Raw genomic sequence first — 71,568 nt, 5'->3', positions numbered from 1 at the left:
GAATCTGATTAACCGACCATTCGGTTATGGTTACGGTTAATGTGTGTTCATTAACCGACTTTAACGGAAACCGAACCGAATATTGTGTGTTGTGTGTTGTGATGTTTCAGCTTTCATAACTATATTTCCGGCTTTTATAGTTTGTACTTCTATTTCTAGCTTCGAACATTTGAATTCACGCTGCGACTGTCCATAATCGAGTTTCAAATGCCATAACCTAACCATTTTCAACTGGCACAAAAGAAAACGAAAAAAAAAACACATTGGACAGTTAACCAAAACCGACACATAACCGACGGTTAATTGACCATTCGGTTATGGTTAAATGCCCATAACCAAACTGAACTGACTTTGTGTTGGGTTCGTAGGCCTTGTTGGCCCGGTTTATTATATGAAGTCAAAAGAGGAGACGGGTGTGGGCGGTCGGGCCCAAGCCCGGCCCGGTTTAGATTTCTTGCATAATAATTTACTAACCCTAGTTCAGTCTCTATATAAACAACATTATGTACTTGTAATATTTGTCACTCAATAAAGATATACCTAGTTGCCACCCGTGGACGTAGGTCAGTTTAGACCGAACCACGTTAAATCCTCGTGTTCGTTTATTGCTTTCGTGTCGTGTTCAGTTTCGTGTGTGCGTTTAATCCTAACAAGTGGTATCTAGAGCTTAGGTTCGGATCACACGAAGAACACGGGAACCAACCTTCCGCCGCCGCCACCCTACTGCGCTAGGGTTCCGCCGTCATCGTTTTTGCGCCGCTAGAACCGACTGCCGCGGATATGAGTTGTAGGTTTAGTTCCGAAAGTAGTTGAGCACGCATCACCACCGTGTGTTGCCACCTCGCTGAAAGGATTCGAGGAAAGAAGAAGGTCGGACGTGTTCTGTTTTGGACCTGGTTCACTAGTTTGCCAACGAAAGAAGGGAGTATTTCTCTTTTTTGTCGTTGTCTGCGTTTAACCAGAGAGAGGAAGGAAGGGCTTATCTTTTCTATTCTTCTTGGAGTTCACCCTAAAGTTCAAAAGATAAAAAGCAAATTGTTTGCTTACCTCCAACCAAATAAAAAAGAGTTTCTTTTGTTTGGTATTTAACCAATGGGAGTTGGTTTACCAAATTAGTTTGATCTTTTTTCTGAACAACATAGATCGTGACTTTGATCTTTGTTACTGTTGTGGGCTAATTCGTTTTTTGCCGGGTGGTTTCGTTTAAGCAAGAACGAGCGAAGAATAATTATATCAAGATCCTACTTTTATTGAAAAATTGTTGTCAATCAGAAGAAGCGTTAAAGAAACGGAGAACCAGTGTCAACCGCGTTTGTCAGGTTTTATCGTTTCATTTTAAAAGTTTCAGTTTCTGATTTACAGTTCGTTATTTCCGTTGTCGTTTAAAATAGGTTGATTGATTAACAGAGTCCAGTAGAACAATCGTTAAGTTCAGGCTCGTGTTGCTGTGTCTGTCTCTGTTTTATCCAGTTTTTCGTTTTAGTCATTGCCATGGCAGAAGACGGAAAGGTTTCGATACAGAAGTTTGACGGACAGAAGTTCGGTTGGTGGAAGATGCAGATTGAGGCACTACTTTGTCAGAAAGACTTGGATGTAGTGCTTGAGGATGAAAAACCAGAAAAGTTGTCAGAAGCAGATTGGAAGAAGTTAGACAAGAAAGCTAGGGCTTGTATTACATTGTCGTTGTCGGAAGATGTGGCGTTTAACGTCATGAAAGAAACCACAGCCCGTGGTATGATGGAGGCGCTATCCAACATGTATGAGAAGCCTTCGGCAGCGAATAAGGTCTATCTTATCAGAGAGCTAGTGACAACTCGAATGAAAGAGGGTGGGTCAGTTACAACTCATATCAATAATCTTAATTCGATCTTGTCCCGCTTAGTGTCAGTTGACATTAAGTTTGATGATGAAGTTCAAGGCCTCTTGTTATTATCCTCTTTGCCCGACAGTTGGTCGCAAACAGTGACTGCAGTTTGTAGTTCGTCTACAAATATTACTTTCGATGGGATTCGAGATCTGATTCTGGGAGAAGATTCAAGACGCAGAAGTTCAGGTGAATCATCAGGCAATATGCTAGTCACAGAAGGTAGAGGCAGGAGAAAACAGCGAGGCAGTGGGAGCAGGAAGAGGAGTCAGTCTAAGACTCGTAAGGATATTGAATGTTGGGGTTGTAAAGAGAAATGACACTTCAGGAATCAGTGTCCGAATGGTAAGAAAGAGGTGAACGTTACAGAAGACGACACAGATGACGGGGTCAGTAGTGATGAGGCTTTGGTTTGTAGTGTTGAGAGTAGCGTTGATGCTTGGGTGATGGATTATGGTGCATCGTTTCATGCCACTCACTGTAGTGAAACGATGAAGAATCTTAAATTTGGGGATTTTGGAAAGGTTCGACTAGCGAATGATGATATTTTAGAGGTTACGGGTATGGGAGACGTTGATTTGATAACTTCAGCCGGTACTTCTTGGACTTTGAAAGACGTGAGGGTTATTCCAAGTTTGAAGAAACGTTTGATTTCAGTTGGGCAGTTGGATGACCAGGGGCACGATGTTAAGTTCGGGAACGGGCAGTGGAAAGTAGTCAAAGGGAATCTCGTGGTTGCTCGTGGCAAGAAAATGGGTTCGTTGTATATGGTCGATATGTCATCGAAAGGAGTGGATCCAGTTTTGGTGAAAGACAAAATCCGGTTCACAGAATCTCGTGGGCAGAAGAAGGTTCGTTTTGCAAGTAACAAACCCAGAGCCAAAGTGAAGATTCAGGATGAACGAGCTAGGAAGGTTAAATCAGTTGGGGGACATCGTGACAGTGGGAGCACAGGTCGTGTTTCAGTTACAGTTCCAGGTCGACTGTGGATTAAGAAAACCAGTATTCCAGCTGTAAAAGTCTCTCCAATGAATTACTTGCTGAATATAGAGAGTGTTTGTTCTCGGGTTATCTCAGGATCCGGTAGTTCGTTACAGTGGGAGCCGGTAGGGACAGAGAATGGGTCAGGGGCAGTTTCAGCCGTGACTGACGTGTTGGAGCTCCGGGGAGCTTCAACGGGCCTTCAGGTTAATTGATGAGAAGGCGGTGGCAACTAGAAGAAGTTTAATGTTCAGATTACAGAAGTACAATCAGGAGTGCAGACGAGAGTACTCAAGGCCTCCGAGTGGGAGATTGTTGGGTTCGTAGGCCTTGTTGGCCCGGTTTATTATATGAAGTCAAAAGAGGAGACGGGTGTGGGCAGTCGGGCCCAAGCCCGGCCCGGTTTAGATTTCTTGCATAATAATTTACTAACCCTAGTTCAGTCTCTATATAAACAACATTATGTACTTGTAATATTTGTCACTCAATAAAGATATACCTAGTTGCCACCCGTGGACGTAGGTCAGTTTAGACCGAACCACGTTAAATCCTCGTGTTCGTTTATTGCTTTCGTGTCGTGTTCAGTTTCGTGTGTGCGTTTAATCCTAACACTTTGCACGCCCCTACTGGAAATTATATATTTTTGTAGATGATTTTCACCTTTTGTTTCTGAATTTTTTAGGTGAATTTAGGGATGGAGGGGATTTTATGTCAACAAGCATCATGAGATGGCTAGTAAAGCAGATGCTGTGATTGCCTTTTTGGAACAATGCATATCCTCAGAATCCATTGAGGTTAATCATTATTTGGTTGCAATGCAAAACATGAATTCTATGCAGTTTGGATTCAGAGATGTAGTATTGTTCTTTTTTAAACAAAATCTTCATGTGCTGCTTAATTTGGCTGGTATGCACTACTGTATAGCATGGCTTGGAGTCCCGGTAAGCATACAATATTCATCATTACTAATCTCATATTTTGGTTATAAGCAAACTTATGGTATCTTTTGCAGGCTGACCGTGTGATGGAAGCCTTATATAGGTGCAAGATTTCTGATAGACAAATATGTGTTCAATGGTGGAAACTCGGGCGGTGGGCATATGGATTTAGACTACGTGATGAGTCGATTTCGAGAAGGGCTTCCCTTAAAGATCTTGCAATGACTAAGGAGCAGGAAGTTCTTGATGTTCTTTATCGCGGTGCGATTCATGAGGTTATACGTGTTCAGATTTCGGCTCCTAAGCCTGTTAGTTCTCATTGGTCATGCCAAAGTCAAATTGCAGGAACATCAGGTTAGAAGAGGTTTCTATCTGAGATCAGTTGGTTATTTATCTCTCTCTCTCTCTATCTCTCTCTGTATGTATATAGTGCATTATGTGCATAATTGTTGCTAATGGTATATAAGTTCAAGAAAGGTAAAGGATGTAATCTATGTTAACAAAATAAGGCACCTGTGTATTGATTTGCCTGAATGGAATGTTTATATATATATTCAGGTTAATCATACCATCGTGGTTGCTTCAAAATTTGTATTCTGTGTGTGTAAATGGAACAAAACCAGTAATTAGTGTGACCAATGGTGAATTGGTGGTTGTACCCTCTTTATGACATGAGATATTGATTCAAATAAACATGTATTTATTTAATAAAATGGATTAATTGTAGTAAAATAAATAATATCTTTCATTTGTTTTCTCCTTTTGATGTTATGTGTATTAATGCTAATACCATACAATACATTGTTAATGGTATGACTTATGAGAACTGCATTACATAATACATATGATAGCTACTAAGCATTCATAACATCTTCTGCTCGTAAGCGAGTTTTCTTTTAACTGCGTATCGTCAACAACGTTTTGGGTTTTGGGGTAACCGTGTGAACAGGTCAAACCTCGGCATATGTTAAGTTTATAAATGTATTGTCTTTCTTAATTCTTAGAAATGAATGGAGGTTGGGTTAAGAGTGTTTAAATTTGTCATCATGGAGTGTGGAAATCAAAACAATGTTTGATCATCAACCCTATCACATCTGACATTTAGTTCTTAAAAGAGCAATAAGACTTAATTCATATATTTTAGTTCTTAAAGGGCAGTAATATTTATAACATCTGGATCATTTTCCGGATGGACATAACAAACTGAACCTGACGCAATCAGACGGACAATACTGAACGTTCACGAACACTATTAAACGAACGCGACATCTGTCTGTGTTCGTCCGTTAAGCTTACCAAACAAATTTGTTTGTTCATGCCTTGTTCGTTTATTAACGGACAAACATAAATGAACTTTCCACGGAACGGACGACCGACGTCCAGTTCGCTTACAACCCTAGATATCATGATTCATGTATTTGTCTTTGATTCATCTCGATGATGAAATCATGTTGTTTAGAGTTTAGGGATTTGATTCGATAGCGTTCATGGATTTCGTTTTCCACGGTCATGTTAAAATTAAAAGTGCTAAAGTTGACACAAACGTATACACTTCATTTTAAAATTGGTTTAGTGATTTTAAAGGGTGTTTGATATTACGTTAATAAAGCAAACTCCATGTTTGATAAATGATGTTTTCATGAAGTATGTATCAGCCTAACTATTTGATAAAACATTGTTTATGTAGCGAAAAAAGAGAGAAAAATTAGATTGTTTCTTGAATCAAGGTGGAACCACAAAGTCTTTCATAACCAAACCGGATAATTAACTGGGTGTTTTATCGGTTCACTGGTCCAATTGATTCGACCGGTTATACCAAATTTAAAAACCAAATAACGTCATAATTAATTTATAATTATTCAAATATTTCTTAAAATTTAGATCCTATAAAACTAAAGTTTAATAAAACTATGTGTTATGCTTCTTACACTTGTGAAAGCATAAAATAAAGGTATTGGTTTCTTAATGATAAACAAAATATATGAAAACACTTTTAAGAAAATATCGAAGTATTTAAAAAGATGTTAAATTCATGTGTAGAAATAAAACACTAATATTATCTTACGAAAGCTGGTAAGGACTCAAAAGATATCAAGTTCATATCTAAAAGCTAAAGAAAATATTATATATCTTCCTCAGAAAATGTTGATAAATTGTATTTAAAAACTCTCATTCAAGTCTCACGATTTAAAAAAAAAAATTACGCCCAAACCCAATCTGACCACCGACCGACCCATGGCAATGGTTCAACAGCCCAGACCGTCAGCCCAACCAGAATGGTCTAAAACCATAGTACTGAACCAAACACTGTTTATTTAAAATGGTTAGATTTCTTTTAATTTAACAATATGTCATAACAAAAACATGTGTTGAGCCCTAGTGTACTTGGGGAGATGACAAGTTAATTATTAGTTTACACTTCAAACCAATAACAGCTTATCCAATAACAACTTAATATCGAGTCCACTTGAGCAGCTGCACAAATTTAAAAAAATTGATTCTAACCTCCCTTCACTCGCATAAACCCATTCGAGGTAAGGATGTTTATTATTCGGTCTTGCTACGATTAAACCAAAAATCAAACCCAAACCGTTTAAAACCGAATGACATATTCAACAAACCGAATTAAGTGATCAGTTTTCTGTTTTAAAACGCAGAATTAAAATCAAACTCAATAAACAAATACTAAACAACGTTCATTTAAGTTTTGTCATTTAACTCAACCCAATTACAACTTTAGCATAATCTTATCTAACTCAACTCAATTCAATAACAAATAAACAGACGTATCTTGTCACTTATTCTGATACGGTCCCATATCTTGGTCAAATCAATTGTTAAAAAAGGGGAGAGAGGGTTAATGAGTAGCTGGAATTTAGGACCGGTTATTATTCTATTAATAAATGGTAGCTAAAGTTTAGGGTAAATTACTATTATACCAGTGCTTATTTATATCTTTTGTTATAGTGGGGAGGATGTCAATGTTTACTATTATCTTAGTAGGGTAAAGTTAAAATACAAAGGACAACAAAAATGAGAATGGTGAGAAGGAATCTAATCCATTGATCTTAGATTTTAATGGTGGAGATTAATTCAAGAATAAAAATTAAATAAAAATATATGAAAAGGGCATGAAGGTAATAACCCACTTATAAAGACTTTCTCTCTCCACATGCAAGGCACATGTCAATTCATCCATCATTTTAAAATGTCTATAACTTTTTAATACGACATGTTTTTTTAAAAAAAAAATATCATAATAACAAGTGTCTTTTTATGTTTAATATGAATATCATATTGTTATATAAAAACAAAAAAAATTGGTGGGTTTTTTTATATTGTGTGTTATTTGGTTGTCCATCGTGTTTTTCTATGCATTGTGTTATAAATTTTGGTCATTGTGTTTTTCAATTGATACTCATATTAAAGATAAAAAATTAACACAAAGATTACGTCATTGTGTCTTTCGTACGCCATTGTGTCTTTGATAATGTGTCTTTATACTTATCTTTGTGCTTTAGTCAATGTGTTCAATATTCACTTAATTTGAGAAAAATAGTATTATGTTGTTTGTGTATTACGTTCAAGGCATTGTATAATATATAGATTCCATTGTGTTTTACATTTCAGGTCATTGTGTTATATGTATTTACCATTGTGTCTTACGTTTCAGGACATTGTGTTATATTATTTACTGTTGTGTCTTACGTTTCTGGCCATTGTGTTATATTATTTACCATTGTGTCTTACGTTTCAGACCATTGTGTTATATTATTTACCATTGTGTCTTACGTTTCAGGCCATTGTGTTATATTATTTACCATTGTGTCTTACGTTTCTGACCATTGTGTTATATGTATCTACAATTGTGTCTTACGTTTCAGGCCATTGTGTTATATGTATTTACCATTGTGTCTTTGTTTCAGGCCATTGTGTTATATTATTTACCATTGTGTCTTGCGTTTCTGACCATTGTGTTATATGTATTTATCATTGTGTCTTACGTTTCAGGCCATCGTGTTATATGTATTTACCATTGTGTCTTGCGTTTCAGGCCATTATGTTGTTATATGTATTCATTATTTGTTTTACATTTCAGGTTATTGTGTAATATGCATTCATCATTGTGTTTTATGTATTAGATAATTTGTTGGTATTTTTCATTATATATATATATATGCTATTGCACAACGGTGTTATTAGTATTTAAAAAAACACAATGATTAGATAAAAGACACAATGGCGAAAAACACAATAACAAACAACAAGACACAATGACAAAAAAAAAGACACAATGACGTAAATTACTTTTTATTATTATATAACAAAATTATACTCATATTAAAGGTAAAAAACGCTTGTTATTATGGTGAATTTTTTTTTTTTTTAAATATCATATGAAAAGGTTATAGACATTTAAAAATGATAGGAGAATTAATATGTGACTTGCATGTGGAGAGAGAAAATGTGTAATATTACTTTTATAACATTTTTCTTTTGGTCCCTACTTGACACATGTCAATTAATTATGGCTTCTCATCATTCTCATTTTTGTTCCCATTTGTAGAATAACTTGACCCTATCTTAGTATTAGGTTTTCTTTAACCTTGTATCGGAAACTTCCCATCTCAAATTGGATAATCAGAGACATCCCATCTCGAATCGGGTTATTATGCATCACATTCAATAACAAAAATGCTAAAGCCTAAAAGTAGAGGTCGAAAAATAAACTGGTTAACTGAACCGACCCAAACATCAAACTGAAATCAAACCAATTACGTAGAAACCGGTTTGAAATCGATTTCAATGGTTTGTAATTTTCTCCACGAAAACCCAAATCGAAACCGATCATAAATCGTTTTAACTTTTGTTGACCAAACCGAACCTGTTTCAACCCAAACCGACTTTGTGTCTTAAACGGTTTGTACCTAAAAGTATTCGGTTTATTCAGTCAGGAGCTAAACCGATTCGAATTCAGTTTTCGGTTCGGTTTTCTTTTATATAATAAAAATAAAAAAATAAAAAAAAAGTGTTTTGGTACGTGGATTGTGTGTAGCTTTAGACACCTCCAGGCAATCGCAGCAGAAAGTTTTCGGTGTGGGCGGTCGGGCCCAAGCCCGGCCCGGTTTAGATTTCTTGCATAATAATTTACTAACCCTAGTTCAATCTCTATATAAACAACATTATGTACTTGTAATATTTGTCACTCAATAAAGATATACCTAGTTGCCACCCGTGGACGTAGGTCAGTTTAGACCGAACCACGTTAAATCCTCGTGTTCGTTTATTGCTTTCGTGTCGTGTTCAGTTTCGTGTGTGCGTTTAATCCTAACACTTTGCACGCCCCTACTGGAAATTATATATTTTTGTAGATGATTTTCACCTTTTGTTTCTGAATTTTTTAGGTGAATTTAGGGATGGAGGGGATTTTATGTCAACAAGCATCATGAGATGGCTAGTAAAGCAGATGCTGTGATTGCCTTTTTGGAACAATGCATATCCTCAGAATCCATTGAGGTTAATCATTATTTGGTTGCAATGCAAAACATGAATTCTATGCAGTTTGGATTCAGAGATGTAGTATTGTTCTTTTTTAAACAAAATCTTCATGTGCTGCTTAATTTGGCTGGTATGCACTACTGTATAGCATGGCTTGGAGTCCCGGTAAGCATACAATATTCATCATTACTAATCTCATATTTTGGTTATAAGCAAACTTATGGTATCTTTTGCAGGCTGACCGTGTGGTGGAAGCCTTATATAGGTGCAAGATTTCTGATAGACAAATATGTGTTCAATGGTGGAAACTCGGGCGGTGGGCATATGGATTTAGACTACGTGATGAGTCGATTTCGAGAAGGGCTTCCCTTAAAGATCTTGCAATGACTAAGGAGCAGGAAGTTCTTGATGTTCTTTATCGCGGTGCGATTCATGAGGTTATACGTGTTCAGATTTCGGCTCCTAAGCCTGTTAGTTCTCATTGGTCATGCCAAAGTCAAATTGCAGGAACATCAGGTTAGAAGAGGTTTCTATCTGAGATCAGTTGGTTATTTATCTCTCTCTCTCTCTATCTCTCTCTGTATGTATATAGTGCATTATGTGCATAATTGTTGCTAATGGTATATAAGTTCAAGAAAGGTAAAGGATGTAATCTATGTTAACAAAATAAGGCACCTGTGTATTGATTTGCCTGAATGGAATGTTTATATATATATTCAGGTTAATCATACCATCGTGGTTGCTTCAAAATTTGTATTCTGTGTGTGTAAATGGAACAAAACCAGTAATTAGTGTGACCAATGGTGAATTGGTGGTTGTACCCTCTTTATGACATGAGATATTGATTCAAATAAACATGTATTTATTTAATAAAATGGATTAATTGTAGTAAAATAAATAATATCTTTCATTTGTTTTCTCCTTTTGATGTTATGTGTATTAATGCTAATACCATACAATACATTGTTAATGGTATGACTTATGAGAACTGCATTACATAATACATATGATAGCTACTAAGCATTCATAACATCTTCTGCTCGTAAGCGAGTTTTCTTTTAACTGCGTATCGTCAACAACGTTTTGGGTTTTGGGGTAACCGTGTGAACAGGTCAAACCTCGGCATATGTTAAGTTTATAAATGTATTGTCTTTCTTAATTCTTAGAAATGAATGGAGGTTGGGTTAAGAGTGTTTAAATTTGTCATCATGGAGTGTGGAAATCAAAACAATGTTTGATCATCAACCCTATCACATCTGACATTTAGTTCTTAAAAGAGCAATAAGACTTAATTCATATATTTTAGTTCTTAAAAGGGCAGTAATATTTAATCATATGAACTTTCAAAAATCATATATTTTAGTTCTTAAAGGGCAATAAGAACTGCCAGTTGGCACTTTTAAATACATTCAAAGGGTAAATTCCTTATAAAGGACAGGAAGATTCAACTCTTTATAAAGTTAGCATAAAATTCTACTCTCCCCTATGTACCATAGATACATGTTATGGTGTGGTATCTGTCGCATTTTTAACAAGCATAAAATTCTAGTTTTTTTTGTCTTATGTATCATAGATGCATGCTTAAACGCTTGTGTGTTAGTAGTAAATTCAAGTATTGTGTTGTCTTTTGTGTCTAAAATGCAAGAAGATTAAACAGATTATATGTGTGTCCATGTTATATATGCAATGAAATTGTCATTTAATCCTATGCATATTGATAATACGCTAATCCAAAGTTGATGTGCATTATGCAAGCGGGGACTCGCATTATGGACATCATTACAATTAACCTTAGTTTAGATATTGGAGATGCTGAATCTATGTTTTTTTTTATTCTGAGGTGATTTGTCTATGGTAGTCGGTTTGAACAATACATGGAGGGATGGCATGTGTTCGGCAACCCCAGCGAAGCCTTGAAACAGGTGCAAAGATGGTGGTGGTGGTGGTGGACAAGTGAACGATGATGGAGTGGTTGGGCGGCAGAGGCATGGACAGGTGGTTCATGGAAGCACGTCGGGCTGACATTTTAACAAAATGAAACTTGAAAAGATATATTAATAATAATAACAAAGGAAAACACTTTCAGATAATATAAAACACAAAACAACATAGTTCACACACTACAGTAGTTTTACAAGGATATCTAGGAGTTTAGTGGGCCTACCTCAACTCAATCCACACAAGTTGAAGAAGAATTGGGTAGCTAAATGTTTCTGAGGCACTCAAATTAAAAACCATGTGTCTACTACAGCAAATATAAATGCTAATAGTGTTCACAATACCTCACTCATGCATGCATGTATAACGAACAAATATATAGATATATGAATCAAACCCGGTTGATCGAAGACACGATACTGGTCCATTCACTCATTCTTGAGGAAGAACTGGAGGGGCAATCGATCGGGTATTATAAGATTTGCAGTGTCGGCATTTATGCCCTAATATTAGAAGCTCATTTAAAAAAAAGAAGAGGAATTTAGTTTCTTAGCCAATCTAACCAACACGCGTCACATTTTTTTTTATTTAGTTTTCATGTAAAACCATTAAAAATTTAAGTGGTTGGGGACTTTTTTCCAAGTGAAACTTACGTGAAAGTAACGAGTGGTGGATCTAGAAGATAAATTTAGTAGTATCCTAAAAAAATTTAGACCTAGTTGTATCATAACATTTGCTAAGAGGTATTTGATACATAACACATATATAGAAGAAATTAAATTTGGACTAATTTTGTATTTTGCCAACAAAGTTAAGGGGTAGCCCGAGATACGCACCTCTAAGCCCTTCATACAACCACCACTGTCACTAACGTCTTCACTTTTTAGTAAAACTTTTACGACACCCTATGTTAGTGACTTACCTAGTGTTCTTAGATTTTGTTAACTGAAAGAACCATGTGTACAGATCAGTTTGCAACTTCATTTGCAGAGTCTTTCGCATTAGTTGTGAAGAAACACTAATCGACCCCGGGCAGATTACGGACAATCTGGGGGTTAAATAGATGTTTCCCACGAGGATGAGGTCCAGCAAAGAAAGTTGTTCTTCAGGTGACCTGCAAAACAGACACCGTAAGCTCGTCACTGAGAAGGGGGGGTTCCTCCTTGTGATCACCCTCCGGCGTGAGAATCAGACTAGATTGCTCTGAATATAAGTGTATATTAAGAGATTGCTAGAGAAGATAAGATAATGAGATATCAGATGATGTCCTTACCATTCCAAGGTGTTGGAGTATTTATAGCCGAAGGTAGGTTTCCAAGAAGGTACAGCCGGCTGAATAGTATCCCTGTTCTACCAACAGTGGGCTACGCACAAGCCATGCTGGTTGGTGGATAGGCTGCGGCCGATAGTGACAAGGCCGGCTGTATACTGTTCCTTTACTGCCGGCTATGCACTGTTCCACCAACTGTAGGCTACGCACGTCCCACAGTGAGGGTTGGTGAGTAGGCAGCGGCTAATAGTGACAAACAGTACTAGAGGGTGCTCCTCCTCGTACTGTTGTCGGTGAGCTGTCACCCTGTGATTGGTTCATGGGCTGTTTTGGTCAGATCGTCTATTCTGCCCATACCTTGGCAGGTATAGTACAAAAGATCTTCCAGAAGCATACGGACTGGCTCATTTGGGCGGGAGTATTCCCGCCTTGCTCATTCCTTCAGGTGACATTACTGAAGTATCGAGTTAGTGCCTTGTGCGTGTAGCCTTGCTATCAGTGCGGGTAGCCTTCCCTGATGGCTTGTATCCGCAGCTGCGGGAACAAGCAGGGTACTTCACCATTGGGAGGCTTTCCCTGCGGGAACAGCTGGCGTACTGCGCGTAAGGTCTTCTCTGAGCATGGTGGGTCCTGCGGAAGCAGTTGGTCCTTGCGCAGACGTCCCTCTTCAAGGTGAGTCTTGCGGGTCCAACTGGGCTCTGCTGGGACCTACCTCTTCAAGTTGCATCAACCAACTTCTGTCTCTTTGATGTAGGGCCCACATTATCCTTCTTTTTCCAATTGTTTCGTGTTTTTGTCTCCGTAACCCATCACTGTCTAGACTCTAGAATCAGCTATACCAAATGGATTTAGAAACCTTTTCAAGGGTTGTTCATTGAATTAAAACCAATATAGAATATAACTTCAAACAATGATATTTGAAGAAAAATATTGTAGTCTCCAAATCCTATATAATTTAGAAATCATGGCTTAATAAAATCTTACTAAACTTTTATTCAAGTTAATCAGGTATATACGGTTCTTTTTTATTGATCGTTGAGACATCGTGCATCGTAAATATAATACATTTTTTAAAAATCATATTGGTTTCATGCTATTAGCTAACATTATTCTAAAGTATGCTATATCTGATCATGTAATCTTAATATTTATCTATTAGAATAGATATAATCTAATCACATACTCTAAATATTCATACAATTTTAGTTATATAATCATCGATTGGACAATCGAGTTGAACAATTGTCGAATGACCATGAACATATTTATCAGTTTGAACTTGATCTATTTAGACAAACCTTAAACTTGTTGAACGTGGATCGATTATTAATCAATAAGTTATACACAATGTAGCAATCAAGAAAAATAAAATCACAAGCACAAATCAACAAAATGTTTTAACAGAAAATTAGTTATGTAAAGAACCCCAACACCGCATAAACACTTGAATCACTTATTCAATTATGATGCTTAAGACGGGGTATAATAATTGTCTCGCTTTCTTAAAAAATAACTACATATAAGTATTTATACAAATGTTACACTTCTATATTTAAAACTTGTTTTGGTATTGAAAGCGTTGTTGTGTTATATTTACACAAGGATTGAAAGCGTTTGGTATGCCTAGGCATCTAGCGTTTTTCTATAACCCCAAAGTCCAAACATAAACCAAACCATAAAACATGTATCATTTAAACCATGAAATATGTATTGTTTTAAGACGACAACAACTCATACTATTAGATTTAATTACTTGCCTTCATCGCTTCGTTCGTGGAACTATAAATCATTTAAACTTGTACAAGTATTAGTTATTTTAGTTTTCTTGAACGAAAATAATTTATTATATATCAATAGAAGTTATTTGATTGGTATAGAAATAAAGCTTATTATTTTACTCACTCGTAAGATAAGAAGCATCATGCCATATATCCAACTTTATGTCTCATTCGTTCTATATCATGCAATTTATGTTTTGTGTTGGCACGTAATCTATCGATATATAACACTCAAGGCCGGCTCTCAAGGAGGGCAAGGTGGTCAACCAACAACGGTCCGACATCCTACTAGGCCTGAAAGTTTTAAAAAATACATATACATTTTTATGGAAAAAAATATGTACTTTTAATGTTTAAATTTAATTACTCAGCTTTAAGCCTTTTTTATAAACAAAATTTTTTTCGTAACCTAAATCATAACCAAGTAAGGTAATTTAAAATTTTAATTGTTTAAACTCAACAAAAAAAACCCTTATAGTTGAGGTTCCAATTTTATTTCGCCTCAACCTAAAAAATTATAACGATTCTCATAAACGGCCCTGATAGCACTGTATATATTTATTCCTTAATTTTTTTAAGATTGTATATTAAGTAAAATGTTTTATAGAAAAAGAAAATATATGTATATGTGTAAGTCAAAGTGTCAACGTATGTATTTACTTATTTGTGGGGTTCATTAGCTGCAAGTGTGTCTCGTTGGGGAGTCTCAACTATTAAGGAAAGGAAAGTCAAATAATATAATTGCTTGTGTCCAAAGGTGCAAACAAGCCAAGTTGTTTGTGAGTTACTCGAGATCGGCTTGTTAAAAAGCTCGATCGAGTCGAGTAAAATCAAGCCCAAGCCCGAGCCTAAAAGTAAGCTTGTTTGATAAAAGAGCACGAGTCCGAGCTTCACTAATAATTGATAAATAGTAAACGAGCCGAGCCCGAGCTTAAAAATCTATTCACGAGCCGAACTCGAGCTTTGAAAATAGAGCTCGAAACGAGCCGAGCTCGAGATCGAGCTTTGTATAAGTTAAACAAGCTGAGTTCGAGCCTATTCTAACTCAGGCTCAACTCACCTCGTTTACACCCCTACAGTTGTGCCTCTATGTATCATTGGTTAGAAGATGTGGTTGCTCGCCTAACGACTTCATGACATGATGAAACCAATAAGCAACTATCAGTAAATGGGGCAAGTGGTTGATCCTCACAAGTCCAATGGTATTACATGGGGCCTTTACCCCATGGCATTGAGATGTATTAATTAAGTTAAAACAATTAAAATCCAAGCTTGGACAAAACCGAGCTTGGGTTTACTCTTTACACCCATGATAATAGTCGATAATTAAAACTTGTCCAATTATTATTATATATAATAATTAAGAAGTTTGGCAACGCAATCATGTGATTGGTCGCCAAACTTTTTGTTTGCTTTTTATTTATTTTACGTTTTCAAATTCGTGTCGGGTTGCTACCGTAAAATACGGGTTTTTTTATCGTTGAAACCGTCAAATGATTCAAGCTAAATTTGCGTTGGCTAACAGTCGCAACTCTAGGTTTTTTTCCCGTGAGTTATTTTAGTCCATCGATTCTGGACGAACTCGCGTCAGGTCAAGGCCACAACGTGTCTAGATTTTTGGTTTTCGTTGTTGTCTTTTTATGCAAGTATGTTAATTTGTTGTACTTTGAGGGTGGACAATTAACTTATTGCTTTTATTTTGGAGGGGTAACCTGATACCAACCGAACCCGTGTCGGCACCACCACAACATATGCTTTTCTATGTACGATTTAGTATCGACAACGTCGATACTAAATTCACGTTATTTCACAAACACAATGCGTGGGTTTTCTTATCACTTTTTTTTGTCCATCGATTCCATAATCAACGAATTTGTACCAGCTCGCAATTGCAACGTGCGTTTTTTTTGTTCTCCACATTTTTAAAAATGTTAAACATGTTAAATTGTTGTATTTAAGAGTGGACGAATTTATGTTTGTTTTATTTTTTGGGTCGTAACAATATATCAACCGAAGTGTCATTGGATCGTAATCGCAACCCATGTTTTGTTATGTTAATTTATTGCATTTTGGCGTTAACAAGATTTTTATTGGGGGGGGGGGGGGGGTTAATTACTGGTTTCGTAACCTGGAACCCATCGAATTCACCTCGACTCACAGACGCAGTGCACAATTTGCTAAGTTGTATGAGTACGACTGTCAATAACATCAACCCGGCGCAATACGCCGGGAATCTTCCTAGTTATATATATATATATATATATATATATATATACAAAATGCAACTTTCTTAGGCTATAATACTTGTACCATATACAAAAAATTTTGTACTTTTGGTTTTGGTCTTTTATATTAACTTTTTAATTTTACACTTTTCATAAATTACATGTTTTCCACAAAACATTTTTTTTATTTTTAATCTCGACACTTTTTCACTTTCAACTTTGGTCTCAAATAATTTTCCTATTTGCTAATATTTTACGTTTAACGTTTTAGTCTAAATCATGTGAGTTAAACACGTTGCAACGCGGGTGTGTGCTTCAACTTTTTTACGTTTATTTTCAACGTTTAACAACCATTCACACCATACGGGTCCTAAGTCGACTTAGTTATTATTTTTTATGTTTTGTGTTTCGGTTTAGTTTTTGCGTGTTAACACTCCGCAACAGTTTACGTGTACTTATCATTTGTTTGAAAAGTCCCACAACAACCCCCACCCCACCACCACAACGTAGGGGAGCTAAATGCTAGTTAATAAACAAATAGGAAGTAACTTCTTTAGACCATTCACAGTTACAAAAGTAAAAATCTCCAGTTTTACTTAGAAAACTACCCTACGAATAGCTCCTATCTCTACATACCTTTCATTTCTCTCCCACATCTCACAAAGCTTGTAAGCATCTTTCGCGTACCATTTGTGACCACAAATCCTAGCTTCCCTCACGTGGTTCTATATTTAAAGCTGGATTTTATATTAAAAAACTTTGATATTTTTATATTTACATTGTGTGTATATATATGTGTGGTTTGGTATGCCTAGGCTCTAGCAAATTTTATAACACCAAATGCCTAATTATAAACCAGACCATGGAATATTTATCATTTAAACCATGAAATGAAATGTGTATCGTTTTGAACCGACATCAATTCATACAACCAAATTTAGTAAGTTACCTTCGTCATTTCGTTCGTCAAACTATAAATAGCTTTAAATTGATGAAGTTGTTCAAATATTAAATATTTTAGGTCCTGGAACAACAAGTATTATTATTATTATATAACAATAAATTATTTGTTTGGTATAGAAATAAAGTTGATTATTATACTTTTTCATAAGATAAGAAACGATGTGACCATATGTTGTATTTTATTTGTTACTCCTTCAATATCGTGTGACTATCTGATGTATTACTAAAAGGGATGGGTCTAACGGTGTTAAAGAGTTAGACAAGGTTTTATCTTTTTAAATTTTATGGAACATGCGTTATTAGAAAATATACCCTTTAGATATTGTTTAAGACGTCGTTTAAAAAAATGATGTACTGGCATGTATTTAGGCAAATTTAGCACTACCACTTTATATAATTCTTTGATTTTTAAACATTATAATATCTCATAGAATAGTAACCAAGTTTCAAAAGTGTTTTAATTAGGTCACTCATGCATATTTTTTCCAAATCGGGTCACTAAATCTCCAAATAGAGTCTCACCAATTTTTTTGTACGTCAAGAACGAAATTGAGGATAATATGTGGGAGTTGGAATTTGCAATATATGTAGTTAAATTTAGAAAGTTTTAAAAAACGTTAATTATATTAAAATTCAAAAATAAACAATAAAATTCACGTCGCTACACAAAGTCAACATAAAAAAAAGATAAAAAGATTTCCTATGTGAAACAAAAAAGAAAATGGCTAAAAAAACATGTTAAAACCTTTAGTTTAATAAAATATGAAAGTTGAGTAACTTAATTAGAACATTTTTTAAAAGTTGAATGATCTAATTGGAATACTTTTAAAACTTGGTTACTATTCTATAAAGTTGCCTCAAATATATATAAATACACTTATTTTTGAAGAGGAAAAAAATGTATATGTGTTAGTCGGAGTGTCAAACACAACATGTTTGAGCTACAATCACGTTTGTCTCTGCATAATTGGTTTAACATATGCATCTACTATCTACTTATTTGTGTTGAAATGTTTTTGGTTTACCGACTACTCATATATCTCATCGGAAAGAGTCTCAACGATTAAGGAAAATCACACAACATAATCGATTGTGCCCCTCACGTACCACTTGTCAAGAGATGTGGTCACTACTCTAACGAGTCCGTTTGATGATGAAACTAGTAACTCATGTAAATAAGTAAGACAAAATGGTTGGTCCTCATGAGTCAAATGGTGTTATGTAATGAATGGATGACCTAGTGAAATGAGTTGTATTAAGTCAAACAATCCAAATCTAAGGTTAGGTGAGCTCAAGCGTTGATTGGCTCTTTACACTCATTATTATATTTTTAATTTAAGTTGGTCAAACCAATAAACACAAACAAATAGGATATCCCCTCACCCCACTTGTAGTTTAGTGGTAGGGGGTTTGGGTTCTTCATTGAAGATTTAAGTTCGAATCTCATTTGTATTACAATTGGGTGGATATTAACAATGAAAGATTTGAGCTAGGCCTTATGCAAAGAATGTTAATACGAACTCTGAGCCCACCCGGGTTTTTGTCCTACCGTGTGTTACGCCAGAGAGTTCTTCTCTTATAGTGGCACAACGGCTGTCAAGTGGCAGTCGACGGTATGGTTTCCTGGGGGAACACTCAAGCCAAACTTTGAAGCCAGCGTGGGCCCGGTTAAGACAACATAGTATGGACAAGTGAGGCATCAGGGTTCTTCAAATTTTGAGAGTGATGTAGCCTAAATACAAAAAAGTCGACGTTCTAAAATAAATAATAATAAAAATAAACAAATAGGACGAAACTTTCTTAGACCATCAGAGTTGGGGGAGGTCGATGGACCTCCACAATAGTTTTGACTGGAAAACTATTACATATCAATCTTTGTCTCAACCAACCTATCATTTATCTTCATTTATAAATCATAAAACCTTAAAATTAGCTTCTCTAGCACACCCTCTCTCTACTCCACCTCCGTGACCATTTGAAGACATTAAAAGTTTATTTTTTTTTATATTCATGGAGAGTAGCCATGCAACGGAATCACATGTGCCTCTCACGTACCATTGGTTAGGAGTTGTGGTCGTTCACATGACAAGTCTATGAGTATGACATGATGAAACTAGTTACCCATATCTTAATTGAAGATCGAGTGGATTAGCCTCAAGAGTCTGATGGCAACACAAAGAGCCTTTAAGGACCTGTGACATTTAGTTGTCTTAGGTTAAATGACCAAAACTCAAGTCTAGATGAGTTCGATTTGACATCCAATCAATAAACAAAATATAAAATAACTTTCCTAGACCCTTCACTTCATCAATCAAAGAAAGGTCTACTGATGTCCACATCAGTTTTGCCAAAAAAGCCACCCACCCCGCAGACAAATCTTCCCCTGAACCTTCTCTTCCTTTCACCGACAAATCTCTAACCACAATCAGATATCTCCACGCCAATCCTGATTCCATCTGTTACTATTTATGGTATGCCTAGCTGGCTGATCCAACGTACAAGTACGTTACCAGTTCATAACATCCAACGCTCAATATGCATTCCCAAATAATCCCTCGTTCCTACGATGGTGCAGCAGCCAGCAGTAATTCTCCACCAACCCCCATATTCCACCTACAACCGTTACAATTTCACAAACAAACCCTATATTATTATATTCCCATTCTCATCCTCTCTCATATTCCTCTACCTTCACCTTCACCTTCACCTTCACCTTCACCACCAAACCTCCTACAATGGAGCTCGTAAGTCCTCTTTCAACTATTTAATATTTGACTGTTAGTAGGCAGTATTATTATTATTATTATTAATTGTTGTTGTGTTTAGGTAACACCTGCTATGGAGAGGCCGGGAGGAAACGAAGGGATTTCGAGGAACTCGACGCTAATCTGTGCGCCGATAATGGCGGATACGGTGGATCAGATGTCGATTCAGATGAATTCGGCTAAATCCAGTGGAGCTGACCTTGTGGAAATCAGATTGGATAGCTTGAAACAGTTTAGTGCTCGTGATGATATCCAAACCCTAATTAAAATCAGTCCGCTTCCTACGATTTTTACTTACAGGTACTGTTTTAATATTAATACATGAATCGCTTATTGTCTATGCAATTTAATTAGTTTAATTCGATTAGACACAATGTAATTGGTAAATGTTAAAGGTTGTATTATGTAACCTATCTATCTCATGTAAAACTCTAATTACAATTATCAATACAAAGTAGGGGAAAGTAGGCCTTAATTGATAATCCGAAATTAACCAATAATCGAATAGCCACCGAACAGATTTAATTGATAAACGAGATTAATCGACGGTTATGGTTAACGTTATTTGATTAACTGATTAATCGGTTATGGTTATGGTTAAGGGCGTCCATTAACCGAACTAAACCGAAAAAAATTAAGACATGTTTACGTTGCAATGAAGATAGGGTATTTGCGTCAATATTGTAACGGAAAACGTTGAGAATATGTATATATTAATATTCATTCAATTCCTGTTTGAACTCCCGATTCTTTTTACATGTTCTTTTAGTTCAAATTTTAGCTCAAACATGACTTGGTTAATTAACCGAATCCAAACCATAACCGAGCTTCATAACCATTTAAGCAACACTGAAGTTCGGTTATGTTTAAGGAAATCTCATAACCGAAGCTAGCGGTTATGGTTGAGAGTAATAACCAAACCGAAACACAATTTGCACACCCCTAATAGTCCAATACAATGTATACAATTACACCATCATTTACACACACTTAAGAGTTTCAACTGATTCTGTGATTTTGCAGGCCAGCATGGGAAGGTGGTCAGTATGTTGGGGATGAACAGAGTCGATTGGCAGCTCTTCGATTAGCAATGGAATTAGGTGCAGATCACATTGATGTTGAGCTAAAGGTTCCTTTATTCTTGATAAAACTAGGGTTGTTTTAAGCAAAAAAAAAACACAAAAAATCCATATGAATGATAATTTGAACTCTAGATTTTTACAAGTGCAGAGATTAGAGCAATAAGATACAAACTATTACATCTTGTATCGCATTTCTCATTTCAGTTACTCAAATGCAGGCTGCTGATGATTTCAACAATTTAATCCTTGGAGATAAGTCTACAAAATGCAAACTTATAGTTTCTTCCCACAATTACCAAAACACTCCATCAGTAGAAGAGCTTGGAAACCTTGTGGCCAGAATACAGTCAACAGGGGCTGACATTGTGAAGTTTGCAACAACAGCTGTAGACATAACCGATGTAGCACGTGTTTTTCATATAACTGCTAATTCTCAAGTAAGGGACCGTAAGTCATGCATCATAGGTTATAGAAATACATTCACCTGTTTTATTTAGTTTATTTAAGTAAAATGGTTAACCTTCCAGGTTCCAATAATAGCAATGGTGATGGGTGAGAAGGGTTTGATGTCACGAGTACTCTGCCCTAAATTTGGTGGATATTTAACATTTGGTACCCTTGAGAATGGGAAGGTATCTGCACCTGGACAGCCTACAATTAGGGATCTTTTGGATTTGTTCAATTTCAGACTATTAGGGCCCGATACAAAAGTATTTGGTATTATTGGGAAGCCAGTTGGGCATAGCAAATCACCTATGTTATACAATAGAGCTTTCAGATCAGTTGGTTTTAACGGAGTTTATGTACATATGTTGGTGGATAACGTAAAGAATTTTCTCGACACTTACTCGTCTACAGATTTTGCTGGATTCAGGTTGAGCTTGATCTATTTTGTTAGGACTAATATTTCAGTATGCTATTTATTTCAGTGTTAGTAAAATATTGATCGTTATTGGATGCAGTTGTACCATTCCTCACAAAGAAAGTGTAGTTCCATGTTGTGATGAGGTTGATCCAGTTGCAAAGGTAAGTTATATTGTTGGTCATATAGAAAGGATGAAGCAGATGAGATAATGTTTGATGATAAAATTAAGATTTTTTCTTATGTAATTTGTTATTGTTGTATCTAACAGTCAATAGGTGCCGTCAACTGCGTTATCAGGAGACAAAATGATGGGAAGTTATATGGTTGTAATACAGATTACGTAGGAGCTATTTCTGCTATTGAGGATAGTTTACGAGGTATTCATCTTTATTGTCTATTAGAAGTGGCATTATCGGCGGGCCACATCAAAATGGGTTGGGTTAGGTTGGCCTGCAAACAAGAATGATCAATTTTTTGAACTAAAACTATTGAAGCGGATGTATGCATTAAAATAGACTTCAGGCGACTTTCAACCCGTTTGACCTGTTTTTTTAGCCGACTTTTGTTTGACCTATTTGAGATAAACCCCAATTGACCCATTGAATTACTATACTGTTTATAGTTTCAGGTGTTCAGAATGGTGCAAGCGGGTCCCCTTTGGCTGGCAGACTGTTTGTGGTTATAGGTGCTGGTGGTGCTGGAAAAGCACTTGCTTATGGAGCAAAAGAGAAGGGTGCAAGGATTGTGATTGCCAACCGAACTTATGGTTAGACTTCTAATACATGACTTAAGTTGCAAACATATCATCATATAAGGAGGGTGTTTGGATGTGATTATGTGATATTGAATAATCAGAATCATATAACCACGTGTGAGAAAATCGGGTTATATAAGACATTGTTTGGATGTCCTTTCGCTGTTTGAAGTTGTATTTTTGTAACTTCTTAGATAAAGTGACCAAAGCAAAAAAAATTATTAAAAAGAGGCCTTTTTGTGAAATCTGAGTTAAAGTCAGCCAAATTAGGTCAAATAATAGTTTTGTTGTTAGCTGGTATGTAGCTGGTTATTGTGATTCTTAAGTCATGGTAACCCGTTGCAAAATGCAAATCCAAATACCCTTTAAATGCATAATTTACACACAGACTGCTGAATTATTTTTATTTTATTTCTGCATAATAGATCGTGCTAGAGAACTTGCTGATATAGTTGGTGGAGAGGCTCTTTCGCTTGCTGATTTAAACACTTACAAACCAGAAAATAACATGATACTTGCAAACACAACTTCAATTGGTATGCAGCCAAATATTAATGACACTCCTATTTCTAAGGTTTGATTATCTACCATTTTCATATTATTATATGTTACATTTGTAATTCTTTGTTCATGAGTTCATTTTTCTTCTTTTTTTTGGCAGGAAGCTTTAAAGTCATATGCACTGGTATTTGATGCTGTTTACACACCAAAAGTTACCAGATTACTTCGGGAAGCAAGAGAATGTGGAGCCTTAATTGTAACAGGGGTGGAGATGTTTATAGGGCAGGCATATGAACAATATGAAAGATTTACAGGGTTACCTGGTAAGCTTCAAAATATCAAATGATGATGTGGAAATCTCACTCTTTTCCTTTTTTTAATGAGTTTTATTATACCTGTCAACTGCAGCACCTAAGGCATTATTTAGCGAGATTATGTCAAAGTATTGATTGCCTCAGTTATTCACCAAGGTATAATGTAACATTATTTTGTACCTTTTTTTGTTCACATGCACAGACAAAAAGATTCAACTGTCACGCAGTCCTATCATAATCCATGCTAACATAAATCACTGACAGTATTTGACTATCGTGGTTTGTTGTCATATGGTGGCTACAGAAACTGGAGGTTTGAAAGGAAAGTGTATACACAGGAAGCATGATGGTGGTGCTTCCAATTCTTGTTTCTGCGTTGTTGTCAGTATTTTTGTTGTTACAAAAACAATAATCTTTATTTGACAAATCATTGTTTCTACTCCTAAAATTGAATTTATTTTTGTTATATATTTTTAATATTCATCAGTTGGGTCATGTGTTTTGCCACTTTGAATGTATTTAAACATCAATTTCACAAAATCGTTTTCAACCCAATTTGCTACTAAAAAGAGTATATTAGTTATAAGAAAAAAAGGGGGGAAAACAGCCTTCAAGGGGTGGTTCACTTGATGAGCTTCTAACCGTAAACAGAGATCTCAAGTTTGAATTTTGTTTCTGCCAGTTTCCTATCATAACATTTTGAAAGTCATTTGCCTAACACAAATGTGACTTGAAGAGGTATGTACCCGCCTTAACATCGAGCAGGGCGGGTCAACCCACAAGATATAGACAAGAGGCTTGAAATCAAGATATCATGAAGGCACAAAGCCAAAACCTATGCGCATGGCGCATATCACATATGCTCACGCATCACATATGCTCACGCATATCACATATGCTCACGCGTATCACATGCTCGCGCACCATATATGCTCACGCATATCACATCTGCGCGTGGCGCATCTGCGCGTGGCGCGTATTACATATGCTTGCGCATATCACATCTGCGCATGAAACATCTACGCGTGAGAATAAAGAGAAGACCTCGCGCATCCTCAGGATAGGCGCATATCACACATGCACATAATCAACCTCGTCCTTATCCAAATCAGGATAAGGACAACCTTGATTGTGCACGTCAGACAACCTTCCAGAAGGTATCCTTTAAGGAATAAGAATATGCTGATGTTGACAGCTGCCAATGAAAGGTGGACAACTCAGCAAAACCCATGTGCTACCACGTGATTGCACATGGGTCAGGAGAAATACCTGGGTCAGAGAATAATCAATGAAAAAGCACCAGGTGTCCTAAGGACACATGGCGCAAAGCAATAGGAGGAGGCCAAAAAGGCCCTAATGGGATCTGAGCCCAATCATTGGAAACCCTAGCACTATAAATACCACACCACCTCCACAAGGGGAGGTAAGCAAGAAAATACATTCCAATTCCTTACTCACTCTCAGATTATTATTATCTTCTCCTACAATCTCTTATTCTCACACCGGAGGGTTACCCCAAAGAGGACCCCTCTGTCCCTTTCTGAGGGGTAAGTTCACGGTGCTGCTCGTTTTGTAGGTGGAAGAATCCATACTCCGGAGAACCATCGGTGAAATAGCATACTCATACCCGAGGAAAGTTGATCGTCTACCAGTGAGTCGATCCACGTTTCTTCATTGGCGCCATCACCTGTTACAACGGCAACAAAATCTCATCAGTTCTCTCTGAAAAACTTCACCATGGTTTCTGGTGTTCGAAACAGCGATCAAGTTCTGGAGGATATTGAGCGTGAGGATGTTAATGAGGGACAGCAGTTTCTGAGGGTGCCGCGTGATTCTGCGCGCACCACCAGTAACCATCCCTTCATCACAACTCCTCATAGCCAGACTGAAACTCCTCCAGACGATCTCACGTTCCAAAATCTTACTGGCGCGAAACAAAAAGGACCAATGGGTCCAGAAGATGAAACCAATGACCCTAAAGAATGGCTCATAAACGAACAACGACGTTTAATGGACAAATACAATGAGCTGGTCAAACACAAAAAGTTAGCCGACTTAACACAAAGGCTCGCGTATGATAAGCAAACCATTCAAGGAACAACAAAAAGGGCGCGCGCGCCGGAAGATGGTCACTCTGTTCACGCCGAACACGCTGATTTTAGTGATGAAGAAGTGCACAGCATGAGGAAGACGCGAGATACTCATGCAGGAGGCTCACAGCTCCGCGCGCACATGAACATGACACCTGGAGCCAAAGCCGATCTGGATCTGTACACACCGTACAACCCACCAGTGAGAGGGCAAGTGGACGTAACCACACCGTACAGGCCAGCCATCTTGGTGAAGCATTCAAAATCACTGAGCGCATCGCGAAGGCTCCCATTCAACACAAAACCAAGATGCCAAGTGGGTTGGGCAAGTACGATGGCACAACAGATCCAGACGATTTCTTACAAGGTTTTTATAACACTGGAAACCTAGAAAGCTGGACGATGCCAACATGGTGTCACATGTTTGCTCGCTGCCTCACGGGCGCGGCGCGTGTCTGGTTCGAAAGCTTGCCGACTGGGCAAATCGATGGGTTCGAAGAGCTATTGGAAAAGTTCCAAGCTCACTTCGTACAGCAGCGCAGACACACGCGCGACCCTGATGACATCATGCACTGCGTGCGCAGGAATGATGAAACGATTGAAGACTACATAACTCGTTTCAATCAGGAATCTCTTGCAATTGGAGGTATCACTGAGCAACTCTTGCGCGTGGCCTTTATACAAGGTACGCGCAGTGATCAACTCCGCAGAGCTCTCGTGAGCAGAGATGGCATGCCAACCACTTGGGCTAAGCTAATGGAAGCATCGCGAGTCTTCGCGCGAAATGAAAAACAAATTGCCCAAGATAGAGTGTAACATCCCGAAATTTCCAAAATGATATTAATTATATTACTTAATAATAGAGGGAAAGTTTACTCGGGTTATCGGGAAATAAATAAATAGAGTAGGAGTTGGTATGGGTCGGGCTAGCGTTGGGTAATGGATATGGGTTATGGACTTAGATTAATTGAGATGGGTTAAATGAGAATGGGATCTAAGGGATATAAATATCCCCTAAACCCAAAATATCTTCATTTACACCAAACTCCCTAACACTCCAAAACACACACACACCACCAACTTCGCCGGCGGCCGGGACGAGAGAAGACCGAGATCAGAGAGAGAGAGAGATTAGTGTGATTAGCAAGTAAACAAGATCCAAACAAGCTCAAAAAGGTATGATTCTTGATCTTTGAAGTTTAAAGATCCAAGCTTTTTAGTGTATAAACGACCAAAAATGGTCGGGTAGCGTAGTGGGTGATATTGAACCATAGCAAGGGTGTTAAAATCGCTCGAAATGCCGATCAGAAACTAAAACAGCGGCTGTCTGGGCAACTTCGCCTTCATCTGGGCAACTTCGCCTTTAAAGCGACGAACTTCGCCTGCAAGCTAAGTTCGCCTGATGAACTTCGCCTGCAAGCTAAGTTCGCCTGATGGCAACTTCGCTGTAAAGTTAAGTTCGCCTAACTGGTAACTTCGCCTGAGGCCAAGTTCGCCTGATGACAACTTCGCCTGAAGCCAAGTTCGTCTGATGGCAACTTCGCTGTAAAGCTAAGTTCGCCTAGCTGGTAACTTCGCCTAAAGCTAAGTTCGCCTAAGGTTAACTTCGCCTAAAGTCAAGTTCGATTTGGAAAATAAATTAAAAATCTAATGAAAAATGTGTTAAGACAGTTAATGGAAATAAAATTTTTCCAAGCTGACCTGGCAGCTCGACCCCAGCCAGGGGCTCTGCCCCTTGGACCCTGCTAGGGGCTGCCGCCCCTAGACCCCGATGCCAGGGGCGCTGCCCCCGGACCCCCGTTCGTTGTGGGTAGTAATTAAGACTAGAAAGACGTTATAAGTAGTGATAGTTAAATTGATATGTATACTTGTTATACAGTCGGCTGTGCACAACTGAAGAAAGGGATTACGATCAACGGAGAACGTAACCGTGTTCAGGTGAGTTTCTAGCCCCATTCCTTGTTATGTTTTCGGGGCTGTGTGCATACTCGATGTGTTGTTAATACATTTATCCTAAGTGATAAGTGTATGTCATATGTGATATATGTGATAGGTAGGAATGATTGCTTGTCGGTACGCGAACGATCTTCGGATATTGCGCGTACTGTCAGGTTATAAATGAAGGTACGAATATTATATATGGAAGATGTACGAATGTTTCAAATGAATACTTGTCGGGGCGTGAACGATCTTCGGATATTGCACGTGTCGACAAGGGGTATGGTTGTTAAATGAATGAGGTAAAGAATGCCTAGAGTGTTCTTATGTTATAATGTAAGTATGTGTATATAGGTACACGAATGACATGTGAGTTCTACGTTCGACATAGTAAGTTAGGATGGCAAATCCCTCTAGCTTCTGTCGGACATAGACTCGGCTGGTGATGGCTTAGTTAAGGACTGCGAGCCTTATACGTGAAGTAGATGATATATGTAGACGTAGATAAGGACTGCGAACCTTATACGTAATGTAGGTAGGCGTCAGCATAGGAAAGGACTGTGAACCTTATACGTGCTGTATTTGTAGCATAGGGGAGGACTGCGAACCTCGTACGTGCTATGAATTATGTTGCAACATAGGGAAGGACTGCGAACCTTGTACGTGTTGTGAATGTATTTCAGCATAGGAAAGGACTGTGAACCTTATACGTGCTGATTTTGTAGCATAGGGGAGGACTACGAACCTCGTACGTGCTATGAATTAGGTTGCAACATAGGGAAGGACTGCGAACCTTGTACGTGTTGTGGATGTACTATGGTATAGGGAAGGACCGCGATCCTTGTACGTACCATAAATGGTGAACATAGGTAAGGACTGCGAACCTTGTACGTGTTCACGACCTTGAGTACAGGTATAGACGGTGAACTATGAACGTACTCTCGGTAGACTGAGGTTAGTGATTGTAGATATGTATGTATGTATGGTAGCAAGTATGTATGTAGAACAGAAGGGTAACTAGTGAAGTATGGATATGTATCTACAGATATGTATGTATGTGTATGTATTGTATGGCGTTCGATTAACTAGAACTCACTCAGCGTAGCTGACTTTTAGTATGCACGCAGGTGAGCTGATTATAGAGTTAGCATGAGGATGACACACGGCATGGATTGAACGGCTGGCATCTGAAGAAAGAAGTAAAGCTGTTTTAAATATAAAGTTTTGTGTTATGGTATCAAAGAAAAGAATTAATGTTTGTAACAAATGATTGATGTTTTATATTCCGCGAAAAGTTTTAATAAACTCTGATTTGAAGAACTGTGTTTATGAGTAAATCCGACGCTAAAGTAGGGTCACCGGGTTCGGGGCCTTACATAGAGCAAGAGAAAGAGGGCATCAAGCAGAAGCACCGCGCAAAAACGAAAGGAGGGGCAAACAAAACTCTGTATGGTCCAGGTTGCAACAAACCAGTTTTTCTCCCGCAGAAAAGCAGGCGCAACCAAGCTCACCCCAGCCCCAAAAAGACATTCGTAATCGCGGAGAGGGTAACAAGAGGGAAGGCGGCAGAGAGCCTAACAGACCTCTACCAAGAATATGGACTCCCCTCACTAAAACGCCTTCACAAGTGTTAAGCACAGAGAATGTCCAGTTCAAAAGCCCCAAGCCACTACACTATAAGGGACCACCAAACAGTGGCAAGTATTGCGAGTTTCACAAGTCCACAGGGCACAACACCGATGCATGCCACAATTTGAAGGATGCGATTGAAAGAGATGTAAAATCAGGCAAGTTGGCTCACCTGGTGAAAAACCCAAGACCAGAAAATGAACAACCAGATGGAGCCTCAGCCAGCAAAAAGTTCAAAAGAATCTGTGTAGCCGAGGGTGGAAGGCAAGGGCAAAGATCGAGAAAGAGAAGCGCGCAAGTCCAAGGAGATTGGCGCGAGGAATAAGTAATCTTCCCAAGAATCAGGGAAGGCCCTTCTATCAGCAGTCCTCTAGTCATCACTACACACATTGCTCATTATGAAGTGTCAAAAGTCCTGGTGGACACTGGCAGTGAATCAGACATCATGTATGAGCAATGTTTCAGGAAGTTGGATCCAGCAGACCAAGCAAGGCTCGAAATTGTGAATGCACCAATCTCTGGTGTTTCAAATGAAATCATTCACCCCCTAGGTCAGATACAATTTGAACTAACTATGGGGGATGAGAAACACAAGCGAGCCGAAATTGTCAACTTCTTGGTCTTGCCCACCACTTCATGCCACAATATGATCTTGGGTAGAGGAACGATTGCCCAATTCAACGCCATACCGTCGCCAGCGCACGGCGCGTTGGGGTTCCCAACACCAACAGGTGTAACATTTGTATACCGAGATCATTTCTGCGCAGTGACAAGTATACCGCGGGAAGGGAGAATGAAACTTCCAATGGCAGACAACGCGCCAGAGGAATGAATTCTCAACCCAAAATTCCCAGAGCAAACAATCACAATTGGAGCTACGATATCAGACGACACGAGGTTGAGAATGAAAAGATTGCTCACAACATATATGTCGGTCTTCGCGTGGCAACATTCTGATATGACTGGGGTTTCGCGAGACCAGGCGCAACATTCTCTCAACACGTTCAAGTCTGTAGAGCCAATTGCTCAAAAGAAGAGAGTCATGGGGGATGAGAAGGCGAAGGCCATGAATGAGCAAGTAGAGGATCTACTGCGCGCAAACATCATCCGCCCAATACGATACCAGACATGGGTAGCCAATCCTGTGATGGTAAAGAAGTGCAACGGGTCATGGAGGATGTGCATTGACTTCAAGGACCTCAACAAAGCATGTCCAAAAGATTGTTACCCCCTCCCAAACATCGACGCGAAGGTGGACTCTGTGGCGCCATTCAAGCTCAAATGTTTCCTGGATGCCTACAAGGGCTATCACCAAATTCAAATGGCACCACAAGACGAGGACAAGACTGCCTTCAGAACCGACAAGGGTGTTTTTTGTTACACAAAAATGCCCTTTGATTTGAAGAATGCGGGAGCCACCTACCAAAGACTTATGGATGCGGTTTTCAACGAGCAAATTGGAAGAAACCTAGAAGTCTACGTGGATGATTTGGTGATCAAAAGCAGGGAGGAAAAACAAATGCTCAAAGACATCGAAGAAACCCTTTGGCGCCTAAAGGAAGTAAACATGAAGCTCAACCCGAGCAAATGCACTTTCGGCGTACAAGAAGGGAAATTTCTAGGTGTAATGGTCACCAAGGATGGTTTCAAGGTGAACCCAGAGAAGGTGGAGGCCATCCTTGACATGCCCTCACCATCCACCATGAAGGAAGTTCAAAAGTTGAATGGTAGATTGGTATCAATTAACAGGTTCCTAGCGAACCATGCAAGCAAATCTACCCCATTTGTTAACACATTGAGAAATTGCCTAAAGAAAAGCCAATTCAAGTGGACGCCTGAGGCCGAGCAAGCTTTCAGTGAGATAAAAGAATGTTTGATAAATCTGCCTGCGCTCACAGCTCCACTTCCTGGCGAAACTCTAACATTGTACCTGTCAGCAGGAGAGCGCGCCATCGGCGCAGTGTTGTTGGTGGATCGCAAGGGAATCCAAACACCAATATATTATGTGAGTTGGGTGCTGACAGATCCTGAGACGCGCTACTCCATCATGGAAAAGTTAGTTTTGTCACTAACACACGCGTCGCGCAAGCTTCATAGATATTTCAATGGTCATCCTATTGAAGTTCTGACTGGTTACAACATCCAGCAAGTCTTGCGGCGTCCCGCGCTCTCAGGAAGGCTGAAAAAATGGGCGCTGGAATTAGGAGAGCACACGATCGCCTATAAGCCCCGTCCAGCAATAAAGGGACAAGTCTTAGCTGATTTCATCGCAGAAATCCTGAAGGAAAAATTGAAGAGGCTCAGCGCGAGGTAGACCCTCCGCGAGCCAATAATGAAAAAATGGTTTGGAGATTATTCACTGATGGAGCTTCAAACAACGAAGGGTCCGGCGCAGGCCTCAAACTGGTGGATCCAGAAAATCATGAGTATACTTATGCAATCAGGTTGGATTTCAAGAGCACCAACAACGAGGCTGAGTATGAAGCCCTGCTGGCTGGCCTGCGCATCGGGCACAAGTTCGGAGTTAAAAAGCTAGAGGCCCATGTTGATTCATACTTGGTAGCAGCACAGGTCAATGGCCTTTATGATGCCAAGGAGAACACCATGCCTCTGTATCTAGAGCAGACGAAAAAGCTCATCGAGCAATTTGACTGCTTCAGAATCATACATATTCCGCGCAGTGAAAACAAATCTGCCGACGCGCTGAGCAAGATGGCATCAACCAGCTTCGATCACTTTGGCAAAGATGTCAGGGTAGAAGTAATGAACAACCCGTCGGTGGGAGCGAAGCATGTCCTTGTAATTCATACAACACATTCATCATGGATAACTCCAATAATGGAATTCTTGAAGGAGGGAAAGGTACCGGACGATCGCGCACAGGCGAGGAAGATAAGACACAAGTCGCAGAACTATGAACTGCTTGATGGTACATTATATCGACGCTCTTATCTTGGACCACTCATGAAATGCCTAGATGCTGAGGAAGCAAGCTATGTGATCAGAGAGATACACGAAGGAATCTGTGGAATACATGCTGGCCCGCGCATGGTGGTTGCCAAGGCAATGAGCGCAGGTTACTATTGGCCAGGCATGTACTTGGACGCGTTAAAAGAGATCCAAAAATGCAAAGCGTGTCAGAGCTATGCGTCAAACACCATGCGGCCAAAGAACAACTTAATTCCGGTGACCTCCGCATGGCCTTTCCACAAATGGGCAATCGATATTGTGGGTCCCCTACCGCAAGCGCAAGGGCGAGTAAAATTTTTGGTAGTGGCAGTAGACTATTTCACAAAATGGGTTTAAGCCAAGCCACTAGCAAAAATCACAGCCGAGGCGATGAAGCAATTTATTTGGAGCCACATCATATGCCGTTTTGCCCTTCCCATGGAAATTGTGAGCGACAATGGCAAACAATTCACCGACAGGAAGATATCCAGTTGGCTCAAGGAATTACGCATCAACCAAATCTTCACTTCAGTATACCACCCTCAGGGGAATGGCCAAGTGGAGCGCGCGAACCAAAGCTTGCTAAATGGGCTGAAGAAAAGGTTGGAGGGAGAATCCCATTCTTGGGTCGAAGAGCTACCTAATGTCCTGTGGGCGCACAGGACATTAAGCAAAACCAGCAATGGCGAATCCCCGTTCAGCCTAACCTATGGAACGGAGGCTATGATTCCAGCAGAAATTGGATGCCCATCCCATAGAGTGCTCATGATGAGCAAGATTGATAACGAGCGTGAAAGGAGGTTGGATCTCAACTTACTTGAAGGGCGCAGAGAGGCGGCTATCATCAGTGAAGCCAAATACAAGAAAAAACTGGAAAAATATTACAATCAGCGCGTGAAAGAATGCCACTTCAAGAAGAATGATTTTGTCCTTCGAAACAATGAAGCTAGCCGCGCGATACCCCCTGGAAAGATGTCCCCCAATTGGGAGGGACCTTATCAAGTCTCGGAAGAATTGGGAAAAGGCGCATACGCTTTAAAAGATTTGAATGGAAAGAAGATCCCGCGCGCATGGAACGCAGCACAGCTTAGAAAATGTTTCATGTAAAAATTGTCAAGTTTGTAATCAAGGCTTTTTAAGCCATTATGAATAATGATACGCGCTATCTTCTCTTAATGTGTGTTCTATTACCTTTTGCATACATGTTTCACACTTCCCTTTATTAATTTTGAGCAATATGACAACATTGTATTGACATCAAAACAAAAAATAAAACGAAGTAAAACATACATGCGCGAGCTTCAAGCTCAAACGCGTTAACGAGTTTTAACTCTAAAACGTCAGGGCCTTAGCCCAATAATATGAGCCTTAGCTCAGGGCCTTAGCCCAATAATATGAGCCTTAGCTCAAATCACTCACAACATCCATCCTACATGCTGCACAGCCTGACCGTAAAAATACCTAAGCACAACTAAGGCAAAGCACATGCCAAAACATAGTTGTTAAGGTCTCAGGTCGAGGTCGCGCATGGAATTGTAATGGATATCAGAGTAACACATACTGACACGTAAAGGCTAAAAAACTCATAATTCCCTATAATAAATGCGCGATAACGTCGCGCAAAAGAGGAATAATGAAACGCCAAGGCACGTGTCAACATAGTCAGGATATTGCAAAATCACTTAAAATATGACAAGGATTAAGTAAAATAATTTCCTTACAACCTTGTTCTTATTTCAACGTGCAAGCATATCTTATATTCAACAAGCAAACATGCAATATAAAGAGATGAATGGGGAATGCGCAAGATGCGAATAAGGGAAAAACAAAATTTCATTCCAAAACATAGAATTTTACAAATTTACAATATGATGAGATACAAACTACAAATAAAAAAAAACATGAAGGGCTTCTCAAGTTTCTATATCAACGTCAGCCTCTTCATCGCCCTCATCATTACCACCCTCAGCATCTGGCGCAGCCCGCTCCTCATCATCTCCAAACTTCCCATAGTCAAGCTGTTCGGAGTCATCTTCTATCACAATAGTGTCAGGAGCGGGTCATTTGGCCACGCCAGAGCCGCTAGCAGAGGCAGCATTGCCTGCGCCATCATCGCCGCCACCAGTGTGACATCTGCCCCGATCCGACCCGACCCAGGTACCCGTTTCTATAATCCGATCTCTTTCTGTTATGATTTTATATTTATTTATACTTATATAATAATAATATTTTCCTTCCCGTCCCTCTTCTCTTTCTTTCCGCCGTCCCGCTCTCCTTGTCCCTCTTGTCGCCGTCCCGCCCTTAAGCCTTGAACCCCTCTTAACCTTTTGTTTGTCCTTTGGTCCCTTCCGCCTGAGGATGTCTGCGCAGTTCCACGCGCTAGACTCCTTACAAGGAAGCCTGCGTGAAGACCATCTGTTGCTGCGACACGCTAGGCGAACTGTCCCCGCAACGCGCTAAGGAATATAGTTCTCGCGACGCGCTTAGAATTGAAGTTCTTCCCGCGGCGCGCTTAGAATTGTAGTTCTTTCCGCGGCGCGCTAAGGTTGGTTCTGTCTGCCTTCGCGCTCGCGCACTCTTGACCTTCTGTGTCAGCCTTCTCGCGCTAAACCCTTTTGAGTCTTTTCTTCTGTTTAATCCAGCCGTTTACTTTTGTGATGTCTTATCTTCTGTGCTTTTGACCTGACCTATCTTATGTCTGAAAAGTTACTTTCGGCGCAGCATGCGCATCAACCCCATTGGTTGACAGAAAAAGTGACTGACATTATCTTTTGAGATCTGCTTTTTCCTTGCTTGACCAGTACCTTTATCTGACCCTCCCATGCCTGTTTACTGTTCCCTGTCAGCTTTTCCTTTGTCCCCTGCAGCTGCCATATCTTTTGATATCTTTTGCTTTTAGAATCTTTTACTTTTTGAGATCTTTTCCCCTTTTCTAGGGATTGTGTTCCCTAGGGTTTCCCTATAAATAATAATGCTATTTTCTTAACACTACACACACAAATACTTATTATCTTTCTCTTCCTTTGCTCTCTGCCGTTGATCTTCTGCCGTCTCCTCCCTTTGCGTTCGTCTTCTCTCCTGTTCTGCCCTGATTTCCGGTAATATATAATATATATATATAATAATTTGTTAAAGTTACTTATTAATAATGCTAACATATATTCAAGACTTAAAACAAATCATTAAACCAATAATATCCTTATTTATAGGTTGACTTGTGCTTGTTTAAAGTTGGTTCTTGCATTATCTTTCAACGCATCTTTATCAAGTGAGTAATCTCGTACCTAATCCCTTTTTATTTTTAATGTTTTGGGATGTTCATGTGTTCGTACAAACTTGAGTCTTAAACTTATTTATGAACTTTAGTCGCGCAGTATCCCATGTGTTGAGGACGTTTACTTGGCTGTTTATTTGTATGTGTGTATCATTAACCGCTTTGTTCGGCCTATTCTGAAGTTTTCATGGATCCATTAGATGAACACGGGAGACCTATCGTTTACGGTTTTCTTTGTTTACACTTGCACAGATGTTTTCTTGTTTTTGTGCTCATTTGGGAGCACGGATTGAACTATGAACTATGATCTATTTAGGCTTGGTCACAATCTGATTACACCCTTGTTAAACACCAGACATACACGTGTTGCGCGCAGTGATTATTGTTATCTATTATTATCTATTAAACTTGATTTCTCACCAACACGCAAGTGTTTGACGTTTTATTTTAACACATGTTCAGGTTTGCTGTAGCTACATTTGGAGCTTGTAGACACGTAGGACGCTTTTACTTTTGGACCTAGATTAAAATGTATCAAGACAAGTTATTGTTGTCCGAATATTTTGCCTTATAATATATTGATTTATGTTGATTTATGTTATCTTGTGTTCACGTTGCGCGTGCGCGAAGAAAATGTATTTATTAAATATTGACACCAAATAGTGTCACGAGTAATGAAACAATGTGGCGCCCCGATGTATAATCCGCCTTTGGTCGGGGTGTTACAGATTGGTATCAGAGCTCGTTGACTTTAGGATAGGTGGTTAGACGTAACGGCCTAGAATACCTAAGAGTCCCTTCTCGCGCATGAGAGAAATCTCATGTTTGCGCGCTTATTGTTAATTACTCGTTATTTATGAATATGCTTGCGCAGACGCAGCGTATGGTTTTATGTTTTATTTCGATTTTTGTTGGTTTTACTTACATATTCGTTTGTTGGGATTGAAAATCCGAAAAGTCATGGTGATACATGAATAGTTGATTTTCAAATTCCATTTACGATTATGTTCTGAGGTTGGAGACTTGAAAAGTCATGGTGATACATGAATTGTCAACCTCCAATACTCATTTTCTTGTATATTTTATATTGAGGATTGGAAAGTCATGGTGATACATGAATCGTCAATCTCCAATACTCGTTTACTCGTTATTTTAAATTGAGAATTCGGAAAGTCATGGTGATACATGAATTGTCGATTCTCGATTCGAATTTGTTACCTGTATTAAGTTTGCATTCAAATTCATGTTTTACTTGAACTGTTGATGGTATCCAACCCCGCGAAACCAAGCTTTATAAGATTATACTTTGCGCTAAGACATTAACCAAAATTAAAACTTTTATAGAATGCCTCCGCTATCAGCTCGCCATCTTAGGAAGAAAGATGCCGCACGCAGACGATCGCAGCAACGTTCCCAGGAAATGGCCGCCGCAATAGCCCAAGCTTTGAGCCAAAACAATACCAACACCTCCGGTTATAACATTAAGTCCTTTAATGCGGGTAACCCTCCGAAATTTACAGGGCTTGAAGGAGCCACCGTGATGCTCCAATGGCTCGAGAAGATTGAAAACACTTTCCTCCATACCCAATGCCCTCCAGACAAACGAACCCTATATGCTTCCAGTGTCCTGGAATCTAGAGCGCTTACATGGTGGAATGGAGTAGCTCATGCGCGTGGCGCAGAAGCTGCTTCCAGCATGCTCTGGGAAGAATTTAAGGAACTTTTGACGCGAGAGTTCTGCCCTCCCAACGAAGTTAAGCGCCTGGAGGAAGAATTTTGGAACTTGAAGCAATACAGTGGCGAAGCGCGCGAGTACGCGACGCGCTTCCATGAACTAAGTTTGCTTGTCCCTCACCTAGTTACCCCTTCCCGCCGAGCCATCGAGAAGTTCCTTGGGGGTCTCCCCATGGAAATTCAAGATTCTGTATGGGCCAGAAACCCAGTAACCCTCCCTGACGCCATTGAGTTGGCCGCTGTGCTCAGCGACAACCATGTCAGAGCAGGAACCCTGTTCCTGCGGGGAACTGAGAAGACCAAACCCACCAAGACTGCCCCTGAACCAACAGAAACCAAACCAGAACCCTCAAACCATAACAACCCCAAACGTAGGCGCAGACAAGTTTACGCGCTTACCAACCCGCCCATAGTCCAGCAACCCACCTACCAACCTCCAGTTTACGCACCTACCCCACTGTCAGCCTACCCAACTCTCCCTATAGTCCACAACTATGCCCTAACCAATCCCGCACTCCCTGCCCCGCCAATCAAGAAACCTTACACAGGAACTCAACCCTTTTGCCCAACCTGTAGACTTCATCACCCAACCCAAACCCCGTGTCGACAATGTAACCGATGTGGCCGCGTTGGTCACTCTGCCGAGTTTTGTAGAGTTCTTCCCTCCAACCCAATCGCACAAACACCACCAGCCTACCCGCAAAACCCTCAACCAGCTTACCATACTCCACGACCCAGGTCGTGCTTCAACTGCGGTGATCCCAGTCATTTCCGGAACGCGTGCCCGAGGCTACAAGTACAAATTACCCAAGCGAATCCGGTGAACCAAATCTCGAACCAAGTGGCGCGCGGACGAGCTTTTAACATAACCGCGCACCAAGCGCAAGCGAATAATGACGTAGTTAATGGTACATTTTTGCTAAACGGACAATATGCATCTATACTTTTTGATACTGGCGCCGATAGAAGTTTTATCTCTCGCGCTTTTGAGCAGAAGCTTGCGCGACCGCGCATTAACTTAAGTGAAAACTTTACCGTTGAATTGGCTAATGGTGAAACTATTTTAATTAACTCCGTGATTAAGGATTGCATGCTTAACCTTAATGAAAACGATTTTCTAATCGACCTCGTCCCCATGCCTCTTGGAAGTTTTGATGTTATCATTGGTATGGACTGGCTCTCGAAGAATCGCGCAGAAGTTATTTGCGCCAAAAAGTTGATTCGCATTCCTCGAGAAAATGGTGATCTTCACATCTACGGCGAGAAACCCTCCAATGGTCTTAAGCTTATGTCTTGCGCCGAAGCCCAAAGGCTTATGCGGAAGAAATGTGTTGCATTTTTAGCCCATGTGGTTAAACCTGATGAAGGAAAGAAGCTTCGCGAAATCCCTGTTGTGCGTGACTTCCCTGAAGTTTTTCCCGATGATCTTCCTGGTATCCCTCCCGCTCGTGAAGTTGAGTTTCGTGTTGATCTTGTCCCTGGTGCTTCCCTCGTAGCCAAATCTCCTTATCGTCTTGCACCCGCTGAAATGCAAGAATTGGCAAGTCAACTTCAAGAGTTGACCGCTAAATGATTCATTCGCCCTAGCTCTTCGCCCTGGGGTGCTCCGGTGTTGTTCGTTAAAAAGAAAGATAGTACGTTTCGCATGTGTATCGATTACCTCGAGTTGAACAAGCTCACCATTAAGAACCGGTATCCCTTACCGCGTATTGACGACCTCTTTGATCAACTCCAAGGTGCCTCTTGTTTCTCCAAGATCGATCTCCGTTCTGGTTATCATCAGTTGCGTATCCGCGAAGAGGATATTCCCAAGACTGCTTTTCGAACTCGTTATGGCCACTTTGAATTCTTGGTCATGTCCTTCGGTTTAACCAACGCACCCGCCGTTTTCATGGATCTGATGAATCGGGTGTGTAGGCCTTTCTTGGATAAATTCGTGATTGTATTTATCGATGATGTTCTGGTGTATTCTAAGACCAAAGCCGAGCATGAGCAACATCTTCGGTTGGTGTTGCAAAAGCTTAGAGCCGAGCAGCTCTTTGCCAAGCTTTCCAAGTGTGAATTTTGGTCTGATGAAGTACAGTTTCTTGGTCATGTTATAAACAAGATGGGTATTCATGTCGACCCATCCAAGATTGAAGCAATCAAGAACTGGATTACGCCATCTACTCCTACCGAAATCCGTTCCTTTTTGGGCTTAGCTGGTTACTACCGGCGATTTATTTCGAACTTCTCAAAGATCGCATTGCCTTTAACAGCTCTAACGCACAAAGGTAAACCGTATATTTGGGGCTCGAAGCAAGAAGAAGCCTTTCTGACGCTCAAGCGATTGTTGTGTGAAGCTCCTGTTCTTGCGCTACCTGAGGGTAATGATGATTTTGTCGTGTATTGCGATGCCTCCAACCAAGGTCTCGGCTTTGTTCTTATGCAACGAGGCAAGGTTATCGCTTACGCATCAAGGCAACTCAAGGTTCATGAAAAGAATTATACAACTCACGACCTCGAACTTGGTGCAGTTGTATTTGCCTTGAAGATCTGGAGACACTACCTTTATGGTACTAAGTGTATCCTTTACACCGACCATAAAAGCCTTCAGCACATTTTTGATCAAAAGGAACTTAACATGAGACAACGCCGATGGAACGAACTCATCAGCGATTACGATTGTGAGATCCGATATCACCCTGGGAAGGCTAATGTGGTAGCCGATGCGCTCAGCCGCAAACCCTGCCAACTTAACTGTATCTTGCCGCGCACGCAGCTTCACTTTGCGCCGATTCAGAGCAATCTTGAATCACGCATTTGCGACGCGCAGCGCGCATCCATCAGCAATGGTAACCTTCGCGCCGAGTTAGCGTGTGGCGCGGAAGCGCATTTTGTCCCTATTCTGAACGGAATTCTCTGTTATCTCAATCGCATCTGGATCCCCAATGATGAGAATCTTCGCTCTGTCATTCTGAGTGAAGCGCACAAATCTCGGTATTCCATTCATCCCGGCGCTGATAAAATGTACAAGGATTTGCGCATTACTTATTGGTGGCCCGGTATGAAAAAGGATATTGCTGTGTTCGTAGCTAAATGCCTGACTTGTTCCAAGGTAAAAGCTGAACACCAACGCCCATCTGGTTTGCTCGAACAACCAGAAATTCCTACGTGGAAATGGGAATGTATAGCGATGGACTTTATTACCAAGTTACCTTTGACAGCAAGCAAACATGATAGCATTTGGGTAATAGTGGATCGTTTGACTAAGTCTGCTCACTTTCTGCCCATTCGTGAAAACTACCGTGTTGAGCAACTTGCGCAGCTTTATGTCAAGGAGATTGTCTGCCGTCATGGCACTCCTTTGAGCATCATATCCGATCGCGATGGCCGTTTTATATCCCGCTTTTGGAAATCTCTCCAATCTGCGTTAGGAACTCGCTTGGACATGAGTACTGCATATCATCCTCAGACTGACGGACAGTCTGAGCGAACTATTCAAACTCTTGAGGATATGCTCCGATCTTGTGTTCTTGATTTTGGAGGTAATTGGGATTCACACCTACCTCTGGTCGAGTTCTCTTATAATAACAGCTATCATTCCAGTATCGGTATGGCCCCATTTGAAGCACTTTACGGTCGAAAGTGTCGCTCGCCGATTTGTTGGAGCGAAGTGGGTGAAGCTCAAATCACAGGACCCGAACTTGTTCAAGAGACAACCGATAAAATCGCCAAGATCCGTGATCATCTGCTGACTGCCAGAAGCCGACAGAAGAGTTACGCAGATCGTAGGCGGAAGCCTCTCGAGTTTTAAGTTGGTGATCTTGTTCTCCTCAAAGTGTCGCCCTGGAAGGGTGTTTTCCGCTTTGGGAAGAAAGGTAAGCTTGCTCCTCGTTATGTTGGTCCATTCGAGATTCTCGCGCGTGTGGGAAAAGTTGCCTACAGACTAGACCTGCCGCCCGCGCTCAGCAATGTGCATCCAACGTTCCATGTTTCCAATCTCAAGAAATGTTTAGCTGACGAGAACCTTCACATACCACTTGAAGTTCAAGTTGATGAATCTATGCATTTCGTTGAGAAGCCTGTTGAGATTATGGATCGCGAGGTTAAGCAAACCAAGCGCAGTCGTATCCCTATTGTTAAAGTTCGCTGGGTGTCCAAGCGCGGAGCCGAGTTTACATGGGAAAGGGAAGATCAAATGAAGATCAAGTACCCGCACCTGTTCTCTGCGCAACCTACTTCGAGATAAATTTCGGGACGAAATTTCTTAAAGTAGGGGAGACTGTGACATCTGCCCCGATCCGACCCGACCCAGGTACCCGTTTCTCTAATCCGATCTCTTTCTGTTATGATTTTATATTTATTTATACTTATATAATAATAATATTTTCCTTCCCGTCCCTCTTCTCTTTCTTTCCGCCGTCCCGCTCTCCTTGTCCCTCTTGTCGCCGTCCCGCCCTTAAGCCTTGAACCCCTCTTAACCTTTTGTTTGTCCTTTGGTCCCTTCCGCCTGAGGATGTCTGCGCAGTTCCACGCGCCAGACTCCTTACAAGGAAGCCTGCGTGAAGACCATCTGTTGCTGCGACACGCGAGGCGAACTGTCCCCGCAACGCGCTAAGGAATATAGTTCTCGCGACGCGCTTAGAATTGAAGTTCTTCCCGCGGCGCGCTTAGAATTGTAGTTCTTTCCGCGGCGCGCTAAGGTTGGTTCTGTCTGCCTTCGCGCTCGCGCACTCTTGACCTTCTGTGTCAGCCTTCTCACGCTAAACCCTTTTGAGTCTTTTCTTCTGTTTAATCCAGCCGTTTACTTTTGTGATGTCTTATCTTCTGTGCTTTTGACCTGACCTATCTTATGTCTGAAAAGTTACTTTCGGCGCAGCATGCGCATCAACCCCATTGGTTGACAGAAAAAGTGACTGACATTATCTTTTGAGATCTGCTTTTTCCTTGCTTGACCAGTACCTTTATCTGACCCTCCCATGCCTGTTTACTGTTCCCTGTCAGCTTTTCCTTTGTCCCCTGCAGCTGCCATATCTTTTGATATCTTTTGCTTTTAGAATCTTTTACTTTTTGAGATCTTTTCCCCTTTTCTAGGGATTGTGTTCCCTAGGGTTTCCCTATAAATAATAATGCTATTTTCTTAACACTACACACACAAATACTTATTATCTTTCTCTTCCTTTGCTCTCTGCCGTTGATCTTCTGCCGTCTCCTCCCTTTGCGTTCGTCTTCTCTCCTGTTCTGCCCTGATTTCCGGTAATATATAATATATATATATAATAATTTGTTAAAGTTACTTATTAATAATGCTAACATATATTCAAGACTTAAAACAAATCATTAAACCAATAATATCCTTATTTATAGGTTAACTTGTGCTTGTTTAAAGTTGGTTCTTGCATTATCTTTCAACGCATCTTTATCAAGTGAGTAATCTCGTACCTAATTCCTTTTTATTTTTAATGTTTTGGGATGTTCATGTGTTCGTACAAACTTGAGTCTTAAACTTATTTATGAACTTTAGTCGCGCAGTATCCCATGTGTTGAGGACGTTTACTTGGCTGTTTATTTGTATGTGTGTATCATTAACCGCTTTGTTCGGCCTATTCCGAAGTTTTCATGGATCCATTAGATGAACACGGGAGACCTATCGTTTACGGTTTTCTTTGTTTACACTTGCACAAATGTTTTCTTGTTTTTGTGCTCATTTGGGAGCACGGATTGAACTATGAACTATGATCTATTTAGGCTTGGTCACAATCTGATTACACCCTTGTTAAACACCAGACATACACGTGTTGCGCGCAGTGATTATTGTTATCTATTATTATCTATTAAACTTGATTTCTCACCAACACGCAAGTGTTTGACGTTTTATTTTAACACATGTTCAGGTTTGCTGTAGCTACATTTGGAGCTTGTGGACACGTAGGACGCTTTTACTTTTGGACCTAGATTAAAATGTATCAAGACAAGTTATTGTTGTCCGAATATTTTGCCTTATAATATATTGATTTATGTTGATTTATGTTATCTTGTGTTCACGTTGCGCGTGCGCGAATAAAATGTATTTATTAAATATTGACACCAAATAGTGTCACGAGTAATGAAACAATGTGGCGCCCCGATGTATAATCCGCCTTTGGTCGGGGTGTTACAACCAGCCCCTTCACACTCGTCAAGTAATATCTTTAGAGCGCCGAGATCGGGCTTATCAGCAAGCGAGGCTATCTGCAAAGCATAAGGAAAAGTGTGAGTACAAAAAGACTAGGAAAATAAGTCAAGGTAAACTCATTAAGGTTAAAATACCTGCTCAAGGATGGGAATGGGAGTATTCAAATACTTCTCCCCCACCTCGGCCATGTCCGCGCAGACAACGTCGAGCTGATAAGGGTAGTCGGATGGGTTCTTCTTCAGCATGCTATATTCACAGCCATCCTCAAACCCTTCAGCTCGACCCACCAAGCGCGAGGCAGCGTTGCAATCCATCACAAGGGTCTGAAACTCGTCTGAGTATTTCATCGCATAAGCGTAACGAGTCATACCCTGTGAGACTAGCCATTGGCGATCCTGCGCGAGGGAAGAAACAGACGTCTCAAGAGCAGGAATCTGAGAGTTTAACAACTCAACAGTTTCCTTGGTCTGTTTCAGCTCCTCTCTGTCGGACGCTGCTGCCGCCAAGGCCTCTTTCCTTTCCGCTCGCGCAGCATCGAGCGCTTCTTGGCTAAACGCTGCCGTCGCCAGGGCTTCATCCTTCTCTGCCCGCGCGGCCTCAAGCTCTTTCTTCAGGCGCGCAACCTCACTCTCTAATGAAGATTTGTCAGTGATAGACTGCACAAGAGCCTGGTCACGCGCCTCTGCATCCAGCTCCAAGTCGCGCACTCGCCGCGCGTACTTGGCCGCGTCCGCCTCTGCTGCCTGCAGCTTCTCCCGCGCAGCCTGCAGCTCATGCCCGCGCTTCACGAAGGCAGCGTTGGCACTTGCTCGGTTCTCGCTGAGTTCTGCTTGGAGTTTCTCAGCTCTCTCTCGAGCGTCAGAAAGATTCCAAGCAGATACCTTAGCCTCTTGCTTGGCCTCCGCAAGAGCATCACGCACCTTTACGTAATCATAGCGAAGCTCTTGGGAGGCAGCAAAGAACGCTGACCCAGCGAAAAGATGGTCATTGAGCAAGTCCACGCGAGCGCGGTCCTCCTGAAACCTCCTTTCAGCTGGAGGCACAGAATGAGCCCAGAAGTCTTCACACACACCCATGGACTGAAATGAGCTATCCTCAGTAATATTCTATCTCGGGCGGTAAATGTGATCGGCTTCCTGCAAACACAAAGCAATGTTCTAGTCATCTAAACACTAATATGGAAGTCCGCGCAGCGGAGCAAAACGAACTTATACCTGCGGGGAGCAAGCAGAAAAGTCAGCGCCAGCCCCACGAGAAGGCTGCGCCACGAAATCTCGTGGCGCTACAGGGCTTGCGCGGCCGCCATCGGAGTCTTCAAAATGCACCTCCTCATCTTCCTCTTTAACAGGCCTTTTCTCCTGCGACCTGGAAAAATCAAAACCAGTCTCGCGAGGAGGGCTGCGCGTAGGTGGAGGTGAGGGAGGTCTCGACGCCGCTAGATCAGCGCGTAAAACAGCCTCCTGCTCCTTAGTAATCCCAATGAGGGGAGATTCAGTGCTTGCAGGAGCAGGAGCAGAACCAACGGCGCTGGCGCCGGCGCCAGCAGTGCCGCTAGCAGCTTGTGTGCCAGCTATAATTCCTATGAAAAAACCAACAAAGAGATGATTCAGGACTTGATTTAAAAGAAAAAAGTCAGAAAATAAAAGCGCAATATATACCTTGGCGCACCGCCGTTCGCGAGTTAAACATCGCCATGAAGTCCATTTTCCCCCCTTTTGAGGGTAAAACAGGGGACTTCGAAGCAACCTTCGGCGCAGCCTCGGTACCTTGGTGCGCCTGAGGTTGATCCACCAAGGTCGCCGGCTCTACAAACATTTGAGTGAGCAAAGATTCATTAATAACTCTATCGGAATCACGCTCATAAAACCATAAAGTATAAACAAAGTATACCTGTTGAAGAGGAAACAGCAGGCGCAGCGCCGCTTCCCTTTTCCGCCGCGCGAAGAGAGGAGGTGGCGGCACCATACCTCGTGTGGACAGGAGGACTGCCCACACCTAGAGGCAAAGAAGACAAGGAAAACTTGGAGGTAAACCCCTTGGTTTTCTCAAGTCCATTCGCTTGAGCAGGAGGATCCTGAGCAACAGGGGCATCATTTTTCTTCTGTTTTTTACTGGCCCCTGCACCAGTTTTCCCTTTAGCTTTACGCTTGAGTTGTGGCACCTCAGCTTCCTCCTCCACCTTTTCTTCCGCGAGTTCCAGCTCGTAGTTCTCGAGCGCATCTACAATACGTGCAATAGAAATGTTAACCAAATTTGGTATTTTAAAGGCATAAGCATAAGTACAAAGGCCTACCAGGCGCGTCGCTGTCAAAGCAGAATCCCAAATCAACAGGGATGAACATCTCATCGAAGCGATCGGGGAAGCCAACTTCCCCAGCGCCCAGCGCGACAGAGCCACCCTCCATATGCTCATCATAGGCGGCGTGGAAGTACTCCTTGCTTACTGCATAAAACAAGACAAAAAGATATCAGCAAAACGAATTATATTCGCGCAAAAATAATGCAATGAGCTAATAACTCACATAAGCCGTCAACTTGGATAACAGGCTCAGTCGCGCTGTCGGCCCACCTCCTGCTCATACCAACCCCACCAGCGCCTCCTCGCAAATATTCTTGGCGGGGGATGGTTCAGCAGTCAACTTATTAACCCATGCGCCAGTTGGGTTCTTAAGAACATTCCCATCCGCGGGCGCAGAAGTGATCGCGCGCATGGTCATGCGAATGGGAATCACACCAACCTTAATATAAAAAAAATTTTCAGACCAGTCATGAAGGCTCTTGAAGGAAACAGTGCAGCACTTGACCTTCTGACTGCGAGGAACGAATGAGAACCAAGAATCTTGGATTCTTGGTTTATAAAAATATTGAAAGCACCGAGGGGTGGGCTCCTCGCGCTGAGATTTGCAGATGAACTCAAAATGATTCATGCGCACAAGTCCAAAGGGATGGACTTGGGATATGTGAATCCCATGAAATTGAAGCAGCGCACCCATAAACCTTGTCATCGGGAGACGAAGGTTGCAGTGGGTGAAAAAATGGCAGTACAAGGAGATATAGCCGGTGGGCGGATCTTCCGCCGTTTGCTCGGCCGCCGGGAGCATACAGCCGTACTCAGGGAGAAAACCCTGAGAGGCGATGAGACTGTCAAAATCAGACTGTCTCAATTTACAGGGAATCTCATCCCACCTCTTCACTGTCTTGACCTTCCCCACCTCCTCCGACGAGGCCTCGGCAGCCCGTTTCCCCTTGCCGGTCTTCTTCAAAGTAGACATGACTAATGACTTTACACGGCGTTTGCTGGGGGAGATTGTGGTGTCTGGGTTATCAGACATACAACTGTAAATCAAACAGAGGTTACTTCAAGAACGGAAGTCTGGAAGTAAAAGACAGGCACTTAATCGGAATAAAAATGGAAGGAAGGAAAAAGCTCTGAAATAACAAGGAAGATGAAGAATAATAACTCAAAAGGCTTGCTTTTATAGGCCCAGGAGAGAGAGAAACAGGTACTGATCAGAGTTCACGCGCCCCCACTCGCAGGTGCAGGCCAACGCGAGCGCGACACGTGTTCCTGACACTGTGTGAGGGGACACGAAAGGGAACGAAACAGGTACTGATCAGAGTTCACGCGCCCTCACTCGCAGGTGCAGGCCAACACGAGCGCGACACGTGTTTCTGACACTGTGTGAGGGGACATGAAAGGCAACTGTAGCGCCTCGAGCACACGAAAAGTCTGACACGTCTCCATCTCTGACGCATGTCAGTACCAACCAACCACGTACATAGACGATTCATTTCAACCAAAAGGATAGAATTTCGCGCAACGATGAGAAATAAAAAAGGAAAAGACAAAACCTATTAAAAGAGAAAACTATTAAGTCTAATATCTATCTTACCTCGCTCGCGCGAGACAAGACACACATTAGACTGGGGGGGCTTGAAGAGGTATGTACCCGCCTTAACATCGAGCGGGGCGGGTCAACCCACAAGATATAGACAAGAGGCTTGAAATCAAGATATCATGAAGGCATAAAGCCAAAACCTATGCGCATGGCGCATATCACATATGCTCACGCATATCACATATGCTCACGCATCACATATGCTCACGCATATCACATATGCTCACGCATATCACATATGCTCACGCATATCACATATGCTCACGCGTATCACAAGCTCGCGCACCATATATGCTCACGCATATCACATCTGCGCGTGGCGCATCTGCGCGTGGCGCGTATTACATATGCTTGCGCATATCACATCTGCGCATGAAACATCTGCGCGTGAGAATAAAGAGAAGACCTCGCGCATCCTCAGGATAGGCGCATATCACACATGCACATAATCAACCTCGTCCTTATCCAAATCAGGATAAGGACAACCTTGATTGTGCACGTCAGACAACCTTCCAGAAGGTATCCTTTAAGGAATAAGAATATGCTGATGTTGACAGCTGCCAATGAAAGGTGGACAACTCAGCAAAACCCATGTGCTACCACGTGATTGCACATGGGTCAGGAGAAATACCTGGGTCAGAGAATAATAAATGAAAAAGCACCAGGTGTCCTAAGGACACATGGCGCAAAGCAATATGAGGAGGCCAAAAAGGCCCTAATGGGATCTGAGCCCAATCATTGGAAACCCTAGCACTATAAATACCACACCACCTCCACAAGGGGAGGTAAGCAAGAAAATACATTCCAATTCCTTACTCACTCTCATATTATTATTATCTTCTCCTACAATCTCTTATTCTCACACCGGAGGGTTACCCCAAAGAGGATCCCTCTGTCCCTTTCTGAGGGGTAAGTTCACGGTGCTGCTCGTTTTGTAGGTGGAAGAATCCATACTCCGGAGAACCATCGGTGAAATAGCATACTCATACCCGAGGAAAGTTGATCGTCTACCAGTGAGTCGATCCACGTTTCTTCATGACTTAAATGATTTCGTTAGTTAACAAAGAATTGACGGATGTTATTAATACTCCGTCCTATTGGTAATCACTGTGTAAATAAATGGTTTAACATAACATACTATTTGGGATATATTTAACCAATTGCTAGTATTTAAAGCATTGCATCAATATTTAAATGGCTTTAAAGTTTAAACCCATTTCTCACCATGAGACTAAAGTACTAACCCCTCAACCACTTGAAAAAAATATCACAACTTTTTACACACATTGATACCTCTACAGTCTAGACTACATGTTCTTTGATAATCATCAACTCTACATACATGCTTCAATCTTTGTTACCGGAGTGAGCATGGCTCGGTTCGGTTATTGGGTGAAACCCAAACCGAAACCGAAGCTATCGGTTATTTTAGAATACCTATCGATCGGTTTTCGGTTATTTTCGGGTTTTTTATTGTGAGCATGCATTAAAAAAAATAGAGTACCTCATATATATTGAATTCAAAATACAAAAATAGGCACGTGTTATGTGGAACCAAACAAATACAAAGTTGTTTGAGTAGTAAAGTTTAAAATTCAACAAAGTTCTTATAAAAAAAATACTAAAAGTTTGGCCCGGAATTTCATTCATTATCTTATTCATCTTCAAATTTAGACTCAATCTTCATCATTTTCATCACCGTCAATGGTGGATTCTTTTAGTGTTTTATTCCCAGTCATAACATCTTAAAAAAACACGTAGAAAACATAGGTTTGATTAATCGGTTTGGTTCGGTTTTTTTAAAAGGGATAATCGAGCCTAAACCCAAAAAATCGGTTTTTCGAAAACCTAAAAAATTAATCGTCAGTTAATGATTTGGTTTGATTTTTTCGGTTATTCGATTTCATTTCGGTTTTCTGCACTCCTACTTTGTTATACAATAAACACCCACTTGCGCTCAGTTGCTTATTTTCATTACAAAGGATAAATATAAAAAAATATTAATTTTAGAATAGTCTTTTTTCCAAATATACGAGTCATATAATCTTATACTATAATCGATCTATCCTGCTCATATTGACCTATAGTACTCGTGCAGAGTTACGTGACCGTATAAAAACAAGGTCAACGACAAACTAGGCTATTAAAAAAACCTTTTAAAATTTCAATTTATGCTGTGATATAAAGTTCAAGCATAATGCTTCCCGCCACCAAGAAAACATGCATACACCTCCTCAAAACCTGCAAATCCATGAACCAATTAACCCAAATCCAGACCCAGATCACCATTCTCGGTCTTACCCAGAACATCGACGTCATCAAGAAGCTCATGGCTTTCACAGCAGACCCATTAACCGGAAGCTTATCTCACGCTCAAACAATATTTAACCAAATCCAAACCCCTTCACTCTTCGCCTACAACGTAATGATTAAAGCATACACAAAGAGTCATGGGTTTAATAAAGCTATTGCTTTGTTTGATCAATTGAGGGTTGATGGGTTATGGCAGGATAATTATACTTACCCATTTGTGTTTAAGTCAATTGGGTGTTTAAGAGATGGTTTAGCTGGTGAAAAGATTCATGGGTTTGTTGTGAAAGCTGGCGATGATTCTGATTGTTATGTTTGTAATTCGGTTATGGATATGTACTGCGAGTTGGGTCAGTTTGAGAACGCGCGTAAGGTGTTCGATGAAATGCCTCAGCGAGATGTGGTTTCGTGGAACATGTTGGTTTCGGGGTGTGTTAGGTGTAAGAGGTTTGAGGAGGCGGTTGGGGTTTATTTGCGAATGAGAGATGATGGAACGGTGATGCCTGATGAGGCTACGGTTGTGAGCACGCTTTCGGCGTGTATTGCTTTGAAGAATTTAGAACTTGGGAAGGAGATACACCGTTACGTTGGTTGTGAAATTGGGTTTACGAATATAATTAGTAATGTGTTGTTAGATATGTATGCGAAATGTGGATGTTTAGATATCGCACGAGAGATTTTTGACGGGTTAAAAACGAAAAATGTGATTTGTTGGACAACGATGGTGTCGGGTTATGTGAGTTATGGGAAATTAGAGGATGCACGACGGTTGTTTGATGAAAGTCCTGTGAAAGATATTGTTCTCTGGACGGCTATGATTAACGGGTACGTGCAGTTTAATCAAGTGGATGATGCAATGGCTTTGTTTCAGCAAATGCAGGTTTATAAAATCAAGCCGGATAAGTTCACAGTGGTGGCTCTTTTAACCGGCTGCGCACAAGTCGGGGCTTTAGAACAAGGGAAATGGATTCATGAATATATGAACGAACATAATATGATAATCGATGCGGTATGTGGTACTGCTCTTATTGATATGTATGCAAAATGTGGGTGCGTAGACAAGTCTTTAGATGTGTTTTACAAATTAAACGAAAAGGATACCGCATCATGGACATCGATAATATGTGCACTTTCTATAAACGGAAAGCCTGATAAAGCACTCGAATTGTTTTACCAGATGAAAAAATCTGGATTTAAACCTGATGATATTACTTTTATAGGTGTTTTAAACGCGTGTAGTCACGGGGGTTTAGTGGAAGAAGGGTGGATGCATTTTGAATCAATGAAATCATTGTATAATATTGAGCCAAAGATAGAACATTTCGGGTGTCTGATCGATCTTTTGGGTCGTGCAGGGCTGTTAAAAGAAGCAGAAAAGGTTATTAACAAGATCCCTAAAGAGAAAGATGACATTTTGGTTCCGGTTTACGGTGCTTTACTCAGTGCTTGTAGGTTATATGGTGATGTTGATATGGGTGAGCATTTAGCTGACCGGTTAAGTGAGATCGAAAACGGTGATTCGAGTATTCATACACTTTTGGCTAACATTTATGCTTCTGTTGGGAGATGGGAAGATGTGAAGAAAGTGAGAAGTAAAATGAGAGTAAGTGGGATTAAGAAGGAGCCTGGATGTAGTTCTATAGAGGTTAATGGGAACATACATGAGTTTTTAGTTGGAGATGCTTCTCATCCTGAAATGAAAGATGTTTATTTTAGTTTGAACACATTGGCAAAAGTGTCATATGCACATGAGATATATGATGTGGAGTTGTGGACCTAGATTATATGAAATGATTACTAACTATAAGTTTATGGCAAACTTAGTGCTTCATCAGATCAATTTGGAAACTAATGAAGAATGAGTTACATTCCGGATTAAATGACAATTTTGACTTATTTACTTGTAGCAGGTCGAACATGTCAAATGGGTTAAAATGGCTTGGGCTAAATGATCTAATATAGGAGACATGTCAAATGGTTTAAAAGTCATTCGTCGCCTACTCTGATATCATTTGTCACAAATTTATCTCTATAAACGCATCATAAGACACTTAATCTCGATCAAGTCGGACTCGCTACTTTTCAAACGCGTAATGAGGAAGATTGGGTGATGTTCATGTAATTGTAATCAATACATTTTTGTTTTTAATATCTGTATTAGTTTCATTATTTATGATATGAATTCATTACATTATATACGTGTATTATGACTATTTAAAATACCTTTTTTGCCGTTGATGCATGTATGAATAGTGTATGATACATGTGAATAGGAACATAAATAAAACATTTATTTTGTATTCAACAATAGAAAATCTATCAGTGTATACTTTTTATGTATAAAATTATAACGTAATTTAAATGCAGTCTTACGTATTTAAGTGTTTAAACTTTAAACATGATAAAAATACACAAAAAGGTTTTTCGAAAGTAATTTTGATTTATTAAAGTCACTAAATTTGTCAAATATTCAGGTACATATGAACAAAAGTTAAAATAATGAGCCATTAAACTTTAAATAGATTAAAATTTGACAAAATAACATTCAAAATGTTAAAAATATATATATATCATCTTGTGGCGGCACAACGATAAACTGGCTCATAGGATTGGTAAGAACCAACAGATTTTTGAAAAATATTCAAATAGAAATAAGAAGTTTCATAGAAATGGTAATAACCAACAGATTTTTGACATGTGCCGTTACAAGCTGTGGTGAAAGAACAATTCTAGGAAACTATGTCGGTTATGATACTGATAGAGTAATTCTAGGAAGCTATGTCGGTTATGATACTGATAGAGTAATTCTAGGATACTATGTCGGTTTTCTGCAATTTTAAATTTCAACCATTGATTAACATGATCCATGATTATGATATATTCATAGTCTTCATAGGAAACTACTTGTTTTTAAAATAACATGATATATATTCATAGTCTTCATAGAAAACATGATCCATGGTTATGACATATATCATATATTCAACAATTTTTTATAATCTTTTACAAGTACATATTTTAAAATACTTTATACATACTCTATTACAACATAATTAAGTAAAGATCTACAGTGCCAAGTTTTATAAACTTTTTATGTCTTGAATACAAAGTTTAATTTTAATTTTTATGCTGCATACAAAGTTTAATTTTAATTTTAAGTTTAATTTTTTTTATGCTGAATACATATAGGTTATTCGTTACTTTTTATGCTGCATACAAAGTTTAATTTTAATTTTTTTTTGCAATATTTCTATGTCTTGAATGTTAAATTTAGTAACTATTAGACAAGACGTTTTAACTCATAAACACATGTTACCTTTTAATTTATCTCTATTATTAGCTTTGTGTTTTTGTATTTGTGTTTTTTGTGCTTATGGTATAACTTATAAAGACGTTTTAACTTATAATTTATCTGTGTTATTATTTGTATATTTTTGTATTTTAGTTAAAGACGAATTTGTTTCAAAATTTGTCAACAACATGTTTTGAATAAATATATATGGAATATTCAAATTAAATGGGACTCTCTCTTCTAAATTGAAGTACCTTGAGAACTTTCCCTTTCATTTAAAGTGGTTAAACTTTATAAAAATAAACAAAAAGTTTCTCAAGCTATTGTTAAATTATTAAAGTTACTAAATTTGTCAAATTTCATGCACGTATGAAATTTTCTAAAAATAATGAGCTATGCTATTACACTTTTTTTTGAACGACCAACTAAATAACGCCGGGTACACATAATAACTTTGTCATTTCATGTAAAAAAATATAATATATCTTATTTTAATCAATTTAAAGGTTTCGGTATTTATTTTTATCTGTCGCTATTCAAAATTTCATTTTAACTATTTTCATATAAAACAAAAATATATTTCTTTTCATTCCAACTAGGGAGGTAGGCGGATCGAACTGAGCTAGACGAGACCTTGTCCGTGTTTGTCCGTTAAGCTTTTGTTGGACAAATGGATGGTTCACGAACACTCTACCAAACGAAAATTCGTATTTGTGTCTATTCATTAAGCAATTGAGTTTGTCTGTGTCTGTTCATTAATGAACAAACAAACATAAATACATCAATATACTTAACATAAACACTAATAAACATTACACCATATGATATCTAAAAATACTTAACAATTAACATAGTAAACAAACACATAATCATATCAAACTAATGTTTTGGAGTTCAAAATCCACCAACACTATATAACGAATGCAATCAGACGGACATTCACGAACGCTATTGAACGAACACGACATTTATTCGTGTTTGTCCGTTAAGCTTACCGAACAAAACTTTTTTGTCCGTGTCTGGTTCATTTATTATACAAACGAACAAAAATTTCCAATTGAATGGACGTCCGGTTCACTTACAACCATGATTCCAACCTTTTTTTGTTTACATATTACATAAACAATTTTTTACTACCCCCGTGAAACCCGGATACATAAATCTAAACATGTGAAAACTTCCGGGTCGAAAATTTAGGGCTCCATTTTCCCTCTAAAAAATTCAATTCAATTCAATTAGTCATCGCCAAATAATTCACCAATTCCCCCCCAAATTTCCCTCCATTTCTAATTAAAAAAAAAACACAAACGAAAACCCTAACCCCACTGTCACAATAATTTCATCTCTTTCACTTTCACTCGACACAACAACCAAACCCTGTTTCAAGGTTCTGTAATTTCTAAATATTCTTTTCTTTTTGTAATTGAATTGTGAAATTAACATTTTATTTGTAATTAGGTGACACAATAATATTAATATGGGTGATAAAGATAATAACAGTGATGATAACAAATCGTTCGATTCGGATAGCAGTGGTACTTGGGATTTCGTCGACGGAGACACTCAAATCTTTGATTCTCTCACTTCATCCTTCGGTAAGAATCTGTTTGACTTAATTTGAACCATTTAGTACTGAAGATTTGATCAATTTTAAGTGAAATTTAATTACTTTATCACTTATTTCACTGGCAAAATTACATCTTTTTGTGCATTTTGTGACATAGTATATAGATGGGTAAATCAAAGATTTTGGTTTTTCTGTAAACAGTGTTGTAAAACTCACGATTAGGTGCCGATTAGTCGAGCTTTATTGCTAATCAGTATATGCTACCAATGTGATTTCACCTAATCAGACGAACAAACCGGCCCAAATCAGACCTTGGTTCTAACCCGTTAACGCGATTTCCCAACTCGATCCATGAACTATTATGTTAGTTTTTTCTATTTTTTTTATCATTGGTTATTTACGTTTATGTTTGAATTATACTATGTGAACTTTTTGTGCATTTTGTGACATAGTATATACATGGGTAAATCAAATATTTTGGTTTTTATGTAAACAGTGTTGTAAAAATCACGATTAGGTGTCGATTAGTCGAGATTTATTGCTAATCGGTATATGCTACTAATGTGATTTCACCTAATTAGACAAACAAACCTGCCCGAATCGGACCTTGGTTCTAACCTGTTAACGCGATTTCCCAACTCGATCTATGAACTATTATGTTATTTTTTTTTATTTTTTTTCACATTGGTTATTTACGTTTATGTTTGAACTATACTATGTGAACTTCGTAGTATTTATGTGAACTTGTTTATGTATTCCAAAATTTTATCAATCAAATGAATGGTTTTGACTGATTTTGACCTAAATTTGTCTGATTTTGAATGGGCTTTAACTGACTACCAGTTTGTTGGTCTGATTAGCTGAAATTGAATTAGTAGCATACCAATAAATCGGTGTCTAATCGTGATTTTTACAACACTGTTAAATCACTTTCTTTGTGCATTCTGCGACCTAGTATATAAAAGAATAAATCAAAGATTTTGGTATCTTGTTAAATGCCATTTTTTGCTGGCATACAATACATAAATGAATGCTACAAGAAAATATTTTTGAGCTTTCAGCCTGAATAATTTTGATTTAATTTGTCTCTTGAACTAGGTAATATTTATGATGGTGATGTACAAAGTACCATTCCTTTTGATGACACTGTTGTGTGTGAAGATGAGTTGGCAACTCAAGTGATGGACTCTGATGATGAAACTCAAGCGGTTAACATTGGTGGTGAGACCCAAGTGGTGAATCTTGATGCGGAATCTGAAGAGGTGGATGTGTTTAACGAGACTCAGTTATTCAATGATTACGATACTGAAGAAGTTGTAGTTAGTGACCATGACAAAAGTGAAAAGACTGAAATAGTGGACGACTCCGATGAAGATTCTTTCAAGCCAAAAACAGATTGCGAAAGGAGTGAACAGCGTGCTTCAGGTAGTTGATGAAATTTTATTTGACCCGGTTGACACGTTAATATTGATATTTTCTTACATGACAGGAGTCGGTTTCAAGAAATTTACTTCAATCCATGCAGCATCAATGAGAGCTGCTGGTCTGGCAGCCCTTAACAAGGCCTCTAAATTAAGTAAAAGTCCATCACACCCCAGTTTAAATTCGGGGCCTGACACTGAACAGAGAAGAATACTATTAGGTAAAAGTAATTCTGTTGACTTGGAGAAAGTCAACAAGTCAACTGATGGTCGAAAAACTGCTAGGAAACTTTTTGCTGAGGACCCACTTATGGGAAGTAAAGATTCAAATGACGATTTTGACCTTGGTTATATTGATTCTCAAGAACCTGGAGATGCATCACAAGCAAATGCACTTGATTTTGTGGATAACTTTTTAAAAGTTAATATTGAGTGTGATGATAATTATGGCATTAGAAAGTCAACTGGAGGTAAGTCAAAGCCGGGTTTAAGTGCTAAAGGGACTCAAATGTTTGCTAAAAGTGTTGATCTTATTGATGGAGTTGATAAAAGACGAATTTTTGATTGGGATGGTAAGCCTGAAGATAGCGGAGAAGGTGATTTTTTTGCCAAACATAAGGAGTTATTTTTTGCTGGCGGCGGTCGGAGGCGCAAATCTTCCATTTCTTCTGGAAGCAGGAAACTGGGACGGTCTGACTCGAAATTGGTGTTGGGTAAAAATAAAGAAAATGAAAAACTGAATAAAAGGTTAGAAACAGTCACAAAGCTTTCAAGTGTCCGGAAAAATCTTATTGATGAATTGGATGAGCAGGCAACGGATATGCCAGGTGGCAGGGATGTTCAAGAATCAACCGAGGCTCGATTTGACACTCAAATGGCTGCTGAACCGAAGAAAGGCGTATGCCTTGGATTGCAAGCAACTGGTGATGTTTCTACTAAAACCAAGGGTCATCATAAAAGTCAACCCCGTTCCTTGACTAATAATGGAGTCAGGCTAACACGGTCAAAGTCAAAGATGAGTGGTGATCAGCTCAAAGAAGTGATGCAGGCTAAGTCAGCTGCTAAAAAAGGTGAAGATTTTGCTTACGTGGCTTCTGATGTGGTGAAAAGAACAGGAAAAGTGTCTTTGAAAAGAAGAGAAGTTGATTCAGTAGAGGCTCCGGTTACACCTGTTGACCAAACACCAGTCAAGAAACAGTGTATTCAATATGTTACACCTGTCGCTCGGCGAACAAGGCAGTCCGTGAGATCTAATCAGTCAGAAAAAGTTAAAAGAAGTCGCCAGAAGCTGTCAACTACAAGAAAAGAAACCGGTGCACAATCTATCTCTAGATTAACAAGGTCAAAAGCTGCTACTTTGACCGAACAAGAAAACGGATTAATAACAGAAAGAATTGAAAAAAGTCCTTCAGTTTGTCCTACTCCTGTTAACTGTCCAAGACCTGTAAAAGAGTCATCTCCAATTTGCATGGGGGACGGGTATTTAAAGCAGTCATGCAGGTCATTAGGCAGACTATCATGCATCCAAGAAGTTTGTAGCTTGTTTTCAACAGAACGGTTAATTAAATCTCCAAACAAAGATACACGACAGAGAAAAGATGCCTCTTTGATTCGTGTTCTTTTTAGTCGCCACTTAGATGAAAATATAATCAAGAATCAGAAAAAGGTTTTATTTTTACTCTTTTACTTGTTTGTCACTTCTATTAATCTTATTTTTGATTGTCTGCTTTTTTGCTAAGCGTTATTGATATAACCATCACAGATTTTATCTCGATTGGGGGCTGCAGAATCTACTTCAATGTCGGATGCAACTCATTTTGTAGCGGATGATTTTGTTCGAACAAGGAATATGTTAGAAGCAATTGCTTCTGGAAAACCAGTAGTAACGCATCTTTGGCTTGAAAGCTGTGGGCAAGCTTGTTGTCACATTGATGAAAAAAATTTCATACTTAGAGTTGTTACAAAAGAGAAAGAATTCGGCTTTAATCTCCCAGCGTCGTTGGCCCGTGCCCACCAAAATCCGCTTTTAAAAGTAATAAGTTAGTGTTTAAATTCGTCATACAATGATATTATACCAGAATGCTTTTTTATTAATAATTTTAACATTTTATGCAGGGATACAGAGTTTTGATTACACCAAATACAAAACCTGGTAAAGAGATATTATCAAACTTGGTTAAAGCAGTTCACGGTGTGGTATGTATTATGTAATTCTAACTTATGCAATAATTTATTAATATTATTATTTTTTATGTTGATATAAGTTGTGTGAGTTTAATTTCAGGCGATTGAGCGAATGGGCAGAAGTTTATGGAACAATAATGAAGTTCTTGAGGGACTGTTGATTCTATCATGTGAAGAAGATTATGCAGTCTGTTTACCTTTTCTTGAAAAAGGTTTTTATAGCTATTAAAAATACTTTTTCAGGTAAAATAATTATAGAATAATAATTAACCATGAGTTAACTTCCATGTCTTATGTTAATGCAGGTGCTGCAGTTTATGGCTCGGAGCTTCTTCTCAATGGAATTGTTACCCAAAGGCTGGAATATGAAAGGTTGGTCCAAACAAATTAACAAAACCTCTTAAACCATTTTATTAAGAGATTAAAGTGTATATAATTTTGTGATCTAATATGATGGCAATTATTTACATTTTTTCGTGGCAGATATCGCCTCTTCTTGGATCACATGAAGAGAACGCGATCAACAATTTGGGTGAATAAAGATGACAAGTGTAAGGCTGTTGGTAGAGTGAAATAAATGGCCCTCTTGACTAATATTTAAGTGAATGCCTTTGCACATATGATCACTAGGTGTCTTATCTTTTATAAGCTTTTCTAGTTTTAGTATGTGAATGATGCATGATAGTTTATTTATTTCTTTGGATTTATAGATGTAACATGTTACTTGGACTTATAAGGTCAGACATCTTAATCTTATAGTATCAAGAACCATTTACAATATTTTAGGTTTTGAAATTGGTAGTTAATGTAATTTTAAAAAGTTATTTGTGGGTTTGAGCCTCATGGGGTGTGCATATTGACTAGTTTTCAGGTGCTAAACAGAATATGTGTCATGCACTTCTTTTCAAGTTTGTGTCATTTATGTTGGTGATTAAGACTTGCTTGAGACCAAAAGAGAATCAGAATACATTGACAATGTTAAGTAGCATAAAATAAATGCATGCTCGTTCAAGATTATTTTTAATTTCAGGTACATAAGAACCTTGGGGTTTTTAGGGGTGAAAGGGTTCTGAATGTGCATCATCCTAATGGGGTCTTAAGACTCGCAAAGCCCTTAGCGGGTAGTTGCTTAAAATATGCATGGGCGGTGGGAAGTTGTATAAAAATAGTCATTAATAGGAATTAGTCATCAATCGGGGATGCTACTGATCCCCGATAGTATATTAGATTGCACAATTAGCGACAAGAAAAGATCAAGCTGTTTGTTTTCTAACAGAATATTGGGTAATCTGGTGACATAAAACTATGAAAACCAATAATACATCATCACATCCATCACCTCATATAATCCAGAATTCAAATAACAAACTTATGCACAAAATTCTTAAAAAACCGCATCATGTTCATTAAATCCCAACAATAAACCGATTATAAGAAGCAAAAACACGGTTGAATCTTTTTCATTACAAAAGAGTTTTACAACAAATAAAACACACCCTCCAGAAAATAACAAATACCAACATTTTCCAAGTCCGGGGGAGGTTTTTTCTTCTAGCTAATCATGTGGAAAGAAGAAAGTTTTTCCTAAATGGTTCAAAATATGGCTTTATTCAAATATGCATACCGATGCCATATAAACATATGAATGTGGCTAAACCAGAAGATCGTGTCATCGAACCATCAAGTCGCTAAACAACAATTTGGGTCAAATGGCTCACATTTTCACAACAAAAAAACACAAAGCGTTCAGGGCCTCAGTTTCCACCATGGGTAGTGGTACTACTACTGCTACCAGTTGATTGAGAAGCTTGCATACTCTTTGAGAGACTTGATCCGATGGAACTGCTTGTCGGCATGGTGCTGGTGGTGGCGGTGGTGGAAGTGAGTTCTGGGCTGAGTTCCGATGAAGAGGATGATGGCGCTAAAGTGCCAATGTATGAGCCGACAGGGTAGGGTGCAACTGGCATATCGGCTAGTGAAGATGCAGACGGGCTGTAACTTAATGTTCCCATTGGATGATCATATTTGCACGATGGCCCGAATTTACACACCCCATTTTGAGCATAATGTTGACAAAGTGGTGCACCCTGAAACACGAGGAATAAGATTAAAACACTAACAGATAAAGCATTAGAGCGTAAAGATTAAAAGATGCTTACTGGACGGAGGGGAAGGCCCATTGGGCCGAGGACAAAATTTGGGCTTGGTGCAGTCCATTCTAGTGGATGATGGTATCTACACGAGGCACCAAATTTACAATCCCCTGTATTCATGTAAAACTGACATTCAGGTTCACCAGGCCGTTGGGGAAGCGTATGCTCATTTTGACTTTGGGTGAAAGGGTAAGAATGGGCCGATGGAGATAACTGAGTCATTGCGTATGCGGGCCCCCCTCCAAAAATAGGCTGTGTATTAGGAGAGGCTGCTGGATGTACAGGTGCCTGCACGAAATTTGCATTTTGTAAACGAGGCTGTTTATTCAGGACTGCTAATTAGATAATCAGTAAGAAATTATATCCAAACATATAGGAGATGGTATCCATTATCCAAATGTTAATTTGGTGGTTAAAAGCCATATTAATCTGTTTAAATTAGGGGTGTGCACGATACCAAAATATCAAAACCGTAACCAACGTAACCGAACTCGAATCACCGAAGCCAAAAAACCGACGGTTAGGTTTTATTTTTTAAAATAAAGATTTTCGGTTTGGTTTTGCTATAAACCAAAAACCGAATGGTAACCAAAAAACCTGATTTTTAAGTAATTTATAAGAAATTAATAATTGGTGTAGCCCACAAAATTTAGGTCCAAATGTGTAACAATCAATTAATTATTAATTAACAAACAGATTTAGGCCCAAATTCATTGTTTTAGGTTTTTTCTTTTTGCCCCAAAATCTCAAGCCTAGATGGTCAAAGCGAAAAACCGAACCCAAACCAAACCTGCTGCAAAACCCAAAAATCGAAATTGAGAAAACCTAAACTGCAAGATTTTCAAAAACCCAAAAACTGAATTTCGGTTTTTATTTGGTTCGAGCCCAAAATCGACCCATGCACACCCCTAGTTTAACCATTTAGCAAATTCTAACTGATAAATAAAAAGCCAAAAGAGACATTTTTATAAATCGTTGTACGCTTCAATACTAAGACAAGACAATTCAATTTTTATTTATTTATCAAATATTACTCATTATATAGAATATATTCTTTACACCTTTCATGAAATAATTATAACACATAACTCCACTAACTATATATTTTAACGGTATTAATGACGATGAAAAATGCGAGTAACAAATGGAGGTGTAAGAAAGTGATCTTAACATTTTCTTAAAATAACATGCTATGTTACAGCAAACTCATTATTACAACTTCAACTCACAGTATCTGATGATAAGTTTTAAAAGGCACATCCAAACACCCATAAAAATTAACGAGTCACGATAATAGAATAATCAGGGCCTATTCACAAATTATTAAATACCTGGTAAGGATTCCAACCCGGAAACGGAACCATTCCAGGTGGGGTCAGCATTGGAGCAGGGAGATAGGGGCCAGGAACAAAAGGAGGCCTAGCAACGGTTAATACACCATACGGTTGAGAAGAAACAACAGAAGGAGATTGCACATTTGGGTACATAGCAGAAGGCATGGCGGACAGCTGTCCACCTGTGAGCGGCTGTGGAGGTGATGGTAATATGCCAGCTGGCTGTGGATGATGGAATTTACATGTGGCACCAAACTTACATTGCCCTGTTTTCAAATAGTATGAACATTCTTTTCCACCCTGCATAAAAAAATAATAAAAATAAAGATCTTGAGGTTAAAAAGGTTATTATGGGGATCGAATATGTAATAAAGTGAAGAACTGACCGGACGCAGTGGATATCCGGATACGTTTAATGGCACGGTTGTTGATGACTCAATCCCCTGTCTAGGATGATGATATTTGCAAGAAGCACCAAATTTGCACATTCCCGTTCGCATATAATACTGGATATATCATGCATGTCACATAGTTATCATGTATAATGCGAATTTGGAGTTCATAAAAATTTATATTACATAAGCTACAATTATAAATATAGCATGATAAAATGGGTAGGTTGGTCACTTCTATATCCATGCATCAATTTTTAACAAATAATTAGTGTGTTAAATATGATTACAAAAAGTATACTATCATATCCCAAAACATGTCACAGGAAAACAACAAAAACAATTTTAAGAAAAAGTAGAATTAGTGCAGTTTTTAGTTGACTGAATGCCAATTTTACCCTTTCAAAAAACAAAAGCTTTAGACTGTTAGAAATGTACAATTAACGCAAATTTGTGATGGATGCAACTATCTACATGATTACTTTATTTGGAAATAGGAAACTATTTTGGGACAAACTAAAACATAAAAGTGGACAAAATTTTAGGAACCAAGGTAGTAACAATAATTTTTTTTTAATAAAGTGATTTAGGAGGTTGTGAGCCTTAAAATACACTGTGTAGGTTAATGGGTCGAAATTGCGACATCTAGATCCCAGTGGCTGTTTGTTAGACATAATAGAGCCGGCCCTAGTTTACTTACTTAATATAGATTAGGCCTAGATATATCAAGGCTCTCTATTGTAATCAATCATTTAGAAATCAATATCAATTCAATTCAATAACACGGTTTATCTTGGTATCAGAGCCAAGATTAACCTAACCCTAATTCTGCCGTCACAGGCCCTAATCCCAACCCCGACGCCAGCACTCAGTCGCTGCCCAAGCAGCCTTCTTCCTTCTCGATTTCTTTACCAATGGCCATGATCAGTTCCTTCTCCACTGCAGAGAAAACTGCTCACAACTCACATAAGTTCGCGTTCTCTTTAACACCCACCAACTATGGGTTCTGGAAGGAGATGATTCAACCGTTTCTCATAACCAACAACCTTTTTGGCTACGTGGATGGAACAATCAAGTGTCCACTTTCAAAGACAGCCGCTACAACAGATACGGCCTCGGTTGATAACCCTAGTTATCTCCACTGGATCACTAATGATGCTCATGTTCGAATGATTATTACTTCAACCATCTCTGAAGCGTCCTTTCAACATGTTCAAGGCACGACCTCCAGAGAGAATTATGGCTTGCCCTTGCTCGTGCCTATGCGCCGAGTAATCCAACACGCGAGTATTCTCTCCGGATTCAACTCATGCGCATTGAACAAAAAGGTGATGAAACTCCAATTGCTTATTTGACTCGTGCTCAAGAGTATGCTAATGCCCTTGCCAATATCAACGCTCCTGTACCAGATAAAGAATTGGTCATGCTCGCCATATCTGGTCTTCGACCAGAATACAACCCATTAAAGTCTTCCCTGCTTGGCCGAGTACCACCAGTAACGTTCGTTGAACTCCATGGCTTGTTGAATGATCATGATTTCATGTATTCCAGATCTGCCCCTGCTGTGCCGCAAGCTTTCACAGCAGCTACGGACTCCCTGATTCGTCCTAATGCTATTCAATCATCACAACTTCAATCACTGCAACAAATTGCCTCTCAACTTGGTCTTCAGTTGAGCCCCATGGCCTCTCCTAATCCTCAACCGCAAGCTTTCTATGCAGTTTGTGGCAACCGAAGAGGCAACTATCGCAACAACAACCGAGGAAACTATTCTCGCAACCGCGACGAAGGTCGAAGCAATAATCGCACCCAACAATTTGCTTGGGCATCCACCCAAAACACAGTTTATGGACATTGTAACAGATGCGATATTGCTCACATTCCATCTCAATGTCCAAATCAGTCCGGGCCACGCAATGCTCGACAACAACCGCAGGCTAACTATGCTTCTTTCTCGGAAAATGCTTCTCAATCCGGCCACTCCCCATGGTTTCCTGACACAGGGTCCAACAGTCACGTTACACCGGATTTAACAAGCTTGGATAACTCTAAACCATACTTTGGTAATGAAGCACTGCATGTTGGCGACGGTAATCCTCTTCCTATTTTTCATGTTGGTTCTTCTAAATTCTATTCTCCAAACAAAACGTTAAATCTTTCTAACATCTTACATGTTCCTCAAATTAAAAAGAATCTTCTTTCTGTCCAACAATTTTGTACTGAAAACAATGCTTTCTTTGAATTTCATTCGTCTTTTTTTGTTGTGAAGGACGAGTCTACACGGCATATCCTGCTCATGGGTCCAAGTAAAGATGGTTTATACTCGCTTAGCCTACCACAACTGAAGTCTATTCCACGTGTCTCCTTTACCGCTACTAAAGCTTCGTCAACCATCTGGCACAATCGTCTTGGACACCCGCATGCTCGTGTTTTTCAATCAATTGTTTCTGCTTTCTCTTTACCTGTTTTGAATAAACTTTGTTCTTCTTTATGTACTCCCTGCCAAATGGGAAAATCGTCTAAACTTTCGTTATCTGTTTCTAATTTTCGTAGCAATAATATTTTGGATTTGATTTATTGTGATGTTTGGGGACCAGCTCCTACTTTATCTTCTGATGGTCATCGATACTTTCTTTTGTGTGTTGACCACCATACTAGATACATGTGGTACTTTCCGTTGGCACAAAAATCAGACGTATACCTGACTTTTCAATCATTTATTACCATGGCAGAACGTCGATTCAACACAAAAATTAAGAACGTTCAAACTGAATGGGGGGGGGGGTTGAATTTCGAAGCTTATCCCCCCTTCTTTCGTCCCTTGGAATTGTTCATCGTCGTTCGTGCCCTCACACGAGTGAACAAAACGGTACGGTTGAACGCCGTCACCGCTATGTGGTTGAAACGGGTCTTGCCCTTCTAGCCCAATCCCACCTACCAGAACGTTTTTGGCACTTTGCCTTTGAAACGGCGGTTTTTCTACTCAATCGCATGCCCTCGCGTTCAAATTCCAACAAGTCTCCCTACCAACATATCTTTCACCGCCCTCCCGATTACTCGTTTCTTCGCGTATTCGGTTGTCAATGCTTTCCTTATCTCCGACCCTACAATCCTCACAAAATGGACTTTCGTTCTACCCCTTGTCTCTTTCTTGGTTATAGCCCCGTTCATCATGGTTATCGTTGCCTTGACTTAGCCACTGATCGGGTCTATGTCGCCAGACACGTTCGTTTTGATGAGGAATTCTTCCCGTATGCACAAAAATCCAAGCCGGAACCTACCCCAACCCAGATCCTTATTACTCTACTTACCCGGATCCCTCCACAATTCCAACCCATTCTACACCTCCTAATGACCCATCCCCACCCTCTTCACCCTCGGCTTCAAGTCAACACACCCCTTCAGTGGCGCTGCCCCAGCAGCCCCCACTTGATTCAATATCAGGCCGGCCACCTAATCCAGCCCCAAATCAGCCCCAACAGCCTCGCCCTCGGCCTGCCAAATTGCGGCCAAATCCCACCCCTGTAACTCGTTATTCTCCTGCTTCCTTTCAGACCTCATGTTACTCTTCTCTCACCTCTGAACCTACCTCCTTTACCGCCGCCAACAAGTCACCGGAGTGGCGCAATGCCATGAACGAAGAGTTTACCGCGCTAGTGAAAAATGGCACATGGTCTCTTGTTCCACCCGTCCCAAATACTAATGTTATTGACTCTAAGTGGGTGTACAGGTTAAAGAAAGATCAGGATGGAAAAGTCACTCGATTCAAAGCTCGCCTTGTTGCCAAGGGCTATGGTCAACAACCCGGAATTGATTACCATGAGACATTCAGTCCCGTCATAAAAGCTACCACCATCCGGGTTCTCCTCTCCTTGGCGGTGACATATGAGTGGCCACTACGCCAACTTGACGTTCAGAATGCGTTCTTACATGGAGACTTAGAAGAGACCGTATACATGCGCCAACCTGCGGGCTTTGTTGATAAGGACAAACCCAATCGCGTTTGTCTTCTTCATAAGTCCTTATATGAGCTTAAGCAGGCACCTCGAGCTTGGTTTCATCGGCTATCTGGCACTCTTCACTCCATCGGGTTCAATGGGTCGACAACTGACCCGTCTCTTTTCATTTTGAAAAACAACGGTACGCTGGTGTATGTCCTTGTTTATGTTGACGATATCATCGTCACAGGTAATAATCCTAGTGCCATCAACGAGGTAATAAGCAAGCTTAGCTCTGCCTTTGCGGTTAAAGATTTGGGTGCCTTGCACTATTTTTTGGGGATTGAAATTGTACCTCAAGGGAAGAACATTATTCTCTCTCAACGGAAATACATCTCCGAGCTCATCACCAAAACCGGCTTAGCGGACTGTAGGCCCGTACCCTCTCCGATGAGCAGTTCTCAGATTTTATCTCTTGGTGATAGTGCTCCCTTATCCGATCCAACCAAATTCAGACAAGCAGTCGGAGCACTGCAATATGTCACTCTTTCACGGCCTAATATAACCTATGCAGTTAACAAAGTTTGCCAATATATGCATGCTCCTACGGACAATCATTGGTCGGCGGTCAAACGTATCATTCGCTATCTCAAAGGCACATCGCATTATGGATTGTTTATTCGACATGCTTCCTCAACAGATCTTCATGCCTTTACTGATTCCCAATGGTCGAACAGTCTCAAAGCATACTCGGACGCCGACTGGGCTGGTTTTCCGGACGACCGTCGATCCACGGGGGGATTCGCAGTCTATTTTGGATCGAACTTAATCTCTTGGAATGCAAGAAAACAGCGAACAGTCTCCCAGTCTTCAACAGAATCTGAGTACAAAGCGCTTGCTGACACTGTTGCCGAATTAACATGGCTAGAGGCTCTTCTCAGTGAACTTGGTATTGTCCCAAACTCGTCTCCTACATTATGGTGTGACAATCTTGGAGCAACCTACCTTTCTGCCAATCCTGTCTTTCATGCTCGGACAAAACATGTAGAGGTTGATTTTCACTTTGTTAGAGAAAAAGTGGCCCAACGGAAGCTAAAGGTTCAGTTTATTTCCACTCATGATCAAGTCGCTGACATCTTTACCAAACCACTGCCATCTCAACGTTTCTTACTTCTACGGTCCAAGTTGCAGGTCGTACCCCGCCCTCAACTTGCGGGGGAATGTTAGACATAATAGAGCCGGCCCTAGTTTACTTACTTAATATAGATTAGGCCTATATATATCAAGGCTAATATCATTTCAATTCAATAACACGGTTTATCTCTGTTTAGCGAATCATGACAAACTAAGAATAGAGAGAAAACACAAAGTTGGATGTAAAGGTTTAGTAAAGCAAAAGTTTAGCATACAATTAAGCAATTTTATGAAACCAAAATAGAACGAAAAAAGGAAATACAGCTTAAACATAATGAAGTAGCAAAACAATGTTCTTTATTAATTGAATATAAAACTATAGAGAAAAACGATGATAGAAGCTAAAAAGAAGTATCGGTAGATTTGAATAGAAATAACCAAATACAGAAGTAACTTATGCTTTGATGTTAATATCGTAACCACACTGTTCATGTCAACTTTCGAACTTATATAATTGGTGATGTGATGCAGCTCTTGTAAATATCGAAAACTAAGCAAATAAGAAGCCAAAAAACTCATTCGAGGAAATCCCAGTAGGGTTCTTTGAACTCATAAAACGCAATAATCCCCGATACTAAAACAAAAAAAAAATAAAAAAAAATACTTGTATGAGTTTAAATCACTCCCTACCTAAAAGTAGATACCCATTCAAATAAAAAAGAAGATAATGATCCCTAATTTAACCATGCAAACATCCAAACTTTTAATCTCCTCCAAGCTTGGCTCATCTAATTGGCTCCTCAAACGCGAAGTGATGATGTCAAGCCGGTCGTGTTTGAGGAGCCGATTGGACGAGGCGATCAGCTAAGCTTAAAGTAGATTTGAAGTTTAAAAATTTGCATTGTTATCTTTTATTTGATCTTGAATCATTTCTTTTAATCACAGATCATTATATTTTTCTTTATTTAAATGATTATGTGGGATCGATTAAAACTCATATAAGTAATTGTTTGCTTTAGTTTGGGGGGGGGGGGTGCTACGTTTTATGAAATCAAGTAACCCTACTGGAATTTTGTTGACGAAGTTTTTCAGCTTGTTGTTTGCTTAGTTTTCGATCTTCATGTGAGTTGCATCACTTGGAAGTAAATGTGAAGTAGGAATTATGAACCAAAAGTTTGGATTTCTCTACTTGGGAAACAATAAGTTATAATGTAAGTAGTTTAGATAATCTTAAATGTTCAATAAAGATCTTTATGACAAAAAGATACAATATACAAGAACTAGAATAACACTGGCATTCAAGTTGGAAAGCATTGATAAAAAGACAATCTTTTGAGCATCATAACAAGATTCACATTCTTTATAACACATAAAACAAAAACTATAAACAAATTACCTGACACACAGGCTGACCAACTCGCTCGGGAAACCCCCCTCCACCGCCCCTCATAGCTCCAACAACCTGCAACGACCATCAACCATAACGAAATCCACAAATACCCAAATCATAAAACTCAAACACACCCACATACGATCGCATTAACCCACATAACAAACCAACAAAATGCACAAACATAAACACACAAACCGACATAAAGTTCGAAACTTTACCGAGCCACGGTCCCTCGGATGATTAAACCGACACAGCGAACCATACCCGCAAAACCCAGTCCTCAAATAATAGATGCAGTCAGCTTCATCCGGCCGTTCCGGATACGACTCGGCCTCATCTCCTAACCCTAATTGCCACATAGGCTCTGCATTTTCAATCAAATCCCAAATTAAAACCAAAATCCCAAATCAAAATCCATTCATATTAACTTCACTTACCTTCAAGCCCTAATTGATCACCAGATGAACTCCATTCGGTAACCTGATCCGACTGCTGCATCCCCTTATACACCCAAAACACAAAATATATAATATAATATAATATAATATAATATATAAGCAAATTTACAAATATGTATCTATATAATGAATCTATCAACAATATCCACACAAGATTCAAGAGAATCCAAAAGGGTAAAATCTTAACAATCTGGGTTATCGGATCGGGTCATAAATCAAGAAAAAGATGAGATTTTCATATTAGGGTTTGTGTGTTATTGCACACTCTGCGTCTGGTTTTTGTTTTACCTTTCTCTCTCTAACTGTCTTTTTCTTTTTATTTTTAAGTTTATATTTATTTGGTGTGTTAGTTGATATACGCGCCAAATACAGGAGACTGGGTGTATTATTATTATTATTATTATTATTATTATTATTGACGGACGGAGCCTCTAGCGGTCTTCCTATTGAGGGATTATCCGGATAAAACTCGACAACCACGCTCGCCAAACGGCGCGACAGCAGGGAGTCGGTAAAACCGGGTGAGATCAGGACTCAAACCCTGACAAGCCAGGATCATCTTCTTATCTCTTATATAAATTGGTGATAGTGAGATTTAAACGTCACTTTCATTTGTAAAGTGTATGTTCTAAGTCATATCCAATTTATATTATTATTATTATTATTATTATTATTATTATTACTTTCTTGAAAAAGAATATATGACAATGGTGGCCTTTAGATTTGCTACACGTGCACAAACACTCTTTATTTAAATGTATTTTTTAACAAAATTCTGATACCTTGTAGATGTAGTCAAAAAGATTGGTGAATAAGTTATATTATTATTAACATGTTCTTGACATCATCTTGTATACTTGGCTAGTTGGCCTCCATGACATCTTGCCTTTATACTTTGCTTGTATTTTCATATGTAAGGGTTATATTTTATATAGAAAGATTGAGTATTTAAATGGTGGTTGTGTTAACACACCCTTGACACCTTCCCTCGTGTTATATTACTATATTTGTCTTGTAGGAGATTATAATATGAAGGGTTAATTATGGGTCCATGTGATATGCATGTGTAGGTGTAGGTGTAGGTGGGGCAAAAGTTATAGTTTATTTTGTTTGAAAGTTAAATTTATAATAAATTTAATCTTTTATCAGTACATAAAATATTTTTTTTTTCCATTTTATACCGGACTCTTTTCTGTTAGTTGAGAACTAAAATATTTACATTCTTTTGTCACGAATCCATCTATTTTAGTTTTTGTCACCGTCATAGGAGTGGATAAATTTATTCCACCTCACCTTTACTTCTTCTTGTTGCATATAATAACAATTCTTAAAGGCAGTCAGGTCATAAATTCGTTCTATACACAAATTATTTCTTCTTGTCTTAATTGACTGGTCGAAATCAAAACAATTAGAGAGTGTATGACCGGACTGCTAGCATCGATGGTTCCTAGATCGATCTTATCATGAAAAAATTGGGTACAAGACAAGTGACCACGAGTAACCACATAATAGTAAATTACATGATAAATTGAAAGAATGGAATGTAATCTAAGTGGTTAACTCTATCTACTTTGAAACAACTTACCTGGTTTCAACTCATGTTGAGTGCCTCATTTTTGATCTTATGTTTGTTGATATTTTGAAGACTGTATTAACGTGATTATACTATAACACATATGCGATAGTACAATATCCACATTAGACTTAGAACTAGGTTTTCCATCTTAAATACATTGATTATGCAGCTTAGATACTTTTTTTTTTCAAGTAGCATTGTTTAAGCATCGAACCACACTTGACCACACCCGAGACGAGCATCTCAAGCAAGCCTTAAAAATACAAAGGCTACTCAGGGCGATGCAAAGAGCTAGTTGCAACATCCAAGTGTGCCATTAAAGAATACATCGTGCTCACGCCACATGCATGCGCGAGTCTAGGGTATTGTAGGTCCCAGTATTGTTTGTTTTAAACTATAGAAGAAGTGCTTCTCTTTAAAATCACTTCAAGTTTTTCCTCCCATCTAAGTGGAACAAAAGAATAAACTTATTCCATTTTCTTCCAACTTCTATCTGATAGAAGCCCCCATAAACTACCATCGCTCATGTCTGCTTGTCATCATACGGTTTTTGTCGATCTTTAGTGCTTAAGATGTGCACAAATCATGTCAATCATTTATGTAGTCGGTTTCAAAGTTTCCTTACTATCAAGTTCATGTTGACTGACTTCACCGCAACATATATAAGTTGCATACTTCTTACCATACAACATTTTGTAAGCAAACATTCCTTTGCTCTAATCATTTTGTAAGTAAACATTCCTTTACTCATGATAAAAGGAGTATGAGATATTGCAACTAATGTTTAATATGAATAGACGATAATTTAAATATTAGGTGGTGGCAATCCTATACTAGTCTCTTTATGAACTATACAACATTTTTCGTTGATTTAAGTAGCAATAATTAATCTAAATGGACCTCTATTGTAGTATTGTTACATAACAATGAGTAACGTCTCTATATGGTTCATAAAATGTTAATTATCTCAATCATTATTGTTCGTTTATATGAGTGAGAACACAATAAT

At 39.4% G+C, this 71,568-nt stretch overlaps 5 protein-coding genes and 1 pseudogene across 6 annotated transcripts; 5 read left to right on the top strand and 1 right to left on the bottom strand.

The window, feature by feature from the left end:
- Positions 1-3,489: 3,489 nt before the first annotated feature.
- Positions 3,490-4,503, top strand: LOC143561541 (uncharacterized). Its single transcript, XM_077049597.1, has 2 exons — positions 3,490-3,786; positions 3,858-4,503. The coding sequence occupies exons 1-2, from the start codon at positions 3,574-3,576 to the stop codon at positions 4,140-4,142; spliced, it is 498 nt and encodes a 165-aa protein (XP_076905712.1). The 5' UTR covers positions 3,490-3,573; the 3' UTR covers positions 4,143-4,503.
- A 767-nt stretch (positions 4,504-5,270) lies between these two features.
- LOC143561558 (uncharacterized) lies at positions 5,271-10,166 on the top strand. The gene is made up of 3 exons (XM_077049611.1): positions 5,271-5,327; positions 9,199-9,447; positions 9,519-10,166. The coding sequence occupies exons 1-3, from the start codon at positions 5,271-5,273 to the stop codon at positions 9,801-9,803; spliced, it is 591 nt and encodes a 196-aa protein (XP_076905726.1). The 3' UTR covers positions 9,804-10,166.
- Positions 10,167-20,167: 10,001 nt separating this feature from the next.
- On the top strand, positions 20,168-24,197 carry LOC143561552 (bifunctional 3-dehydroquinate dehydratase/shikimate dehydrogenase, chloroplastic-like). Of its 2 annotated transcripts, none has more exons than XM_077049605.1 (12): positions 20,168-20,200; positions 20,283-20,521; positions 21,245-21,350; positions 21,522-21,740; positions 21,831-22,177; positions 22,266-22,329; positions 22,437-22,545; positions 22,791-22,934; positions 23,348-23,496; positions 23,584-23,746; positions 23,832-23,893; positions 24,042-24,197. In XM_077049605.1, exons 1-11 carry the CDS (start codon positions 20,192-20,194, stop codon positions 23,870-23,872), a joined length of 1,590 nt encoding a protein of 529 aa, XP_076905720.1. In that variant the 5' UTR covers positions 20,168-20,191; the 3' UTR covers positions 23,873-23,893; positions 24,042-24,197. The 2 variants fall into 2 exon arrangements, with proteins under 2 accessions (XP_076905720.1, XP_076905721.1); XM_077049606.1 differs by having other exon boundaries at positions 23,832-23,900; positions 24,042-24,180.
- A 25,407-nt stretch (positions 24,198-49,604) lies between these two features.
- On the top strand, positions 49,605-51,525 carry LOC143561540 (pentatricopeptide repeat-containing protein At1g31430 pseudogene; annotated as a pseudogene).
- A 2,961-nt stretch (positions 51,526-54,486) lies between these two features.
- On the top strand, positions 54,487-59,046 carry LOC143561557 (uncharacterized). Its single transcript, XM_077049610.1, has 8 exons — positions 54,487-54,604; positions 55,675-56,001; positions 56,066-57,663; positions 57,760-58,029; positions 58,113-58,193; positions 58,282-58,393; positions 58,487-58,553; positions 58,665-59,046. The coding sequence occupies exons 1-8, from the start codon at positions 54,487-54,489 to the stop codon at positions 58,756-58,758; spliced, it is 2,667 nt and encodes an 888-aa protein (XP_076905725.1). The 3' UTR covers positions 58,759-59,046.
- A 482-nt stretch (positions 59,047-59,528) lies between these two features.
- LOC143561551 (zinc finger CCCH domain-containing protein 34-like) lies at positions 59,529-69,023 on the bottom strand. The gene is made up of 7 exons (XM_077049604.1): positions 68,963-69,023; positions 68,744-68,889; positions 68,529-68,594; positions 62,055-62,174; positions 61,666-61,968; positions 60,341-60,622; positions 59,529-60,268 (listed from the first exon to the last, which is right to left on the bottom strand). The coding sequence occupies exons 1-7, from the start codon at positions 69,021-69,023 to the stop codon at positions 59,936-59,938; spliced, it is 1,311 nt and encodes a 436-aa protein (XP_076905719.1). The 3' UTR covers positions 59,529-59,935.
- Positions 69,024-71,568: the final 2,545 nt, after the last annotated feature.

This window comes from Bidens hawaiensis, unplaced genomic scaffold (assembly GCF_021521415.1).
Source record: "Bidens hawaiensis isolate Kalapana, Puna unplaced genomic scaffold, B.hawaiensis_p1.1 tig00020699_1, whole genome shotgun sequence".
Classification (NCBI taxonomy): Eukaryota; Viridiplantae; Streptophyta; class Magnoliopsida; order Asterales; family Asteraceae; genus Bidens; species Bidens hawaiensis.
Note: the sequence above shows the minus strand (reverse complement) of the source record. Positions and strands in the feature narration are given on the sequence as shown.

What these genes read in the sequence shown, in the direction of transcription:
- LOC143561541 (XM_077049597.1), top strand. Translation starts at nt 3,574, where the DNA reads ATGGCTAGTAAAGCAGATGCTGTGATTGCCTTTTTGGAACAATGCATA. An exon ending in TAGCATGGCTTGGAGTCCCG is followed by an intron (nt 3,787 to 3,857) that starts GTAAGCATACAA and finishes TATCTTTTGCAG; the next exon opens with GCTGACCGTGTGATGGAAGC.
- LOC143561558 (XM_077049611.1), top strand. Translation starts at nt 5,271, where the DNA reads ATGGATTTCGTTTTCCACGGTCATGTTAAAATTAAAAGTGCTAAAGTT. An exon ending in GTGCTAAAGTTGACACAAAC is followed by an intron (nt 5,328 to 9,198) that starts GTATACACTTCA and finishes AGGTGAATTTAG; the next exon opens with GGATGGAGGGGATTTTATGT. An exon ending in TAGCATGGCTTGGAGTCCCG is followed by an intron (nt 9,448 to 9,518) that starts GTAAGCATACAA and finishes TATCTTTTGCAG; the next exon opens with GCTGACCGTGTGGTGGAAGC.
- LOC143561552 (XM_077049605.1), top strand. An exon ending in CCTACGATTTTTACTTACAG is followed by an intron (nt 20,522 to 21,244) that starts GTACTGTTTTAA and finishes GTGATTTTGCAG; the next exon opens with GCCAGCATGGGAAGGTGGTC. An exon ending in ACAGATTTTGCTGGATTCAG is followed by an intron (nt 22,178 to 22,265) that starts GTTGAGCTTGAT and finishes TATTGGATGCAG; the next exon opens with TTGTACCATTCCTCACAAAG.
- LOC143561557 (XM_077049610.1), top strand. Translation starts at nt 54,487, where the DNA reads ATGGGTGATAAAGATAATAACAGTGATGATAACAAATCGTTCGATTCG. An exon ending in GAGTGAACAGCGTGCTTCAG is followed by an intron (nt 56,002 to 56,065) that starts GTAGTTGATGAA and finishes CTTACATGACAG; the next exon opens with GAGTCGGTTTCAAGAAATTT. An exon ending in TTAAAGCAGTTCACGGTGTG is followed by an intron (nt 58,194 to 58,281) that starts GTATGTATTATG and finishes GTTTAATTTCAG; the next exon opens with GCGATTGAGCGAATGGGCAG.
- LOC143561551 (XM_077049604.1), bottom strand. Translation starts at nt 69,023, where the DNA reads ATGCAGCAGTCGGATCAGGTTACCGAATGGAGTTCATCTGGTGATCAA. An exon ending in ATCCGAGGGACCGTGGCTCG is followed by an intron (nt 68,595 to 68,743) that starts GTAAAGTTTCGA and finishes TGGTCGTTGCAG; the next exon opens with GTTGTTGGAGCTATGAGGGG. An exon ending in TTGGTCAGCCTGTGTGTCAG is followed by an intron (nt 62,175 to 68,528) that starts GTAATTTGTTTA and finishes TGATATATCCAG; the next exon opens with TATTATATGCGAACGGGAAT.